Source organism: Dioscorea cayenensis, unplaced genomic scaffold (genome assembly GCF_009730915.1).
Source record: "Dioscorea cayenensis subsp. rotundata cultivar TDr96_F1 unplaced genomic scaffold, TDr96_F1_v2_PseudoChromosome.rev07_lg8_w22 25.fasta BLBR01000167.1, whole genome shotgun sequence".
In the NCBI taxonomy this organism is placed as follows: Eukaryota; Viridiplantae; Streptophyta; class Magnoliopsida; order Dioscoreales; family Dioscoreaceae; genus Dioscorea; species Dioscorea cayenensis.
In genome coordinates, this window is record NW_024086558.1 from 1 (window position 1) to 55,507 (window position 55,507).

Consider the following 55,507-nt stretch of genomic DNA (forward strand, 5'->3'; position numbering starts at 1 on the left):
TGCACAAAAAGTTTGCTAGACCCAGTTGTTATGAACTAGGATATATAGTCACCAATTATTTATGGTTCTTTTGGTAAAATATTCATATATATATATATATTATCAAAAAGAGTAATGCTATATGAGGCGAAGAAATCACACGAACCAGCCACATCAGCGGATTTTATTTTTTTTTAAAAAAAATCAAAAAGTTAAAAGGGGAGAGGCTTTCTAGGGCATCGATCTCTCGGGGTCTTCTCTCTCTCTCTCGAAAAATTAGGGCGCTTCTCTCGCTGCGGTTCAGCCGAGAGAACCTCCCCGCCTCCCGACCACTTCACTCCCCCTCGGAAGGCCACTTTAGTCCAAATTAAAAAGTAAAAAGGGGAGAGACTTTCTAGGGCATCGATCTCTCGGGGTCTTCTCTCTCTCTCTCTCTCTCTCTCTCTCTCTCTCTCTCTCTTTCTCGAAAAATTAGGGCAACGTTCTCTCGGCGGCGGTTCAAGCCGAGAGAACCTCCCCCGCTCCCGGTCACTTCAGTCTCCCGCTCCGGGCCGCTTCACTCCCTCTCTCCCGGTACCCGTTCTGACTGCTCTCTTCCCTCCCCGGTCCGGTCGCCGATCCCGCCGCTTCCCTCCCCCTCTCTCGGCCGCCGTTCAAGCCGCCTCCTCCTCCCTCTCTCCCGGCCACTTCACTCCCCCGCTCCCGGCTGCTTCACTCCCCCGCTCCCGGTACCAGTTCCGATCGCTCTCTTCCCTCCCCCGCTCCCGGTACCCGTTCCGACCGCCGCTTCCCTCCCCCGCTCCAGGCCGGCCCCCCTCTCTCGTTTGGCTTTGAAGAGAAACTAGGGCACGGATCGGCCCTAATTTGTGTCTCTCTCGTGTGGAACTCTCTCTCTCTATTTCGTGTGACTGGTTCTCTGAATTTCTTGGCACAAAAGCCCGGCTCGGCTTGAAATCAGGTACATAGGCAATGATGCCCTAAAAATTTCTATCTTGCCTTTGTCTCTCTACAACGATGGCATAGTGGCTTGGATGGCCTAGTAGGCAACCGCCACTGCTATTGTTGTAGAGGGAGGGAGAAGGATGGGAGAACAACATTATTGTAGAATCTGAGCATCTATTTTAATTATGTTGGTTGATATATTTTGTTGCATCATGTATTTCTTTCAGTCGATGTGGCTGGTTCGTGTGCTTCGCCTCATATAGCATTACTCTACTCTTTAGTAATGATGGTCTTAGCCATGATGATTTGCCCTATAAAAGAGTATAGAAATTGGGTGGCGTGGAAACTTTAGTTGCAGCCCTTGATTCGTGTTTATCCATGCAAAAGAACAGAGGGGCAAGATCTGAGCCTTTTTATTCTTCTTAAACTGTTTGTTTCTTTGCTATTTTTTGATATCTATCAAGTTTGATGTAAGCTGCAGATGGACACCAGAGAAGCTGTAAAAATTGAAGCCTTTGTAGCTTTGAAAGAGTTCCAATGTACAGGTTATTCTTAGTGTTCATCTTGTAATATGAGTGCTCTTACTCCCTTTAAATTGATCCAGATGAGTACCATTTAATTTAATTTAATTTTATGTTTTTTTCTTTTGAGTATTTCCAATGTACAAGTTATTCTTAGTGTTCATCTTGGACACCAGAGAAGCTGTATTGTATATGATCAGCTAATATCTGCTCATCCCAATGACTTCCGTGGCTATTCGGCAAAGGTGCATTTACATTTGCTTTTAAATTGGATGATTATGATCATGATCTCTTATCAAGACTTACTTTTCTGTTGTTTATTATTATTTGAAGTGTCATAACCTATGTTTACAACTACATGCTTTTAGCTGAAAACTACCAAATAGTGTGCCACTGGTGCTTGGAACCGTCTGCTAATCGGCCGGAAAAATTTTTGTCAATGGTGCTGGATCAATGTTGTCACACCCACCCCTTCTACCGAGGTAAATGTGGCACCCATCAGTTAAAATTCCCTTTTAACTGGAAACTGACACCCTGTTTTAAACAAAAGCAGACCTACAAATCACAATTTACAATTTTTCACCAAGTACAGGTTCAAATACATAAATACAATAAATATAATTACTCTAATTTGCGGGTACAACCGCTACAAGGTCATGACACCAATAACAAGAAAGAAAGAAAGAAATGAGGGACCCACTGCAGTCCTGGACTGAACCCTGACTCGTTCTAAACCCGATCAGGTAATCTAGGTTCCTGCTCCTGCAGCTACAGCACATTCAGTTGGTCGGTAGTGGCTTAATAATTCCAAATACTTAAATATAGTGTATATAAAGTATATAAATACCAACTGCTTAAATAATTTTCCAACTTTTCCAAAATACTAGAATTCTAGCAAAATACATTTTTAAAGAACTTTTGAAACATAAATTCATCATAAATCAATGTCAAAATAACTGATAATATAAAACCATTCTCAAATCCATAGCCTGAAAACTCTCCCCGACTTAGCCGCCGTCGCGACTAGGTTGGGAGCCGCCAAGGTCTTCATAACCTTGACGTTGGCCCACCGGTCCCGTGTGGTGACTCCGGGATCCCGATGTATCATCCAATCAGGGCTCTACGCTCCCACCTGATCTGGACAAATCAACACCCAGGTCCACCACGCCACCTCTAAAGGCTGGCCCGTGGGAACCCACTACTGCAGTAGTCGGGCCTTAGCCCGCCGTCACCATCCAAACCAACATGTAGATGCAGCAACAATACAAACTGTATAAATCATATCACATGGTCCTTATCCAGGACATTCACAGTACGATACATGCATAATATCAGTAAAATCCAAATACAAAATACCATTCCTATGCCAGGAATGAAAACCAGTCCCACAAATATTGTCGGTAAAACATTTTAATACACGCACATGATTTCACAAATCATTCCAAATCAAAGCATATATAACCATCCAAAAATAAATTCATGAACCGAATAATTAAATCACATATACATGTATTTATACTATTCATAAATACGTATAATTATACAAAGCTGATGTATCAATACGATTGTCATGAACATCAACGACAAATAAGTTTAAGTATACTTCAACATTATACGCAATCAAACATGATAAAATGAAATACTTAAACATTTATTTTCAAAATACTAGCCATTAAATAATTATTTCAAAATAATAATAATTAAACAATTATTTAAAATAATAGCCACTACCAACTCACCTGGTGTCCTTGGGTTCCTTGCTAGACCTGGAATTCCCTCCCAAGACTGAACAACACCTAACAAGAATAATATAATAAAAATAAATAACACATTTAAACCCAAAATAAAATACAATAAACAACAATAGACTCTCTATTGGGCCCACTCACTCCAATCGGTTAAAACCCGACCTTGCATTATCCAACTGGCTTTCAATTGCACTTAAACCAACTCAATTTAGGGTAAACACTGCTGAATCAATCTGAACAAACCTTAATTCCACTGAACCAAGCTTAATTGCACTGAACCAAACTCAATTTCACTGAACCAGCTTGAACCAACCCAATTCTTATTCAAAAATCCATTGAACCAACTTGGTTCAGCCCAAAACCCTAGCCCAAATCACTGAACCAAACCCAAACCATCTCAACTTGATTTGATCAAGCCCAACTCAACCAAATCAATTCAACTCAACCAACTCAATTTCAACTTGGTTTGATCCAACCAAATCAACTTGGCTAACTCAACCAATTCCAATCTAACCATCATCATTAACACCTTAATCATCATCATCATCACCAATTTAATTAACCAAACCAAACTCTAATCTCGGTGCTACAGTAATTGCTACAGTAAACCCGAAAATATCATCCTCCATTCAAGCTTGATTTATCATGGATACAAGGTTTTTCAACACAAAAATTATTTCACAACAATTACTTTGTCATCCTCATCAATATACATTCAAATCCATAATCATTTTCATCCAATCCAACCAAAAATATATATTTATACATACATGCATACACTTGCCAAAAACAATACAAGGAAGCTTCTTACCAAGCCAAGTCATCCCTCCGGCGAGCTCCCTCCGACGATCTCCAAGTCCCTCTCCTTAAAACCTCAAATTTCTTCCCATTTCTTCATTTTTTTTTTTTTAACTCTCGGGTTACTGTAGCAAAATGGTGGAGAAGAAGATGAACAACACTCGAGCTCTAGATTTTTCTCCAAATTTAACTTTCAGCCGAAATTTAGATTTAGTCCCTCAAAACATAATTCCTTAAATTACAAAATAGTATTCTCAAAAGATCCTTTTAAATTATCCAATGGTCCTTGGATTATAGTACAACATTTCAAAAAGATCCCTTCCATCTTACCTTTCAGTCCTTGGATGCCAGAAACATTTTATATCAATCCTTTTTCTATTACTCTTTAACCCAAAATCTTTTATAAACTTTTACACTTAGGTCCTTGTTATTTCCACTTGGGGTTTCTCAACAAGATTACTCTGTAGAAAATTCTTACTACAACTGTAGTAATACCCTGAATATATTTTCCAACAGTTAATCACAGGTTCAGGGTATTACAAATGTCCATTTGATTACATTGCATAATCACATTATATGCTAGCCTCCTTTGAAGAAATGCATCTTATAAAAATTTCTCAAACTGCATTTATTGCAATCATCAGAGTCTTAGACCATGCCAATCAACCATTATTGTTATATTTCTTTCTTTTGCATAGAAAACTAAAATTCTGTTTTTCTACTGTGTTTTGTGTCATTGAGTTTCACCATGTTCAAGAAAATTTTCCTTTTTAAAATTTATATTCTATTTTAGCTAGCTATTTGGATACAAGACTGCTTATTTATGTACTCGAAAACCCCAGGTATGCAAAATTGAACTTTGTATTCATAGTTTTTCCCCCAAAAAACCTCAAAATGTCTTTATGTTTTTGTATTTCTTTGGTTGGTTGGTCATGCTTAATTTCCAGAATATCAATGAACTAATTGTTTTTCTCTAGTCAGTTTGATTTATGCTGCACAATGTCTGCAAAGATCACGGGGTTATAAAAACTAAAAAATCTTAGGGGCATTTTTTACTTCCAGATCACCACTTGAAAGTTGTATAGGACAAGGTTTTCATTCATGTGTGTGGATATATTGATTTCAGAATGATGTTCTTGCTTTTTGTTTTTTCCAAGTTTAAAGTTAGACTTTTGTTGGAAAAGTTTGCTTTTTCCTTTTTAAAGGTTTACATATATGTTTTTTGTTTTTCTAAGTTTAAAATTAGGCTTTTGTTGGAAAATTTTGGTTGGGATTTATTTTTATTCTTTATTTTTTTAAGATTTACAGATATTTTCATTTTAGTTAGATCTGCCAGTTTAATTTTACACACCCTCATGACTTTGTAGTTCCAAGGTAAATATTAATTGTATAATATTCATGGCAATAATGGTTTGGCGCTTCGAACAAATCCCATCTGAGTAAACTGAGAATCAATACGACTATACCAAGCTCTCGGAGCTTGGCGAAGTCCATATAAAGCTTTTCGAAGCTTATACACCTTGTCTTCTTCTCCTGGGATGATAAAACCATCAGGTTGATGAACATACACCTCTTCCTTTAATTCTCCGTTTAGAAATGCAGTCTTCACGTCGAGTTGATACAATCTCCATCTTTTTTGTATTCCTAGTGCCATGAAAAGACGAATGGTTTCCATTCGAGCTACCGGAGAGAAGATTTCATCAAAGTCTTCACCCTCCCGTTGTGCATAGCCCTTTGCCACAACTCTTGCTTTCTTCTTTAACAGTGTTCCATCTGGTTTGAATTTAGATTTGAACACCCATTTTAAACCGATCGCCTTCTTCCCTTCAGGTAGAGTAATTAACTCCCATGTTTGGTTTTTACGGATAGCTTCAATCTCCTCATTCATAGCAGCAATCCACTCGGGATTTGCTTTTGCTTCAACGTAAGTTGATGGGTCTGCAGCTGTTAGAGCAAAAGAGCATGAAGAGTAAATTTCTGTGAGATTTCTGTACCTCGCCGGAGCTCGGCCGTTACTGGTAGTGTTCGTTGAGTTTCTTGGAGATGAACTGTCTGGAAGAGGATGAATCTCAGACCGTTGATCAGAAGCTTCTAACGGTTGAGATTCAATTACATTCTCTTCATCCTTATCAGCAGGTGGCGCACAAACTGAGGTTGCTGAGCTGGCCCAATCCCAGCGTTTATTTTCGAAAAAGCGTAGATTCCTGCTGATGTGGACACGCTTTGAATCCGGATCAAACACCCGATAGGCCATCGAACCCTCGCAGTATCCAATCAGGACGCAAGGTGATGACTTGGCGTCGAACTTGGATCGTTGCTGTGAGTCAACGAGGCGATGAGCCATGCAACCGAAGACCCTGAAAAAGTTCACTCTGGGTTTTGACCCAGTCAAAGCTTCAAATGGAGTTTGACTCGCAAGTGCCCGAGTCAACGATCGATTTGAGATGAAGACAGCAGTCGCCACTGCTTCTCCCCAGAACTCCGGTGGCATTCCGGCCTCCTGTAGCATAGTACGTGCCATCTCGGTGACAGTCCGATTTTTTCTCTCCGCAACGCCGTTTTGCTGGGGCGATTTCGGAGCGGTGAGTTGATGGAGAATGCCATTGAGGTTACAGAATTCCTTGAATTCCAAAGACATAAACTCTCCTCCCCTATCAGTCCGGAGAGCTTTCACTGGCAAGGAGTGCTGTTTCTCAACAAGAGATTTGAATGTTTTGAAGTGATAGAGTGCTTCTGATTTTAATTTCAGAAAATATGGCCGAGCAATACCGGAATAGTCATCGATTAAGAGCATAAAATAGAGGTTACCTCCAATGGTTGGGGTCTTCATTGGTCCTACAAGATCACCATGGACCGCTTCTAATGGAACTTTTGCACGAGTGGCCAAACCTTTCGGGAATTCTTTTTCTGGTTTGTTTTCCCAGTGAGCAAGCTTCACATGGATCAATAATAGAGATGGGAGATAGCCCACGTACAATCTTCTTCTCATATAGATGCTTCAGATGTATTTGAGTTCACATGACCGTATCTCTTATGCCAGAGATTTGAGTCTTCTTCTTGTGCTGTATAGGCATAATTTACATCTTTAGCACCAAGAGGAAATAGCCTGTGTTTTGTCTTGCAAACCTGAGGCACAACATTCTTTGATTTTGTTTCACTGATGGAGCATAACCCTTTTGAAAAGTTTACATCATATCCAGAGTCCATTAGTTGTCCCACACTTAACAAGTTGTGTGTTAAGTTTGGCACTAACTGGACCCTTGTAAGAGTGATCTGCTTGCCTGAGTTTGTACCCAAAGGAATAGACCCAATTCCTTCAACCTGAAGAGCTTTCCCATCTCCAAGCCTTATAGTTTTGTTTTCAGTGAATTCAAAAGATTGAAACAAGGATTTTTCACCTGTCATATGGTTAGAACATCCGCTATCAATGAGCCACGTTCCACCATCTTCATTCACAACATCATCATCTATGGCCATGAACACAACTCCTTCTTCATCTTTATCTTTGCATTCTTCTGTAACATTAACCTCCTTGTTTCTATACCAACATTGAGCTTTTACATGCCCAAATTTCTTGCAAATGAAGCATTGAACTCCTTTGTATTGTCTTGCATTGTTACTTGTACTCCCAGCTTCAGTAGTTGAGCGTCCCTCCGTTATATTTCCTCCCCGTCCTCTTGCTCTTCCTCGGAAGTAACCCCGGCAGCGTCCTCTTCCTCTGCTGCCATGATCTCCATAATGAGAGCTTTTTGGCATGCGGAGCTTTTTCTTCATCTCGTTCACTTGAAATATCAAGTATGGACTCATGGTTTCTCAATGATCCACCGAGATCATCAAGGCTCAACGTACTCGGGTTTTTGGCTTCAATAATTGAATGCACCACCCGTGAGAACCTTGGAGTAAGGCTTCTCACAATTTTGCTTTACCAACGCCTTTCGTGGGAGTGTCTCACCCATCATTCGGATTTTATATACTACATCAAGGACTCTACTGATGTAGTCTTGGACTTTCTCTCCATTCTTCATCTTCAAAGCATCGAATTCTCTTTGGAGTGAGTGTAGTTGCACTGTGAGATTCTCAGTATTTCCTTGAAACTCCTTCTTGATGATCTCCCAAGCATCCTTTGCCGTTTTGGCCTCAGTGATCCTGATAAGGATCCTTTTGTCAAGTGCTTGTTGAATGAGGAAGAGAGCTTTTGCATCCTTCTTCATGCTTTCATTGATTCTATTCCCATCTCCTTCCTCACTGAACCCCTTTTCAACTAGGTTCCATAGATCTTTAGACCGGAACATGGTCTTCATCATCAAGCTCCAGAGGTTGTAGTTCTCACCATCGAAGAGTGGAACATTTGGATCTCTTGCTGAAGAAGAACTGGCCATCTCTGATACCAATGATAGGATCCTTTGTATTGATATAATGTTCTTCAAGCACTCAGCAAGACACACACTATCTCACACTACACTTCTACTGAACTGAAGAGAAACCAATACAATTTGATAATTCAGAATTGATGCACTTCATTGATTCAAAACATTGAAAATATAGAGTTACTGATAGTGAATGCCAGTCAAGCATTTCACATAATACATGCTAATACAACAAAGGAAATACAGTAAAGATTCAAAGTAAAGCTAATCCAAACAACATGCAGACAATAACCAAACTCAGTGCATCACACTATTATTCAGTCTTCTAAACAGCACCACACACATCAATTTGTCTCCAATTTCCTGATCAGTTTTCCAACATTGGCCTAGTAGCAGCTATAATTACTGTTTAATCTTTAAAGTAATAGATAGTGAATGTAAATTTAAGGACTTCTCTTGTGAATACAATGAATCCAATTTATGTGTTGATCTTCATCCCATGTGAAGGCCAACCACAGAGAGCAAGTGACCACTCTTCAAAGTACGTATTCTGGCATGCAGTTCTACACTTGATCAATAACTAAATAACTAAACTAGTTATATATATGTCTTCAAAGTAATTATTAGTATCACATAAACATTACACACTTTGGATTAATTTGGAACTCAATAAGAAGTGGAATTTATTGAAATAAATAAATATATATATATATATATTGCACACACGCAATCCTTGAGAAATTAATAAAGACAAGTACACCCAAACGAAGCTTGATTATAGTTAATTAGTTTGTTCTTCCAAACATGGCCTTGAGCTTCTTCATCTCAAAGAACATCAATAGAGCTCACCTTCTCCAATATCTCGGACGGCAAGTCATTCCCAAACAAAAGTCGTTGAGGTTACTTGCACTCGTGGGCTAGGGACTGCTCGAAGCTCTCCAAAGCCTTGGCCTTAACACTCCCAGCTCACCCGAAAGTGCGAAAGAAACCTTGAGGGAAGATCATGGCGTCATAGGCTTCCAATTTTTTAACATAAACTTTGTTTGATGATGAGATGAATCCACCTATGAGTGTCCCCTCAATGACCACCATGAGCTCGGTGCCGCTGGGGTGTGTGTGGATTAGGACACGGCCACCCGGCGCAACCTCAAGCCACACTGTTGAGATACCAAGGCCTTTTCACCGCCGCCACTCGAGCAGCTGAAGGCCGGTGTTATTGAAATCCTCTAGGAATTTGAGGTGTTGCCGGGGTTACGTGAAGCCGTGAAGACGAAGTCGTCGGCGGTGACATTGCAGAGGCTCTTGCGAGGATATCCAGCCTAGGCCTTGAGGGGAGCCGAGGTCCGCCACGCGAAGTCTTGGAGGAGATCAGCGTAGAGAAGGAGATGAAGAGAATGAAGAAGAGGAATACTTGCATTAATGGTGTCATGTTTGTGACCAGTGTGTGATGAGTTTATGGTTTGTGTGTGTAATGTGGTTTATATTTGTGGAGAGTTAATTAGAAGTCTTTAAGTCTGAGCTGATGTTCTACTAGGAAATTTCTTTGCAGAAATTATTGTGTTAGTGACTGGAGTTATTGCCTTGATGATAATTAGAGGTCATTGCATGTCACTGCTGAAAGCACTACACCAAAGTAGTGCTTTCGGGGCACTTTTATACCGGCGTTTTCCATAAACGGCGGCAATGCAGCACATTTTATGGCTTTTTTTGATCAAAACGCTGGGAAGTTTGCTTCGCGGGCTAAGAAAAACTTGGGCGCGCGAAATTTTTTTTGTCGCGGCGTTTATATCTTATAAACGCCGGGAATATTATTGATAAAGACGGCGTTTAAACGCCGAGAGGCTCATTTTCTCGGTAAGTAATAAAAAAGAAAAAAAAATTGTTGGCGGCGTTTAAGTTTATAAACGCCGGGATATATGTTTACAAAATCTCCAGCGTTCTCTCTCTCTCTCTCTCTCTCTCTCTCTCTCTCTTTAAACTCCAAGTGTGTCTGGCGTCCTGGAGAGCATTGGTCCTTGATTATCTCCCTGATCTGTGAGGTTTTGCACCCTGATCGTTGTCTTCCTCGCAGGCCTTGGTTCTTGATTGTGCGTTTTTTAGGAATTTTTTGTTTTGTGGGTTCGCATGTTGTAATCTGTTTATCTTTCAGTAATTCGTGCTAAATCCTTGCTAAATCATTGTACTGGCACATTTTCTTTCAGCTCCACAAGGATTGTTTTGATTTGGAGGGGCAGTTGATTGCCAGTTACGGATCTCCTTAAGAGTCTCAGGTTCTATCCGGTGAGCTTTGGTTTTGGGTATTCATTTTCATTGGAATATTTTGCGTTAGGTTTTTGATGCGATTTTGGTGTGATTTTAAGGAATAAGGAGGATCTCCGACTAGGACCTATACTTGAGCCGCCCTCCCCTCATTTTGAAAAAAAGATCATTTGATCTCAAGTTCTTCGTGTACTTTATGTACAAACTCATGCATCCAGCTGCTAATTTTTCCTAAGAAATTTATTCTTTTTGGCGTATTGATTGTTATATTTATAGTAAAATTTATCGGATGTTTCGATTGAAACATCCGATAAATTTCTTAGGAAACTATTTTTATTGTCAAATTATAGATGAAAAGGGGAACAAGTTATATTTTGATGCCTTGATTTCAAATTTTAGAAAGATTAGAAAATTGGACATTTTTATGTAGCAATTGATTTGAATCCATTGTTGTGTCACCTGAAGAGTTGTTGATGATTGGTGAACTCGTGCTCCATTGGTTTATGCATGGTTGAATTTTGAATAGGATTGGGACTAAGAAATGTAATGACTATCTTCTAATGCATTCTGAGACAGCGAGCATGTATGACAAAAAAAGGGTGAGAAAAAAATATTTTCTCGCTTTGAGGGTATAGCATAAAAACCCTCTGGCGTGAGAGCGGAGCGCTTGCATTGTGTTTTTTTCTTGACATCATCCAATGCAAGTTTGATGGCCTTCTTTGTGAGATTTCTTTCACTTGTACTAGTAGTTCTTTTTGTCAGTGTTTCCATGGTCGTGGCTTAGGTTAAGTGATGTGGATGTATGAAATAAAGAACTAATGAATACCCGGGGGATGCAAGATTTCAAGTAAACTAGATGATGTTGGATATCTTCCATAGTAGCTATGAATGGCGATGCTAATGTGAGCAAATGATTGTAAATTTTCCCATTCAAGTACAGCCTCTTCGTCATAGTTGATGGCATGGGTCGGAGGTTTTAGACCATAGCTTTGCCAAGCAATGCTTGTCAATGCATTCAGAGATGAGTTTGGTATTAAACAAGGTGAGAAGTCTTGAAAATACAGAACCTGAAAATGAATTGCCATCCTGATTAACATGTTCTACTGAGGCCAAGCCATGCATGCTGCTTAATTTCAATATTAAAAAAAGGAAAGAATCAAGAACAAACAAAAGATTAAAACTCATGATTTCATGGATTCCACATGTAGGATGTCTTTCTGGTTTCATGGCAAAACAGATCAACCTCGAATTAATCGACAAAAATCATTTGCAAAACAAGTGCCAACATAGCAAGAAAACAAACTGCATGAATGATGGCGCTTTAACCGCTTCAACTATCTATGCCATGCCTCTATTATTCTCCATGCGAGTTAGCTTGTCGAGTCCCCAACCATCGGATCGGCTCTAGAAAAAGAAGATTAGTACCATTCCACGAAATTGAGGTAGTTAGCATTAGATAATTTTCAATAAAAAGCTGTATGTACGGTTTCGATTGATATGTAGCGTCATCGAAACTGGTTTTCTTGGTCATTGAATACACTCGATAGCTAGTATCCATTGTTGTTGGGATTCATCCAAATCTGAAGAACCCTGAGAGACGTACGTGGTTTATAGAACTTTTTAATTATTAATCTGTTTCTAATATTGTGAGATGCTTGAGTTGATAATGAGTAGAGGGATTCAGATTCTTTGATTTTTTGTTTCATTGCTAATTCTTCTTTTGGTCTTGCTTCTAATCTTAGCAAGTGTACTTTTTGTTTTGCTAAAAGGAAGAAATCAGTACTGTGATACAATACCAAAAAAAATATATATATTTTTTAGATTTATATTTAAGTGCTTAGTTTTATATTAATAATTTAATAAAAATATAAGTCTTGTGTTTATGAATAATATCCATTATCATTCTTTGTTGATGGTTGAAAAATATAATAATAATAATAATTAGTTTTAATTTATATGAACATTAATGAGGTAGATATTTGGCGAAGTTGTTATTATTTTGAAATAAAAAAATTTATGTTAAAAATTCAAGTAAGAACTGATGTAACATGATATGTTAACATACAAGATATTTTACAAATATATATGCTATAAAGTTAAAAAATATAAATTCATGTGCTAGGTCATTGTAATAAACAATTTTTTTTCTAAAATACAAGGATAGTATTGGATATTTGAAATACATTCAAACACAAAGGATATATATATATAATGAGAAAGCTTCAAAATTAAGCAAGCAATCAAGAAATAATTAAAAGCTATTATAAGTGAGATAAATCAAGATTATAATACTGGTTCTCTTACAAGTTGCAAGAAGCCAAATCGGATAATCCCACTTAAAGGCATTTATTTGTAACTGATATTATTTTTAATTTTATTTTTTGTTTTTTAAGTAACTAATGTGAACAAACCTTGAGATCAAATCCCACTTTCAAGAATTGCTTCTTGTATACTTGGTACAAGCTTGGTCTTAAACATGAATTTTCTTGTGTTGTCTTGTTTAAATGTAATCATCATCATTTTTTTTAATAGTTTTTTTGTGGATGTAAAAGAGATTAATTCTTACAAATCCAATTGAATCCATTAATCTGAAAGCAAAGAAGTGATTAGTTCATCACTTCATCCCCAAATTTTGTGATATCTTTAAGTGATTTGCTTGGCTTGGTCTAGGTTTGATTATATTTTATTGTGATATTTTTTATGGTTTTTCTTGTCACTAGCTATTTGATTGTGCAATGTAGGTGGTGATTTAGGGTTTAAGTGACTCTAATTAGATTTTATTTGCCGATGAAAGGCGTTAATTCCCACTTTATTGGTTTAATTGGACCCTACCTAACGAGTAGATTTGGAATTTGGTTTTTCTTTTCCTTTTTGATGTTGGTCTTGTTCTTTAAATTTGTAGCATAGTTTCATTTTTGGCATGGAGGGTTGATTGAATATGTTTTTGGTTAAAATACCAATTAAAGTTGACATATATGTTATCAATTGAATAGTTTCAATTTAGTGTAAAACCTTATATTTTCTTAATAGTGCTAAATTTAAATTAGTTTTATAGTATGCATTGTATGGGACATACACATACATAACATTAATTGCAAGGTAGGATTTGTCTTTTATAATAATCAATATTTGTAACTATCCAATTATTATTTTTATATATATTAAGCAGAAATGAATAAGAGTTGGATGCATAAGTCAAGGTTGAGCCAAGAATATGAACATGGAGTTGAAGAATTTCTTAAGTTTGCATTTGATAATGCAAGCCAAGATGGTATGATTGTATGCCCTTGTGTAAAGTGCGTAAATATTCATTGGCGAACCCGTGAAGTAGTGCTTGAACATTTAATATGTGATGGAATTCTACAAGGATATACATGTTGGTTTTTCCATGGAGAACATGTTCCATCACCCACTGCTAATATAACAACCACTTTCACATCAACATCAGTTTAAATTCTCAGAACATAACCCCTCAAGTTAGGAAAGATGGCATGGATGAATTGTTAAGGGAAGCTTTTAATATGCATCAAGTTGATCAAGAGACTTCGGATCCTAATATCTGTGACATTGATGTTGATGTGAATGTCGTGGATGGAACCTACAGGGGGGTAGATGAAGAACAACCTTCAGATGACGCTGCAAAGTTTTACAAGTTGTTGAAAGAAATGAATGAAAACCTTTATGAGGGCTCAAAGAATTCAAGATTGTACTTCTGTATTCGCCTGTTTCATCTGAAATGCATGTGTGGGATGACTGGAAAATGGCTCGATCTGTTGATTGAATTTCTACAAGAATTTTTTCCCTTAGCTGTTATTCCTAGAAGTAGTCATGAGTCGAAGAAAGTAATCAAGGATTTGGGTCTTGGGTATGAAAAAATTCATATTTGCCCTAATTACTGCATGCTATATTGGGAGCATAACGAACATCAACAATCTTGTCATGTGTGCGAGTGTTCTCACTGGGTGTCGAATGATCCCAAACATCCTTCGGATGATGATGGTGATATCGTTCATAAGAGGCATGCAAAGGTTTTACGGTATTTTCCTTTAATACCACGATTGCAAAGGATTTTCATGTCTTCGAAGACTGCAGTTGATATGGTTTGGCATGCTACCAGTCGAACAAATGATGGCTGTTTGAGATGCCCTGCCGATGCTGAGGCATGGAAATCATTTGATGCAAGATATCCAGATTTTGCCTCAGAACCACGAAATGTTAGGCTTGGGCTTTCTTCAGATGGATTTAACCCATTCAAAATTTTAAGTACATCTTATAGTACTTGGCCAGTAGTTTTGATTTCCTATAATTTGCCGCCATGGATTGGGATGAAGCAACCTTCTTTCATCTTATCAATGATTATTCCAGGCGACAAAGGTCCTGGAAATGATATCGACATCTACTTGCAACCTCTCATTAAAGAGTTAAAGCAATTGTGGGTTGGTGTTCAGACATTTGATGCATCAATGAAAAGGAATTTTCAGTTGAGGGCTGCTTTATTATGGACTATTAACAATTTTCCAGCTTACGCAAATTTATCAGGTTGGAGTACCAAAGGAAAATATGCATGTCCTTGTTGTGCGGCACAAACTTCTTCAAGATGGTTATCAAATGGGAGAAATTTTTGTTTCATGGCACATCGACGGTGGTTAGAAAATGATCATCCATTCCGATTACAGAAACATATGTTTGATGGCACAATTGAGATGCGTGGAGCTCCTTCAGCAATTTCTGGATCAAATACTTTGTTACTATTAAAAGATTTGCAATTTACATATGGGAAAGGGACGAAATGTAATTTGAAGAAATCCAAATCTACTTCTACATCAGTGAAAAGACAACATCAAGCGTCCAATGTCGCCGTAGACAATGATGAAGATGGGATAGAGGAAGATGAATCACATGCGGCAATACTATGGAAAAAGCGATCCATTTTCTTTGAATTACCTTATTGGGAGTATAATCTTTTGCGCCACAATCTCAATGTCATGCTCATCGAGAAAAATATTTGTGAAAATATTGTTGGAACAGTTCTTAATGTGGATGGGAAATCAAAAGACAATTTAAAAAGTAGACTAGATTTGGTGGAATTGGGCATTCGTCGAGAGCTTCATCCCGAATATCTTTCCAATGGAAATACAAGACTACCACCGGCATCCTTTTCCATGTCCAATGTTGAAAAAGATTTCTTTTGTCATGTATTAAGGAATATAAAAGTTCCAGATGCATACTCTTCAAATGTTTCCAAAGCGGTGAATGAGAAAGAACGAAAACTTCAAGGGTTAAAATCTCATGACTATCATATATTACTACATGATTTGCTCCCAATTGCTTTGCGCTCATCCATGTCAAAACAAGTGACTCCCCGCCATTACGGAACTTTCAAATATATTCAAAATCCTTTGTGGTAAAGTACTTAAGGTGGAAGACATTGACAAGCTTCAAGATCGAGTTACATGACTTTTATGCAACTTGGAAAAGATTTTCCCACCTTCATTCTTCACTATAATGGTGCACTTGGTTATACATCTTCCATTGGAGGCTAAGCTCAGCGGTCCCGTTTATTATCGATGGATGTATCCAATCGAACAGTATTAGTTTCCTCGTTCAATAATTTTTATAATATCTTATCAAGAAAAATTTGGACGCTTAATATTTTTAGCTTATTGTTGTAGGTTTTTGCTCAAATTAAAAAATTATGTCCGAAATAAGAGATTTCCTGAAGGGTCTATTGCAGAAGGATATTTGGCAGAAGAATGTGTAACTTTTTGTTCGAGGTATTTGGTTGATGTTAAAACTGTATTTGATAAACCTGCGAGAAATCTAAGACAAGTTCATGATGAGAGTATTGCAAGTTGTTATCTATTCCAAAGTGGTGGAGAGCCAATAGGGAAAATTGATGTGGTGGAGTTGGATGATAGATCATGGGCACAAGCACATCGTTATGTGCTATTACATCATGAAGCTATTGAACCATTCCAAGAGTAAGCCAAACATTGGTTTTTTTTTATTTGGTGATGGAATTGCGCCTTCACATGCTATAATATCCTTACTTGCAGTGAGTATAAAAACATATTGAGATATCAAATGCGTGGTCGACGTTCAATCGCACGGGATGTTAATAGGAAATTTACTGAAACTTTCCATGAATGGTTAGGGCAAAATGTAAGCAATTCGAAACCTTTTATGTATATCAATTCCCCATTAATATTTGTACATTCAAATAGATATGTTTAATTACATACATGTAATTTGGGCAGATTTCTAATCGTAGTGAGGTGATTGAAGACATTAAATTCCTTTCAAAAGGTCCAAACAGAATTATAAAAAGGTATAAAGGGCTCATCATTAATGGATATCGATTTCATACAAAATCTCGGGAAAGATGTAGGAGAACACAAAATTCTGGAGTTCTTGTTACTTCTTCCACAATGAGCTATGCCAGTACGCGGGATGCTAGTCCATTAGAAGGAAATGTCGACTATTATGGTATATTGACTGATATAATTGAGTTGGATTATTTCAACAAGTTCAAGGTTGTGCTATTTCGATGTGATTGGGCTGATGTGACCAATAGTAGGGGAATCAAGAATGATAAATATGGGTTCACAATGGTTAATTTTTCTCGCACAATTCACACGGGCGAACACATTCTCGATGAGCCATATGTGCTTTCATCTCAAGTGAAGCAAGTTTTTTATTCTGAAAACCCAAAAGAACCTGGTTGGTTCGTTGTGATACGCAATCTTGGACCTACAACTGAATGTTTTCCTTCTATTGATGAGGGTATTTTCAGTGCACATGATGCCGGCCATTGGGCTCGTTAGGATGGTGACGATGACATTTATGAATGTTGACACTCACCACTCAGTTTTGAGTTGTAGATATTTTCAGTTTTGACTGTTGACACTCGCCAACATCAACTATATTAATATTTCAGGTTTTCTCTTGAATTTTTCCCCTCTTAACTGTTGACTTCAATGCTATGGAAATTGCCTTATTGTGTGAAGAATATATAGAAGAACAATAGTTATTGTCATCACTTGACAATGCTCTAGACTTTAGATGGATGGCATGCATATATTGAGACTTATGTCTTCTGATTGTTAATATACATATATATATATATATTAAGTTAATTGAATGAGTCAACATTATTATAACTCTTTAAAACTAGGATTAAACAAACCCCTTACTTCTAAAGTAGTATTAAAATCTAGTAAGGCATGTGTTTGTGATAATTTGTACATTATTTATGAATGTGTTTGTAGTGAAGAGGAAAGTGGAAACAGTCAGTATAGGCTTTCCATTCCCCTTTCAGTTCAATGGATATTTTTAAAATTATTATGTAGTCATTTATATGTAAACATATAAATAGATTTTATAGTTGTAAGGGTTGGCTGCAATCAATCATTCACCATCCAAAGTGGAGAGTTTGCATTTCATTTGTTCTATTGTATTATATACTAAAAGAGTTAATGAGTTAATGAGTTATGGGATAAAAGTTTATGATTACAGATTGGCAGAACATGAGGAAATCTCTTTTCTATATTTGAATGCAGGACTTTAAAATTATCTGTGCCAGGATCAAGGATTGGTAATCAACTAATGTTCTCCTGAAATTATCTTTTTATATATAAAAAATGAAAGACGAGCGTATGCAAGAACGAGCTCAAGTAGAACAACAAAATACTCGATACAATGCTCTACTTACCTTTCTACAAAATCAGTTTCCTGGCGTTTCTATTCCCGGAATTAACAATATTGGTTCATCCTCACGATGCAGGTATTTTTTAACATTGCACCGAATTATTTTTGGTTATGCCTAGCTAGGTCCATCTACTAATGATTTTTATTTTTATTTGCGAGGATAACCCTTCGCAGATTCTTAAGTAATGGTGTTGGTGATGCTTGGAGGTCTGTAGTCATTTATATATGTGTTATGCAATAACTTTATGTGGAACAAGAACAAGAATAACAGACATTTATATTAGTTAATTTGGTGTTCATGAAACTTATTGTCTTATGATTGGAATCTCTAAAATGTGACTTGTTGTTGGAATTAATGTGGATTAATATTAGAAATCATCAACTATTGTATATGGTTAATGGTTTGTGTGTAAACAGGTATATATGTGAGTGTTATAATACCAATGTTTATTCCATGTATTTCAGTGGAATCAATACAAAATGCCCAGGAAAAAAAATGTGAATTACTGCAAAAGTCATACAATTCTGGTATAATTGTTCGCGGCGTTTCTATAATAAACGCCGCTAATGAAAAAATAAAAAAAAATCACAGAATTCAGAAATCTCGCTGCGTTTTCAAATATTATCGCCGGTATAACACTGATAGTTGAGCGGCGTTTCACTATATAGATGCCGCTGTGTGTGCTAACAATTGCCGGCGTTTATATTTATAAACGCCGGGAATATCTCTGTTGATGTTGAGATCGTCGCCACAATACTATCGGCGCTTATTGGTATAAACGCCGCTACTATGGTGGCGATTTAAATGTTAAACGCCGGTAAGATCCCGACGAATGTATCACCGGCATTTTGGCCGGCGTTTTAGAAAAGCGCCGGGAGTGTAGTTAGCGGCGCTTATAAACGCCGGTAGACTAAAAAATAAACACCGCAAAAAGTCTACTTTGGTGTAGTGAAGATAGGGAAGTTACTGGCCATCTTTAATTTATTAAATATTGTTTATTATTTCTCTTTTAAATTGAATTTAATTGTAGGAATACTTTGTTAAATCTTTTTTTCACAGTTTATATTATTAAATAATAATAATAATAATAATAATAATAATAATAATAATAATAATATCTTTGGACATGGATTGGACATTAACATTTTTATGAACATGTTGATATTAGCTAGATATTTGGAAGTTATAAAATTTGCTTACAATTTTTCAATGTTATGGTATTTTTTGGTGATTTTGGACTTACTATTATTTTTTTCCTTATAGAATTATAAGGGTTGTTTGGTAAGGAGTATATTTGTTTATGGATTTAATTGATTTTCTATTATATTTCTAAATGTAGCTGTGTTTTGGCCTTGATCAATGAAGATTGTTCGTGTCAGCACAAATATGTTATGAAACTAGTTTTGATACAATAATTAACCTGCTATATATGTTGGCTTAAGCTATAATATAAGAGGGGAACTATTGTCTACCATGTATAATATATTTTGACCCGTTTGTATTTTTTTTAATATTTATTTTTAAGCTTCTAAGATCAGAAATTATGGTTTGTCTTTCTTACTTATGGGAATGCTCATGTCTCAAGTTAAAATATTGATTAGATTATTTTGAATTTTGGCGTAAAATTTGTGAAATTTTTTATAAAAAGTCAGCTAACACTACCCCATCATAAAAAAGATGTTATATGGACTTAATTTAAGAATTATATATGAGTACAGTAAAAAAGAATTTTAACATAATGAAAATGAAACTTGACGTCAACATTGTTGTAATTTTTTATGAAATAATAACTCTTGTTTATATTAGTTATATATTAACTAAATAGACTCTTAAAAATGCTCAATTTATAGCAAGCACATAGACAACCATTTATGATTATGTCAAATATATACTTCAAAGTTCAAATAAAAACTCAAATAATTGAAAATTTATTCTAATAAATAGTAGATTACTGACTAAGTCAAATAGCTTAAAAAACCTCAACCAATGAAGGACTTATCCAAAATAGTCAGTAGTTATCCATTTTATTCCCAAAAAAAAAAGCATTAATTTGTAATAATTTTATATTATATTTTTTACTAATCGTGTATAAAACTACTTGAGTCTTAAGCCATTCATGGTGTGGGATCCATACTCCATCCATAGAAGCATATTTGTGGTTGTTCGTGGATATATGCCCCCAATTTAAGGCCATGACATAAATTGCAGGTTTTTGAAGTAAATCATATATTTAACTGTATCAAATATATATAATTCGTATGAGGTTGATTCAAATGTTTTTTTTAGTTATTATTTCTTTCACAGGGATCCACGTTTTTTTTAATAGGGGATCCACATTTAAATCTATAAATAATATTAATGAACAGTACTAAGTTCAAATATACAATGCATTATTTTCTAAAAATTAAAAAAATAAATTAAATCATAACATAAAAATTAAAAAAATCAATAGGAGTGATAATCATAAACGGATAAAATAAGAGAAGAATTACAGAAAAATACCAATAAAAAAAAAAAGAATAACAAGGTAAAATAAACCACTCCTTAAAAAGATTAGAATATTCTCTAGTTATATATATATATATATATATATAAACTAAATAAAACACATTGTATAATTAGAATAAAACAAAGAGCGGATACATGTTATCTTATGAAGTAGGGTTGTTCAAATAAACCGGTTAAACCGTAAACCGGACCAGATCTGTTTTTTTTTTAACCGCCGGTCCGGTTCCAACCGGTTTCATTATTAACCGATCCGGTCCGGTTTTGAAACCGGTTCCAGACCGGTCTAGTCCGGTTCCAGTTTTTGGAACCGCGATCCAAACCGGACCGGACCGGTTTGCCCTGTTTAGTTATTTTTTATCTTAAACTCTCTCTCTCTATATATATATATATATATGTAAATTTTCTATTGCTAATGAAGCTGATTGTTTGTTTTTAACTCTATATATTAGATGGCCACTCTATTAATTTAATTTTAATTCATAAAAACCGGGACCGAACCGGACTGGACTAAATTGGTCCAAAACGGTCCAAACCGGACCGGACCGGTCCAAAACGGTTTGGACCGGTCCGGGTTTCTCTGTTATTTGGTCCGGTCCGGTCCCAATAATAAAGAAACTGTTTAGCCAGTCCGGTCCGGTTTTGGACCGTGCACAACCCTATAATATGAAGTATGAATTTGTACCGTACTACTATTTGTGGGTTCTCCATGGAGAACCTTCTATGTCTGATAGTAGTACTCATGGACAAGATGTGGAAAATGAATCAGTTTTGAGAGAAGGATTCTTCAGCAGTTGCAGTTTACCACATAGGACTCACAACCATTTACTAACGATCATGATGTTGACTTATAGTTGTATTTGTCGTATACTTATTATATTGTGTTGAACATTTATACTTAAATATATCTTTTTGTATGAATTGATGAGTTTATCTTATTTTTTGGTGTGCTAAATTAAAAATTTATGTAGCATGTTTTTTAAAAAAAATTAGGGATATAATTTTTATTTTATTTTATTGACTTAAATGTTAGAAATAGATTGGAAATAGATTTATTTGTTTGAATATTGTTTTTTTAATTTAAAAAAACTTTAGAAATGGATTAGGAACAAAAAAGCTATTGTTTCTAATGGTGGAACAAAAATAAAACATAAAATATTCTGTTTGAAATCCATTTCTACTTTTGTAATATAGAAACGGATTAGCAATATATCTTATTCTGTTTTAATTTTTCAAAAGTTAGAAACATAATGATTTTCGTTTTCGATCCGTTTCTACATGTAGAAACGGAATATTTTCCATTTATATTTAAATTAAAAACAAAGGTATTCGAAACAGATAAATTCCGTTTCTAATTCGTTGCTGACGTGAATTAGCAAATGATTAGAAATGGAAAATACTATTTTTAAACAATAATTTTCTTGTAGTGGCTACTGAATGTACCTACAAAGGGAGACACGAGGAACCCTCCTCTTATACTCATCTCATGACATACGCCTTAATTAGGAGCACTCTTGGGTTGGGTAGATATCGATGTTTGTTTGGCAGATGAAAGTCAGTTGATTAGTTGAATTGATCAAGATGCTACATTTCCCCCTCCAAAGACCAAAGCAATATACGATAATTACTCATATATTTAATAAAAAACAATTAAGTGTGGTTGGGAGTAGGTTCAACTGTCGATTTTTTAAAATTTATAATTGATAATTAAGTGTCTGAATGTGTAATTCAAAGGTCTTTTCCTTTGAATATAAACAATCTACATACACCTGTTGACCTCCATCGGATGCATGTGAAGGTTGTCACCAATATAAAATCAGCTCATCTACCACAAAGAGCAAGTAGTCAGTCTCCAAAGTTCTCGTGCATGAAGTTCTATACATTTGATGAAAACTAACTAGGAACTATGCAAGTTAGGATTGATTTGGAACTTAATTAGAAGTAGAATTAATTTATTGAAATATTGCGCATATACAACAATGAGCAATAAAGAGAAGAACATATATATTTCAACAAGCTTAATTAATTAATTAGTTTGTTCCTCCAAACATGGCCTTGAGCTTCTTCACTTCAGCAACATCAATAGAGCTCACCTCCTCCAATATCTCAGATGACAAGTCATTCCCAAACAACGCTGTTGAGATTATTTGCACTCCAGGGTTTGGACTACTGAAGCTCACTAAAAGCTTGGCCTTAACACTACCAGAGTTCACTTGAAAGTGCAGCAAACCTTGAGGAAAGATCATGGCTTCATAGGCTTCCAATTTTTTAGTGTAAGCTTTGTTTGATGATGATATAAAGCCGGCTATGATTGTCCCCTCAATGACCACAATGAGCTCAGTGCCACCAGGGTGGGTGTGGACCGGGACTCGGCCACCTGGCGCCATCTCAGCGTACACAACTGAGATACCAAGGCCGTTCACTGCCGGCCACTGAGCAACGAAGGCTGGTGTTATAGAAAACATGTTCATATTTGAGGTGTTCCCGGGGTTACGGAAGCCGGTGAAGACAAAGTCGTCGACGGTGACATTGGAGAGGCTCTTGCAGGGATATCCTGCCAGGCCTTGGGGGAAGTTGAGGTCTGCAACGCAGAAGTCCTGAAGTGGATCAGCTTTGGAGAAGGAGGAGAAGAGAATGAAGAAGAGAAATACTTGTAATGGTGTCATGTTTGTTATCAGTGTATGATGAGTTATGCATGGTTTGTGTGTGTAATGTGATTTATAGTGGAAGAGAGTTGTTTCTGGTTAGTAGGAAGTCTCTATCTGGATGTGGAGATTAGAAATAAAACAAACTTGGTATAATAATCCAAGACATTTTCCATAAGAAGGTGGGTGGCCGGCTGGGCATACATTGCCAGCTGGCCTGGCCGGTAGCCCCAGCGGACCCGGCAAATCATGGGTCACTTTAGGGTGACTCAGACAGTCGGACCTAGTCACCTGGTGGGTTATGAACAGAACTCTCCGGTTCATGAACTGGCCCACTGAATTGTATTTTAAAAATATAAAATAATAAAATATAATTTTTAAATTTTTAAAAATAATATTAAAAAATAATATAATTTTATTTTTTCATAAGCTAGCTGATATATTTACTAAGTTTTTTTATAAGCTAACTATGATTAAATGTTAAAACTATAAAGTTTTTTTTATTGTTTATATTTTTTTAATAAATAAACAGTATCAACTAACAACTCATAGTTATAATTAATGATTTTTGTTAATGATTAAATAACAAACACTTGTGGTACAGTTGGCTGGGACCTTGGCTTTATAAGCTAGAGGTTGTTTATATGTTCAATTTCCTCCCAATCCCTAGCCCATAGCCATTGTTGATGTTTTGGATAATACTTAAATAAAAATAATTCCACTGGCCAAGTTGGGCCGGCCCAACAGTTCATGTTCTTAAAAATACAATCATTTCTAACAAGCCAGACATTCCATACAACTTCTTGCCTGCTCATGTGCTTATTCTGAAAGTTGATCGCATGCTACTTCCTTGGTTCTCATCTTTTTCAGCTAGTAACCAAGAAAAATTGGCGGACTCCATGACGTCCATTCGTAGAAGCCTCGAATTCCTGGGACCTCGTGTTGCAATTCTTGATGAAGATTCAACACCGGAGGAGAACCCTAGTCTGAGTACGGCCTAGTGGTCTGCTGTGGATTGGAGGGTGCCCGGCGGCCTCTCATAGATCTGGACCTTTATTTTGTGTTGGCTTGTTTTGTACCACATATAGTGGATTGTACTATCCTCAGCATCGCTCTTTTTATTTAATCGAACGCCGCTTATCCACTTAAAAGAAAAAAACAGTTCGTGTCCTGTTTACAACACCAAAAAAACTTAGCACTCATGGGGCATTTATTTGGGGGAGTGGTTAAATCACTGAAGTGGACTGATTTTATTCTATTTTAGATGTTCATTTACTTAATATTTTTGAATTTTGAACTAAAAGCGTTTTATTTTTCGTCAAAATAAAAGAAGTAAGATTTTGTATAAACCAATTTTTTTATTTTTAATTTGTATAAACTCATAGAAATTATGCCAAGCTTCCCACATCTAAGAATTCTTCATTGAGTGTGAAAGCATGGAGGGGGCTTTTCCAAGAATTGTCTCCGAATGATAAGCTACTAAATTAAATTATGGGATAGACTTTGATATAAGCAAGCGCCGTTAGTGGGCACTTAATTTTTGTATTATATATTTAAAAAAAACTGATTAAACCACAAATATATAATTAAAAAACTAAAGATAATAAAAAGAGTTATAGAAATCTAAAAAAAATAGAAAAAGACACCCCACAAAGCATAAACAAATCCACATAGAAATAACAAGCGACCGTATACCAAAGGACTAAAACAACACAAAGTCCAGACAAATAAAGATTTTTCTTCAGTTGTAATTAAAATCTATCAGTCTGATGTGAGTTTTTTAAGTGTCCAGTGAGTTCTCTGCGAAGCTAAGGCTTTTTTTGATAGCTGGGATCGATTCTTTAAGTTTGGCCTTTTTTTATTTTCTTAACAATTAGAGCTGTATTCATCCATGCAATAAGTATACAATCAATTTTGCAAATGATAAAATAAACACCCCAAATTGAAACATATTTTACAAAAAAATAAAATAATAAATAATAATAAGAAAAATAACATAAAAAAAAAGCCCAACAACAAACACTAAAGATAAAAAAAATAACTTAATTAAATAGAAGTGACAATAAAAAAACATGATAAATCAACGAGAGAAAAAAAAATAATCATACAAAACAATAGCGGAGACACTAGGGAACAAGAAGATATGGAGACTTACCGGAAATGGGCTGTTCTCGGTTAAGTCTTTCTATAATTTCTTAATCGATGGGGGCTTAGATGCCCGGTGTCATGATTTTTCTGGCGGAATTGGTGCCCTAAAAAAACCAACCTCTTCAAATGGCTTACTTGGCAAAACAAAATTCTTTCTTTAGAAAACCTTGCACGTAAGAGATGCAATAAGTTGCCTACAGATACTTGTGTCATGTGTCATGCTGAGATAGAGTTAGTTGATCATCTTTTTATTCACTGTGCCTTTGCCAAACACGTGTGGGATTACTTTTCCAGTCTACTTCAGTTTCCTCAAATTCCTTCGTCCTTGGAAAATAGCTGAGGCTCTTGGAGAGCAGGTTTAAATCCAAATAAGAGGGCTTTGTTTGGAATATCTGACTTGCTATGAATGATTATATCTTCAATGCCATTATTATTAATGCTCTGGGTCTTATTATAAAAATTGATCGCATGCTTGTGTCGTGGTAATCTTCTATCGCAGAGGGACCTAGCGTGAAACTGGAAGAGGACATCACAAAAGTCAGACGAAGTTTGGAGTTCCTTGGCCCTCGTGTTTAGGAGGCTTGGGAGGTGCTCTCGTCTGAGGAGATTCTCAATTCTGGCATGGGTTAGGCATTGATTTGGTGATTTTTGTGGGGCTGTGTCCTCTTTGTTTACTTTGGTGTACATTTTGTATCCTTCTACCACATCTAGTATTTTTTATTAACTAATTTAAAGTGGTTTATCTATCTTTAAAAAAAAAACAACCAGAGAACAAGAGAGAGAAATTGAGATGACATTAGTTTGTACTTCATTTGAATGTTTTTTTTTTATTATTTATTATTTCAGAATAATAATAATAATAATAATAATAATAATAATACACTAACGACAGGGGATCAAATCTTTGTGGGCGCGTGGAATATTTAAAAACCCATGAACAACTCTTCATGGACTAGGATGCTTATTGCCGGCTAATGTAATGAATGAACCAATCTTTCCACTGAATTAGCAATCAATGAACTCAACAATTCAATGAAATTCAGATTTCAATAAGAACTTTCACATATTGCATTCATTCACTATTGAAATGAGAGATCTATCTAAAATTAAGCTTCAGATCTAATTGGAAATCCAAATCACTCCAAGGAATTCCTCAGATCAAGCAAGTTCTTCATCAACAAACAATTCCAGCAACATTGAAACAGAATTACTGTTCTTCAACTAAGAATCTACCAAATCGATCAATCCTATTCAAACAATAGGAATGCAAAAAGATAAAATAGAAGGAAGCCTTCCTCCTGGCTCTGATCACCAGAGCTTCCCTGCTTCTCAGATCCAAGTCTATAACCTCTTCTCCACACCCTGTCTTGTTCCTTCAATCCTCTTGTTTTTTATATGATCGCCAGCTCAGCATAATCAACTTCCAGCTCAGCATAACCAACTTCTAGTTAGTCGTACCCTTCGCTGCTCCTTGATTGGCTAGCGTGGCATCCATAACGAACTCCGCCCAACCACTATTGGCCTTCCTCTCTCTCATACTCCTACGCCCAATCGCAGCAGCTGAATCGGCTTTTAAATTCTTCGCTGACCCACCAAACGACCTCCTTGCACATGAGTTGTGTTTAAATCTTCTCTCCATTTACTTGGCGCCATTGACGTCTCTCCCGCCATTTCAATGAGAACAGTTAACTATATATTTCAAGGCTTATAGCTTGTCTATCCCATCACCAAAATAAATAAATAAATAAAATAATAATGCACCAATATATGGGGTCATATCATACTGCCATTAAATTTTAAAAATTTAGAAAATAATATAACACCCACATTTGGAGTCCTCACCATGTTATTTTAGAAAAATTAAATATTTTCCAAAAACTTTAAAGAAATTAAAGCCCACCTTATGGTCAAAGTTAACCCTTTTTTTTCTAAAAAATGATGCATTAAAAAAAAAAAAAGTAAAAAACTCTTACAAGATAAGGCACATTTTTTTCATGTGAGCTTAAAAATTTTACTTTTGTAAATGACGTGATAATGAGGTGATATTTATTTATGAAAATATTAAATATAATTTTTATTAAAGTATTATCATCAAATTTGATAGGCAATTAATGTGTTTTGTCTCGCATCGGTTAACCAGTCAATTTATGAAAATGATAAAATACTTGAAAATAGACATGTGAATATAATTCAGAAACTAATTATTATTTAAAGGAGCCAAGTGAAATTAAGATTATATATTCCAATGGATTATTTCTTAATCAAGGTTTATAAACATATGTACGTACGTACGTCTCTCTAGCTAGCTGCCTTCTCATTCACTATGAATAAACCAAAATTTGATATTGAAGGTCCACCTTAATTACTATCAAGTATAAATGTCAAGCTAATTATTATATCCACCCAAAAAATGGGACCTTGCTTTGAACCTCAACAAGTACTACTTGAGATAATTATCTGTTCCATTATCTTCCAATGAACTCCCAACATTCATATATATGATAATTGTAGTTCCACACTTGATAAACAATTGCACAACTAGATAGCTAGATAGCTAGCTAGCATGCAAGTTAGTTAACGTACAACGTACATTAGCAATATCATGCATTACTGCTTTACATGCATTTGGAATCCGATCGATAAGAAGAAGAATTTATTGAGATATATATGGTTGTCTCATTTGCATGATACACTCTCACCATGCATCATGCATGCACATTTGTCACTCGCTCACGTATAATAAACACACACAGCAAGTACCAAGTTCAATTAGTTTGTTCCTCCAAACATGGCCTTGAGCTTCTTCACCTCAGCAACATCAATAGAGCTCACCTTCTCCAATATCTCAGATGGCAAGTCATTCCCAAACAACGCTAATGGGGTCATTTGCAGTCCAGGGTTAGAGCTACTGAAGCTCACAATGGCCTTTTGCCTTAACACTCCCGGCGTTCACCTGAAAGTGCAGCAAACCTTGAGGAAAGATCAGTGCGTCATGGGCTTCCAATTTTTTCATATAAACTTTGTTTGATGATGAAATGAAGCCAGCTAGGATTGTCCCCTCAATGAGGACGATAAGCTCGGTGCCGCCGGGGTGACTGTGTATTGGAGATCGACCACCTGGAGCAATCTCAACGTACCCTGCTGAGACACCAAGGCCGTTCAGAGCCGGCCACTGAGCAACAAAAGCTTGTGTCACTGAAATCATGTTTGTATTTGACGTGTTGCCAGGGTTGCGGAAGCCAGTGAAAACAAAGTCATCGACAGTCACTTCGGAGACACTCTTGCAAGAATATCCTGCCGGGCTTTGGGGGAGGCTGAGGTCTGCGACGCAGAAGTCTTGAAGTGGATCAGCTTTGGAGAAGGAGATCATGAAGAGAATGAAGAAGAAGAGAATGAATAATTGTGACATGTTTGTGATCTATGTCTCTCTCACATACATACACATGATAAGTAATTGTTTGCAATGTTGTTTATAAAAGAATGTGGATTAGCGTTGAAGGTTACAAGTCTAAATCTGGATGTTGAGAACTTGCAAGTTAAAGCTTATTGCTTGGATTCTAAGGAAACAATTTCATTCACATTCTACAATTTAATTTTAAGCAAGTTTTCTGGTGAAGATTGGCAGAGTCAGTAATGTAAGCTCTTTTAAAAGCGTGATAAAATGAGAAAGACAATTAATGTATAATTGTTGCTCTTCCATGTTTATTGTTTTTTTTTCCCTAGCTTGTCAATTAGTTTATTTGGACCTGCCAACTATTTTAACATGACATAAAAGTCGTGGATCTTACTATTAGATAAAGAAAAAGAATGCAAGTGACTTATATATTGCCATCAATCCATTTCTATAACCTTCCCTAATTCTTTATCTTTTTTCAGGTAAGAAAGGACCGATGATAATAACTTTTAGCATTCCATATAAGTACTTATGAAGTAAATATGATTTATTCATGCTTTGTTTTTTGAATAAAGCGGGTAAATCACAGTTTTATTGAAACCAAAAGATAGGAAAAACAAACATGAACAAAACAAGAAAAGAAGACTTATTCATGCTTAATTACCATGAATCAAGTATGCATAATTATTTGTTAAACATGAAACATTAATTAATACATGTGATACATATTCAATAATTTGGTGCATGAATGCCTCATCGAGTTAATTAATGAAAATCTTTTGAACTCCTAATTAGATTGTTCCTTGCAAGGAGAGATCCGCAATGCAAAATTAAAGTACTCTTGGAGTTGGACACCTAGCGGCATTTGAGGAGTAGATGCGAACGGAAGTGAAGAAGGGGGTGATGGCTAACATGTTGATTTTTTTCATTAGTGCATGGGGTCTATATATAGTAATTCCTTAAATTCCTGAGATGTGATTAGCTCTTACTGTTCTAATGGGAAAGAGAGCTCGTTGAGCTATTTTATTGATAAAAACAGAGAATACAAAGAGTTCAAATACAAACTAAGCCCACGGGCTAAACAAACAAAGACAGAACAAAAAGAAAAAATACATCTACGAAACAAATACAAAGCAAATTCAAATTACAGAATGATCCCAGATCTTGTAAATTGCTTCATAATCCAATAAGGAAGCTCCTTGCCATGATGGAAAAGGGTAAGGTCATGATACTTGACACCAAGGAGAGCAAGACTAGCCGCAGCTGCCAGCCAAGAGTCAGGAATAAGATGAATGGTTGGTTGGCCAAGCTCCAGAAAATAATCTGAAATGTTGTTCACCAATGGGTTGAGCCACCACACCTGATTGGATTGCCTATCAAGAATGATGTTATACAAATTAGAGCTAGCAATGAAAATCGATTTAATTTGAATATCCGAGGCAAACAAGCTCCCTAGCGCCGTAACAAAAGTAACTGCCTCAGCTTCAAGAACCGAATCAGCATGGTTAATACAGCATCCGGCGCACACAAAATGAGAGTTAAAATCAGTAACATAGAATCCTGTCCCAAACATCACATCATCCCGTGAGCTGACAGTGCTAACAAACAGAAACGGAGAGTCAGAAGCATTAAAATTATTCAAAATAAGATGTTTACCAAATTGAGAAGGATAAGCAGAAGAATACTCCCTGACAAGATGAATGGCTCTCATGGGAATGTGCTGAAAATCTGGATCCTCATTTCTAAATACAAGGTTGCATCTGGCCTTCCACAGGAGCCAACAGACAGTAGCAATGATTGATTATCCATATGCATCATACTCAGAATTAGATGGACAGAGCCATTTGCCAGAGGTGAATCCATGAGTGAAATGGATGCTCTTACCAATTTGATCACCAACCACACACCAAAGAGCATGAACTTTAAAACAGGAGTTAAAAAGGTGCTCAGTAGTTTCAAAATCAATGTTACAAAACTTGCAAAAGGTTGGAGGACCAAGATTTAACCTATAAAGATAATCAAATGTTTTAAGGCCATTATGAAAAAGCATCCAGAGAAAATGCTTGGTTCTAGGAGCAGTTTTAAGACGCCAGATATTATCCCAACCACCCTCAAGGATCAAGAGAAGCAAAGCAGATCTATTGTAGTGAGCATAAACGGAAGAAGATAATTTGTGTTTCGAAGTTTTTAGGGTACCAAACCCAAAGAATGAGCATTACATCTGCTTAGCCTATCCGAGAAAATATAATCCAAGTTAATATGTTCACCAAATACATCATGCAGTAAGCTGAAGTTCCAACAGTTATTATCAAGAATAAAATCCGAACAAGACAGCAAATCCATATTAAAATCCGTATTGAGAAAGGTGGGTTTAAATGCCAGAGGAATTTCAAAATACCAGGGATGCAATAAAATATTAGTAAGATTTGGATTGAAATGATAAAGCCAGAGTTGCGTTTTGATAAGATTTGCATTATGCCACATGCATCTAAAAAACCAAGAGCAATTGGCTGGAATGGAATCAGTCCAATAATTAACATTACCATATTTGTGAATGAGAACATCAACCCAGATGGCATTGTGATGGTTAAGGTATCTGAGAACATTTTTGGCCATTAAGGAAGTCTTAGCAACACGAAGGTTGCGGATCGAGAGACCCCCCCTCAGAGTGATTAAGTGTAATATTTGTCCAGCTAACCGAGCTCATGCCTTTTCGATTGCCACCCTTCGACCAGAAGAACGATCTAGCAACTTTAGTAATTTTATCTAGAATCATGTCAGGGACAGAATAAACCGATAAATAATAAACGGGTGTAGACATCAATACAGAGTTAATCAAAATTGTTTTGCCAACCATGGAGATAGTAGACTGATTCCAAAAAGAAATGATTTTTTCAACTTTATCTATCATGCTAGCAAACTGAGGGACATTTAAACGTTTAGGGGTTATAGAAATGCCAAGATAAGTAAAAGGAAATGATCCAGCCTTAAGACCAAGAATATCACAGATGCTTCTCTTAAGTTTGAAATTAAACCTAGAAGGGAAGAACACATCAGACTTAGATTTATTGGTTTTTTGTCCAGTGAGCTGCTCATAGATAGAAAAACACAGGTTAATGAACCTAGCAGACTTCCTAGTGGCATGAGTAACCAAAATCAAATCGTCCGCATACATGAGGTGGTTGAAGTTGTTGTGAAGAGCAGAATTAAAGCCAGGAATCAATCCTTGTCTCATTGCAAAATTGAGCAGGGCAGTTAAGTTTTGAGCTACAATAATAAACAGATAGGAAGAAAGAGGGTCCCCCTGCCGTATACCTCTAGTCGATTTAATCCAGGGAGAGGGTTGTTTGTTGATAATCAGAGAAAGTGAAACAGAGCTAATACAGACACGAATCCAAGTGATCCAGCGACTAGGAAAGTTCATCCGCTCTAGGGTGGCAAGAATTGCATTCCAGCTCAGCGTATCATAAGCCTTTTCAATGTCAAGTTTGACTAACATCCTATGGGGGTAATTAACCTCTCGATCCATCGAGTGAGCCACTTCCTGTAAGGCAATTATATTATCCAAGGGACTGCGATTAGAAACAAAGCCACATTGTTCTCGACCAATGATTTTGAGAAGCACATTCTTAAGACGATTGGCTAAGATTTTTGAAATAATTTTGTAGCAAACATTACATAAGGATATAGGCCGATAGTCTGAAACAAATTTCGGATTAGGCTTTTTAGGAATAAGAGTAATGTATGTTCGACCCCAAGAATTAGGAAGAACAGAGTTAGAAAAAAAATAACTCACAGCATTATAGAGAGCATCACCAAATTTAATTTGTTCTAATTATTGGGTTATATGATTAAAAAGGAAAGTAGAGCGCAAGAATCAGGTTGGGGCTTTGCATGTGCATTAAATGTATACGTACAAATTTGTATTTGAATTTTACGTAGGTTATGCACATTTTAAATTATTAGTGTATTAGTGTAAAGCGGAAAATTTCATAAAGTCAAGATATATGGGGATCAAAGGGATCATAAAGGTACATCATGATGGGAACGTATGAGCTGTGAATCAGAAACCCAATTTGATAATTTTGACTATAAACATTGGGAACATGTTGCGTGTTGAAAATTGAAAAAGAAAAGAGCATGATTCAACTAATTAAAAAAATATTTAATATGTTTGGTTTGGCTGCTTCCGGCAACGTACAAATATAAAATATATGTATATATAATTAAATAATTTTTAAAATATTAAACAGGCAAATTAATTTACATGGGCAGTGATAAGGTTTATATGGTTGATCATTTCAAACTTAAGTACACAAATGAATATATATAAATATATCTATAGAGATTCGCAAACCATCGTATGCAAAATTATTTTTTATTTGGGATGAATCCAGAAGTGATTTGAATTCCAACTATTCCATTTTCTACAAACTTAATATAAAAAAATTAGAAAAATAAACATCTCAAAATATAATTTAATTTTCATTTCTCAACATCAACAAACGGGGTTATATTTCATTTTTTTTTTTATGCAATTACTCTAGATTGAAGATACCATGTACATATTTACATGGGAATACCGGGCACACTTTATAATTGAAAAGTGACATCTTAACTAGATCTCGTCTATTTTTATCAGAAAAACTAGAGCTGGCCCACACTAATCTAATTACTTTTTAACCATTTTTATATATAATTAGCCTGATTATGGCTTATTGCATTAGGCATAAAATAGAACAAAAGATAAAAAAACAATGTTTAGTTTTTTTAACTTAAAAGCTTCTTTCGCTTTTTGTTGTTGAGTTCGTAGTCAAAAAGATCTTGAAAGTACATACATACGTAGATATAAAAATAATATATATAGAGAGAGATATATCCAACATGAAGACTTTGAAAATGGCCCTTAATTTATATATGCCCCCCCCCCACACACACACACACACACACACACGTTCATCAGACATGATGTGCAGTGCAGTTAGACAATACATAGCATGCATGCATGGTTGCATGCACTTATTACATATATGACCATAATAGCTAGACAAACCATGAAATGAGTTCAGCTCCGGAGAGCTTCATTAATTAGTTAGTCCCTCCAAACATTGCCTTGAGCTTCTTCACCGCAGCATCATCAAGAAAAGTCACCTTCTTCACAGTATCCGTAGGCAAGTTATTGCCAAACAGTGCAGATGCAATGAAAACAATCCTAGGGTTGGCACTACTGAAGCTAGAAATAAATTTCGCCGGGGTTCTCCCAACATTCATCTGGAAGTGCACCAAACCTTGAGGAAAAACAATTGCATCACCAGCAGCCTGCAAAGTTTTGAAGTAAGCCTTATTATTATCTGATGATACAAATCCACACAATATTGTTCCCTGAGTGACAACAGAGAACTCATTGCCTCCTGGGTGAATGTGAGCAGGCACTAAACCACCAGCACCGAGCTCACCATATAAGGCTGAAATATGAAGCCCATTTACAGCAGGGAACTCGGTAGCAGAGGCTAGTGAAATGGAGAGGTTGAAAGAAGGGATAGCAGTGTTGGTTGTAAGGAACTGGGACTTAATGAAGTCGTTTACGGTGACTTTAGAGACACTCTTGCAGGAATAGCCGGCCGGGCTTTCCGGCAAGGCCAAGTCTGCGACGCAGAAGTCTTGAACGGCACTGGCGTTGGATGAGTGAATCATGACAAAGGAGATCAAGAAAAAGATGAGTATATTAGATACAAGAGACACCTTCTTCTTCTTCTTCTTCTTCTTTGGTTTCTTACTTTCTTGTTGTGTGTTGTTGGTTATCATACGTGGGGTTTATATAGTGAGTGGGAAATGAGAATGTGTGTTAGTCTTGGGTTTAAAAGTCAATACTTTTACGGCATTACGGCTTTGTCTAATTATTGGTTTTGGGGGACGTTTGGACTTTATTAGAGTGTGGCTTTTTTTCCCCTTAATTAATTAATTAATTAATTACGGTACTTGTCAACTTGAAGGCTGGGGTTAGATATATAGAGAGAATAAACTGATAAGACTTAATTATTAATTCTTTTGTTTTCTTGATATGGCAAAAATATGGCAAAAACTGTCTCGTCTTCTTCTTCCTCCCTTAGGGCCCTCACCTCACACCAGAGTTAACTTTTCTATTGTACCCTGTTTTACTTTTGTACTATTGTTTTTTTTAAAATAAATTTATGATTTATCTACTTTTATAAAAAAAAAAAAACATGATGTACTTGTTTTTATTAAAATAAATAAATTATAATTTAAAAATAACACAGAAACAGCAGTACAGAAGAAAAAACATCATGCACTGATAAATTTTTATTGAAACAGATGATTAATAAATTAACTAATTAATGGCGGATAATTTGAATAAATGTTTAAATTATTAAAATACTACAAAGTTTTTTTTTACACGGCCTTGAGATCCCTTAGAATTTTCAAATGAAACATGACCTGAATCATAGAAGTGTAATCAGCATGCTTGGCAAATTTTTTTTAATCTTTTTATTTGATATGAGGCAATAAGAAATATCATTTTAAAATTAATAGTGAAAGACGTGCAAAAAGCTTACATAAAGGACATGATACCAGTAAGTCAAGAGGCTATTGGTGTCATAAAAATAAATCAAAGATATGTCGAAAATGGGCACTGGCTGATTAATCGGTCTAATCCGACGGGTCCGAGTCGGCCTAAGGCCTACCGTAATCATTGGGTGAGCCAGATCCGATTCAAGACACTGCAAAACAGACGCACTAGACCAAAACCGTCGGTTCATGGGGCGGCCCACCGGGTTTTATAAAGTTTTTTAAATAGATTTTGAATAAATTTATTAATTTATAAAAATAATTTTAAATATAATATAAAAATACTATAAATTAAGTGGGGTATGACTGATTTTATAGGTAATTGTTATGCCTTTTCCTTGGAGCTAGCCCATATGGGACTAAATAACATTAGTGTAACACTTTTTATATATATATCTTTTTAGTAAAGCATTTTTATCATATCAAAATTCATTGGTGGATTGGTTAGACGGGTGGTGCATGCAGCGGCGGAACCAGAAACAAAATAAAGGGGTGCTCATATAAAAAATTATATATTTTTTTAAATTATTTTAATTAAAAAAATATAATTAGATTAGTTGAATGACATATTTATTGTAGTTTGGCCGATCCAATTGTTACAAAAAAAAATACATTTATAATTTTTTTATGAAAAACAAAATAAAAAATTAAAGGGCCAAACAATAATTTTTTTATAAATATTTTATAAATATATATATATATATGTTATATCCTAATTAATAAAAATCACTAGTTTAACCAATAAATGTTTGTAATTTTTTTCTAATTTTTATTTTATATAAACTAATTTGTAATAAATGAAGGCTAAACAATAATTTTTTTTTACATCAACCAATTTATAAAATACCTCAAAAGAGTGAGTGAGAAGAGAGGGGTGCTTCCAAGTTACAACTCCATCCAATACACACATATATATATATATATATATAAACACACACACACATATATACACACACATATATATATAAACAAACATACACATATATATAGTATTGGTTGGTTGGGCAAGGGGGTGCTCAAAGCACCCCCTTGACCCCCACCCCATATTGGCCACCATTGTTAATTTTTTTAATCAAATATAATTTTTTAAAATTCAATAAATATTTTGGATAATTTCAAATAAATCACAATAATTAAAAAATTTTATTGTTATTAATTTATTTTTATTAAATACTTATTATTGAATGTTTTGATAATATTTTAAAAACCTAACATTAATTAATATAGGATTAAATTTAAATCTCTATAAAAATTATAGATTTGATTAAAAGGATGAGGGGTGGAAATTGAAGAAATTTTATTATATATGAAATTTATTTTTCTATAAAAAATAATTAAATATATAAATGATAAATTTTAAAATAAAATAATAATGTTTTTTTACCGTTGTTTAACATTTTTTATTATAATTTAGTTTTCTTTCATTAAAATATATTATTATCACGAAGATTTATAGAAATTTATAATTAAAAGATTTTTTTTAAATTATATGGGAGTAAAAAGTGTTTTATTAATTTAACAAAATTTTTAATTAATTATTTTTTACTCTATGCATTAGATAATATTATAATTTTACGTTAATAATATGTTTAAAAATACACAAAATTATAAAGATTTCATTAAAAAAACAATAAAAATATTGTAGAAAGGATTATGGTTTTAAATTAACATTTAGATAGTTGCACACCATTGAAATTATTTTGATTCGTATGATAATATTTTTCTATATAAATAATTTGGTATAAATCTTATCGATTTTGAATAATATTAATAATAGAAATGAATAATATTTATAAAAAGATTATGATGTTGAATGAAAATTGTTTTAATAATGTTTGGTAAGATTATGATCACAAGAATATATAGTTTAGTTGGTTGAAGCCTTTTGGTGTAAGTAAGAGGTTTTGGGTTTCATTCTTATCAAAGTCCGCTACAAGTACAGTCCGGTTACAGGTTTTGCTTGGTTGGTTCCGTGCTGAGTCGGGCCCAAAAGTGGCCCGTGCGGCGTGGCCCCTCTAATGTCACTACGGGGTTGTGCAGGAGTTTTTAAAAAACCGCCTCAATAGTCGGGTAAAATTTTTATCACTGGGCCCATATACAGCCAGTTTAAAATAATTCCTCTACTTTTAAATCAAAAAAGAAAAAAACAAAGCACTCGCTCACACACACTCTCCCCCACTCGAACCATCTTGAGAGCTGGAGGCCCACCGACGAGCTTTGATTGAACCCTCGGAAGTTCCACCGACGAGCTTCAGCTTCAGCTTCAGCTCTGCGGATGCGTCTCCTTCACTTTGGCGCTCTCGGTAATCCGCAATTTTCTGGTAATTTTTGGCGCAAATTTGCCTCGTTTAGATGAATAGATCCCTGTTTCTCGTAGTTGTTTCCTGATGTTGAATCGAGTTCCTTTTTTCCTTCTAGAGATGTTAGAGCTGAGTAGCAATGGTTGAAAGCTTGGGGAATGGTTCTTTGGTGGATCTGGGCGAGGAGGTGGAGCTGTTGCCGCGGGAGTTCGATCCGGAGGAGATCTTGTGCGGGATAAAGTCGGAGGCGAATGGGGCCGTAGGAGAGAGAGATCGTTCTTGGGAGGAATGTACATACGATGTGTCTCACGATTGATAATGGGAAAGACGAGGTTAATGTCGAGAAGATCGCTTATATGGCCGGTGTTCTAGCGAGGTATCGGAAGTCCCTTATTGAGAGAACCAAACACCATCTTGGTATGTGAAATCTTTTTGTTTAGAAGCTATAAGAATCAGCTTTACATTGATGATTTGTGTGCTTGTGTATCTAGAGAGAATTTTTATTCCATTAATTGAATGGGAAATCCTTTTTGTGATTATACTTTTTTTGTTTTTGGTAACAGGTTATCCCTATAATTTGGACTTTGATTATGGTGTTCTGGGTCAGCTGCAATATTTCTTGATTAACAACCTGGGTGATCCCTTCATTGATAGCAATTGATTCATTCTTTCATTCAATTTCTCCGTCATTCTTTTGTGCAAGATCTGACTAATTTTTCTGGTTTTCTGTTGTGATTAATCTTTTCATGAATTTGTTTTCCTTCTCTTTTGACATTGCTTTGAGTTTTTTTTGACTAATTTCTTGTTAAGTTTCAATTTATATCCCAATTATACTGAAATTTTTTTCATGAATTGGTTTCCTTCTCATAAGATTTCTTTGTATGTAAATGTGATCCCTTTTAGTTTTAGGACATTTAACTGGGATTTTTGTGGCTATTTATTGGTTGTAACAACATCACAGTTCTTATTTTTCTCTGTTGTGTTTGTTTAGATTGAATGTTTCATAGCATAACCCAATGCTATTTGGATTACTTGGTGTTGATGCAGTGAATCTATTTTTTATTTATTTTATCTTTCTTCTCACAAAGAAAGAAAATGATTGGTTTTCCTTGCATGTTGTATTACTGCAAAAATTTGAATGTCCGAGGTAGTGTCATATCAATACCAATGCCTAGTTTTAATAGTAATAGTAGTAGTAAGTAGTAAACTAGTTTGCCGTTGTTTGCTGTCTGTTGTGTTTAATGATGTTTGGTAGGAATGATGAAGAGTTAACTTCATTTATTTAGAAGGATGATCCTACTTGCATTCAATTAATAGCATTTTGAATTCTTAACTATTCAGAAACTTCATGATTCCTCTACCCTATTTGCATTCAATTATAAGACCCCACGAAACCAAATATTAACTAACTAGTGTCCAATGATCAAAATCCAAAAGAGGAGAGAGGAAACTCCTTAATTAACACTTTGAATTTTATTAAATTGATCATCTAAGTTGGTGGACAGAATTGCTCTTAACCAATCAATTATGGAACCCACAATCAATTCAGATCTGGGTACATTTTCTGCTATTAATTCAAACCTTGTTTTCATGGTTCTCTTTCCTCTTCAGAAATCAATCAACAATTTTTTTCCTGTAATTTCTTAATTATATTTTCATGTAATTACTGACCTTATTATGCTTGTTAATTGATTGATTATGGTTAAACACCCAATTAAACTTGTCCACTCTTTAATGATCTTCTCTTTTCTTGCTGTCCCGAGTGCCACCACCTCCTCTTCTAAGCGTTCTCAAACGCCTAATAATGCCGGCCATATTGCTTGTTGCTTGGTTGATGGTTGTAAGTCTGATCTTAGCTAGTGTAGAGATTATCACAGAAGGCATAAGTTTTGTGAAGTTCATTCTAAAACTCAGATTGTTATGGTTGGTAGCCAAGAACAGAGATTTTGCCAGCAATGCAGCAGGTATCATGTTTCTATGCTTTTGGATATTCATTCATATGATGTTTTTGATTATAGAGTTTTATATGAATTGCAACTTGGAAGCAGTGTTTCTGATCAAAATGTTTTTGATCTTCATCTGCTCTCTCTGAGAATCTTATTGCTCTTTAGCAATTATATATTCATGATTGGTAACTTGTCGTGCTTTAATTCGATTGCAAAAAAATGTTCATGTTTAGGAGTAAATCATCAAGGAACAGATAGGAAATGAATTGGATGTTGGAAACAGTGTTTCTGCTACTCTCTATCAAAGTGTTTTTCTTGCAAATTACCAAGACTGAGGACAAAAACATTGTAATTTAACTGAGATATCATCAACTGAGATATCAAGGTTCTTCACATACACTGTAATGACACTGTTCTAATAGTGTACCTGACAGAATCTTGATATCATCTACTGAGATATCAAGGTTCTTCACAAAAACATTGTAATAACACTGTTCTAATAGTGTATCTAACAGAACACTCTGATTGTTCTCTTGGTTTAATTCTTATCTAGCATTGCTATTTTCTTTTGTGCTTCGACAGTAGTTTCATGCAAGGTTTCTGTGGATGAGAAGGGGATAAGCAAAGGGTTCAGATTCGTTCAGATGGAGTCTGAGGAAGCCGCTTTGTTAGCGATCAGAGGTTTGAACGGAAAGGACCTCAAGGATGAGATCAAGAAACTGTGAGTTTTTCCTTAACTTCTTCCAATCTTTATCTTTTTGGTTCTTTAGATCTTTGTTTGAGTTATGATTGAACCAAATCTCCTTAGAAACCACTATTCTTCTCTGAATTTCATTTTAGATGATCATAGGTCATGTTATGCATAATTTCTTTCTTGCTTTGTTGGTTAGTGTTTATTGTGTATTAAGGTTTTTTGGTATGCATGTTGTCTTTGTGCTTTTGATAGAAATATCTAGTGTATGTTTACTGATCTATATTGGGTTATAGTGTTTTCTTTTTACCATGCAGTTGCTTGTTCATACAAAGTGTCTCATATAGTCCTCTTTTATATTTCAGTTATGTGCCCAAATTCCTCGAGAAGAGTGAGAGGGAAGCATTGGCTATGGAATTCAAATGTTCAACCCTCTACATCAAGAATATTCTGAGTTCTGATATCACAGATGAACTTCTTCAAGACAAGTTCTCTGAATTTGGCAAGGTCAACAATGCTATTGTCATGAAAGACAGTACTGGAAAGTCTAAAGGGTTTGGGTTTGTTAGCTTTGAGTTGCCAGAACATGCGAAGATTGCAATGGAAGCAATGAACGGCTCAAAACTTGGTATGTTTCATTATCTTTTTGTTGGTGTCTGGCTTATGATTGTTTAAATTAATCTTGTGCTTTTTTCTCCCTGTTTGTTCAGGTTCAGGGTCAAAGATTTTATATGTCAGACCAGCTCAGAATAAAGCAGAACGTGAGAAGATATTGAAGTTACAGTTTGGAAAGAAGCTAGATCAACCACTGAAGAAGAACCAGGCAAGTATACTACTGTTTACTATGGTTCGAATTATTCTCTACCCAAGGAACTAGGCAAGTGTACTGCTGTTTATTATGTTTTGAATTATTCTCTACCAAAGGACCAGTTAAGTACTGCTGTTCACTATCTTGAATTATACTCTTTCCAAAGAACCAGTTAAATTATGCTGTTAATTAGTATATTCCAGTTAAGTACACTGCTGCTTAGTAATAACACAATGTATTCTTGTGCAGGGTGAGACGGTGTATGTGAAGAACCTTGACATCTCAGTTGATGATATCAATGTTCTTTACTATAATAACAAGGTTGAGTTCTTCACAAAAAAACATTGTAATAACACTGTTTTTAATAGTGTACCTGACAGAACATTCTGATTGTTAACTTGGTTTGATTCTTATCTAGCATTGCTATTTTCTTTTGCGCTTGTTCCTTTGATTATCCTGATTCAACGCATCATCTCACTGGATTGTCAGACTTTTGGTTCATTTGCATTGGTTGCAGTAGATGCTGTGTTGATAATTTTTTTGTACTTGAAATTTTTAACTGGTTTGATGAAACTAATAATCTCACCAAAATGTTGGAAGTATGAAATTAATAGTTCATTATTTGGCTTTTACTTACAATTTTAGTTCTTTTTATTTTGTTTATTTACTTAGGGAGAACTCATGGCTCAAGGATTAAAAAGGTTTAAAGGTTAGGAGTTGGAAGATAGTGCTATATATATATATATATATATTTGGTGTACTTAAATATTATACATTCAAATAATTGTAACAGAGGTAGATAAAGATGGTACTAAGTTATACTTAGGATGGTGGTAAGGGTTTTAGTAAAAATATTGTCTTTAAAATGATCAATGAAAATATTTGTTTATTGAAAACCTTCTGTAGTTAAGTTTAATCCAACGGTTGTTATAAACCGGCGGCTCTAGAACCGGTTTTATATGAGGCGGTTTAAAAATATATGAAAAAACTACATTTAATCCTATAGAGAGAGGTATAACTGTTTTTATAGGTTTTGAAAATCGCTTCAAAAACTTTTTTTTTTTTTATGTAGTGGATGATATATTTTAATAGATTTTGACTTGTGTGTACCGGACGTGGAATGTTTGACTTCTTCCCAATGTATATATGGTTGAGGTATAATAAAGCTTTTATGTGGTTATTTATACACATGATAAAAAAATATATTAATAAAATAAAATATGTTTTCCTTGATAATATCATTAATTTATTTTATGAGTTTTATAAAAGAATAAATTTCTCCCAATAGGATTTTTTTTTATGCACAAAGAATCAAATTTCAAACCACTTATTTAAATAATTCAAATTTCTATAATTTAAATCTACTATTTTTGTATTAGGCATGTATATGACAATGATTGACTTAGGGGCCAACTTATAAATTATGCATATATATATATATATAAAATCATATGTGATTATCTCTAAAGAAACGGGGAAAAAAAATGATACTTGGTATCCTTTTTACTATTGATATAATAATACATTTTTTTGAAAATGCAAAGACTTTTACGTGGTGAAAATTTTTTCAGGACTTAGCTAGTACTAGTAGTCCTGATAAAGTTACTATTATAACATGCGATTATCTTGTATGTAAATATTAATAATATTTATATAGGTAGTAATTTATAATGCATGCAAAGCGCAAATTGTAAAAATAATTGTTTTATTAGCACCAACAATGTAAAGGAATTGAATGATACCAAGTAATATTGTCTGAATTAATAAATGTGAATTATTTACTTTGTAAAAAGAAAATTGCCTGTATTAAACGTGGGATTCAAGTTTTATCCTCTCCAAGATTAACCAACAATATGTAAGTTATATTTCATAGGTATATATCTATATTTAGAAACTTAATTAGAAATTATTCGATATTAATTATTTAATTTTATATAACATTTAATAAACATTCATGAGAACTTGTGTACATATGTGCACTCCTATAAGAAGAATTATATATATATATATATATATATGTGTGTGTGTGTACTTATAGATTTATACCTTAATTACTGTGATTACGCAATAACAAAGTTGTTTATTCTAAGCCACAATTTAGGAAGATGATGAAAATGCTCATCTATTATTTTCTTATATATATATATATATTATATAATATATAAGGTTTGTGGGATAACGGTAAGATATCCATATAATTTTTAATTATTTTCGGTTTGTCTGCGTGTGTGTATAGACAAACACACACACACACACAGAGACAGAGAGAGAGAGAGAGAGAGAGTGATTAAGCACCTTGAACTCATCAGAATCATCAATAAAGCTATATTTGGATTGGTTTCACAATGAGGAAATTATAGTCCACATATGTTTCATTTATTTTGATATTATTAGTGCCACGTAAATACCAAGCATGCATGCGTGCTTTCATTGCGTGCAGTAATGCACAATTATTATATTATATTATATTATATATATATATATATATAAAGAAACCCTAGGCCCGCAATCTAGCGAGCTTAGTTTGTTCCTCCAAACCTGGCCTTGAGCTTCTTCACAACATTATTATCTAAAAAGGTTACGTTGCCCACAACGTCTGAAGGCAAGTCATTCCCAAATAGTGAAAACGGTAGTGTTTGGATACCTGGACTTGAGCCACCAAAGAAGGCCAGGACCTTTGCTTGTCCTTTCCCAACGTTCAACTGGAAGTGCAACAAACCTTGAGGGAAGATAAAGACATCACCTGCCTGTATAGTTTTAGTATAAGCTTTGTTGTCAGTTGAGATGAAGCCAGCGTAAACGGTCCCTTCAATGCAAACAATAACCTCATTGGCCCTAGGGTGAGTGTGCGCTGGGACAATACCACCAGGTCCCATCTGAATGGACAACAGCGACATACCCAGGCCATTAAGGCCAGGGAACTGTTGGCTGAATAAATATGTCAGAAATAGGTTGATAGTAGGGAAATTTAGATTGGACTTGAAGATATCCTTGTAAAAGAAGTCATTGGAAGTGACAACGGATGCTTTCTTGCATGAGTATCCGGCAGGACCCTCCGGCGCCGTGAGGTCTCCGACGCAAAAGTCTTGGACGGCTGCGTTGGAGGAAGAGGAGGAGTTCAGCAAGAAGATGATGAAAAAGAAAAGGATGATCATGTTGGGTTTGATCAGTGACATGTTATTGTTATCTTTGTATATATATCTCATGCAGTACTGTTGTGAGATGGTGATTAGAGGATTCAGTTGTTGTGGTTTATATAGGCACAGGCGTTTGTTTCAGGAGGCTCAAAAGTCAACCATTACTGGTTTAATTTATAATTAGTTTGTATGATCTATATAAAGAGGGAAAGTTGGGGCAGGTACGTACGCACGATCTCGTATATATATATATATATATATGTAGTTTGTATGATGAATATAAGAGGGAAAGTTGGGGCACGTACAATCTTGTATATATATATATATATATGTCTCGCCATGCACGTTATAATAATTAACAAATCTATATATAGTTGTACGTACTTTTATGTACATTTTACATATTTTTATTTGTGTAAAATGAGTAAATTCATAAAGATGAGACATTTATCAGACTGGAGATAAAATGATCTCAAAATAATTACATCAGCATCTGCATGGGTTTGCATGGTTAGTGCATTAAGCATTGATTACTGTAGCTGTCGAGAATAATATATTCCGTAGTTGTTTTATTTATTTGATAATTGTTTATGCTTTTTTAATATCCTCGGATTTCATTGTGGCACATGAAGGTTGAATTTCAAATGAATGTACGTGATAAATTTTGGAAACTTTGGGCAGTTTTAATTATTATAGATATTAAGAACCAAAATATGAAAGAGCATTAGTCAACTGATTAAAATGATACTTGATATTTTTAGTCTCGTTGGAATGGAACAAAGTCAAATTTAAAAAGATATAATTCAACTAAATTTTGAAATATTTAAACATTAAATTAATTCACATTAGAAAAATAAAATGTATATGGTTGGTCAATTTTAATTAGTGTACGTAGACATACAAATATATGACAAAGTCAAATTGAAAACTTATAATTCAACTAAATTTTGAAATATTTAACCATCAAATTAATTTACATGAAGAAAAATGAGATCCGGGTGGTTGGTCATTTCTAACAAATTTAGTACACAAATGAGGTTTTCTCAGCTTCAGCGGTTTTTATAAGAAATTCAAGAAAGCTATACTTAATTTTTCATTTGAACAAATTAGTGAAATTACATTAAGCCCACTTTCAACTATATATTTTAATTCAAAGTGCAAAAGTCACAATGAGTGGGTAAATTTTTTACTAGGTCATTAAACTTTGGTTTATTTTCACTTTAATCACCGAACTTTGATTTATATCAATTTGGTTATTCAACTTTAATTTGATTTCACCAGGCAAAACATCAAGGATTTCAACCCATAATTACTTATATGGCTATCTAAAAATCCGAATTAGTCCTCCCCATAACACACTATTAAGCCTATTGGAGATGTCCATGCCATTGAAAAAAACCACATCATTCATTTAGAAGGCCGAAATCCCTTGATTTATTACTCAGTGAAATCAAATTAAAATTGAGTGATCAAATTGATGCAAATTAAAGTTCGGTGATCAAAATGAAAATGAGCCAAAGTTTAGTTACCTACTAAAAAATTTACCCCACAATGAGTTCTCTAACTTGCCCATTGCATTAAAAAAGTTAGGTATTGAAATAATTTCATTTTTTGCAAAATTAATATCAAAATTATAAAAATAACCACTTCAAATGTAATTTCATTTTCACATCCCTACTTTAAAGAAGTGGCCTGGTAATGAACCTGCACACTATATATGTTCATTTCTAAATAGTTCGTGTATTCTAGGAATATATATATATATATATATATAATCAATGAATTGAACATTTGTTATCCAAAGACGATCCATTCTCTTTGCATGTTTAATGAGATGTATTCGTACGTTGAAAACTTATTCACCTCAAGTAGTAAAACAGTGAAATAGCGTGTTTAACAACATAAACTTTCACAACTGTAGTAACAATAGCTAAACACAATTACTAAACAATAAATGGATGCTTTTTATAATTGTTATTTTATCATTTTCAGCAAATATAAGTGTTAATCCCCGAACCCGGCTCGCTAGACCCGGTGCGCTGATAAATGGCCGCACATCCACAAGACCGAGACCCAATAGACGTGCAAGGCCTCAGAATCTAATCACACAATAGGAAACACAAAGATCAGAATTTCAACATCCATTAGAAGCTAGTGTCATATACATAAGTCAAAAACTCACCCAACCAGTCAAATAACTCAAATTTAGAAACAGAACTTAATATCTCTTTAGCCCACTAAGATGCTTGTTGCACTATTCACTCTGGATCTGAAAAAAATTCAACAACATGATTATGAGCTTGGAAGCCCAGTAAATAACTACTAAAAATATCAAAATTTGTGTACAAAAAAGTTAAATAATTTTTAAAAACATACAAAATGTAACATAATAGAATAAATATCAAAATGAACCCAGAAATCAGAAATACTTCAAAACAGATTTAATTTACCAAAATAACGAGCATATAAGTCCCCCAAACAACTAATTCCAAAACAAAACATCAGAATTCACTTATTTAAACTCGGTGACCCGAGTCAGATTTCAAAGCTCATATGTTTACCCTCGGTGACCCGAGCCAGACTATCATAAGCCGTTATTCTTCACCGACGGAACGATGTGAAACTATAGTTTCTATATCAGAAGTACGTGTTGACAGTGTTTAACCCCAGTGATAAGGGTTAATGCATAGTTAATTGGTGACTAATTTTTATGTCAAAATATTTCATGTTCGTAAAATAATAAACTATCAAAGTCAATATTGAGCAAACACAGAGTAATCCATCATGCAAATTATCCATATTCGTATGATCCCTTTTTTATAATATCAAAATACACCAGTTATTTGAATTTGAATCGATAAATTGTAAAGATGATCAAATAATTGAATGATCCAGATAATTCACAAATAATTAAATGATCAAAATTTAAATAAAATATCTGATAATTCAGATAATATATAATCCAAAATTAAATGAAAATAATAATCATTAGTTAATAAGATATTAATTTACAAACTAACTTAATAAATAACAAAAATGTAATTATCAAATAAATAAGTGAATAAATTTAAATGATAATTTAACAATAGTCGAAAAGTACTGATATTTATATGTGGTTTACTTACCTGATTAACGCCCAAAAATACTCCTAAACCTTACACCTTTGACATGTCCTATATTTGGGAAGAGATCCTATTAGCTTTCAATAACAAATCGAGGTAACAAGCAATAGTATTAAAAAAAAGATTTTTAGAATGGTACAAATGCAGAAAGTTCAAACTATTATTCTACACTCCCAAATATTGATTATTGAGAGGGTACAATAGCAATTACCTATTCTAAAAGTCATATCAATAATTCCAACATGATAAATGAGTACTAAAACCCTCATAACTTCATATACACTTTTCCAAAACACAAATTTCAAAATTCTGGGAAAAATAGACACCTAACACTATGACATATCCGAAATTCACACAACTTTGCGTACTACACAATTTATAACATTCAATTGAATCTCCAACTATTTCTGCAGGCTTGTAATTCAGACGTATCCCTTTCAAATATGAATATCTCTCAATATAAAACTTCAAAAGCAATAATATTTTACACGCAGTCAGATAACTCAGTAATGCATCACTTTCTTAATTTATGTTTTACCAGATACTGAAAAACTAGTATGCCCTACAAAGCCAATTCTAGTTATTGTTTAATAATAAAATAGTTTTATTTCATTGCATGCATAATTATGGGTATTGTATTATTCATGTTTGATGATATATTATTATGGGCTTGCATTGTATAGATTTCAAATTAATGATAGAGATCATTAAAGTGAGACATGATTATCTATGTTCCTTGCAACCCAAAATAGATCACAACCTATGAGATAAAATATAATTTTGTATTCATTATTGGTTGTCACATGTTGTACTACTATATGTGATAGAGTGGTATGTCTCAGCCACTAGAGTGGAGACTCTTAGTAACATTGTGGATATTTGTAGTTGACAAATATTGAACTGGACCATACAGAACTCTTAGACCAAACACTGTCATAGAACAAAAGAGTCATTCTTTTATAGAAAGTCCTTATTACCTGAGGATGTTATTAAATCTTATGCATAAATTATATTACTTTGATAGTGTCAACCAGTGATGCTAATTACAGGCTATATGCGGACACATTGGGTTATATAATAAATACATGAATGTTTGTAGTCATCCACGATGGAATCTATCACTCCTATTGTAGGAGAGAATATTCTAGATTGTGTTTCTTATGTGTTGGATAAATCCGGCGGGTTAATTTTTTGAAAGTATTTTATTATATATAAAATATATATTATTATACATTTTTCTTATTAAATTGTTTTATGTCCAATAGTGTAAACAAACATACATATAAGTGGAGATCGATAGTGCCACTAGTGATCTAATTATCCCACTTATATGGAATATTTATTGATAGAAGGACTAATATGTAAAATATTATATTGGGGTCTCACATATGAATATCTCTAATCTTTGGATTAAATTGCAATTTGTTGATGGACATGATTATGATTATAAAATTAGTATGGACTAATTTGCTAAAGATATAGTGATCCAAACGGGTCCACGTTACATGTTCTAACCTTATCCAAATATATTTACTCTGTGATATGAGATTAAGGTTTCTCAATTAATTAATTTGTGATTGCCATCAAAAGACAACTACGGAAAAAACCCAAATATTCACAATAGTTGCTTGGAGCAAAAGAAGCCATCACTTCTTCGGATCAAGGGTGAAAAGTTCGAGAACATTGCGTGTGTGCGTTGGAGGATTTTGCGCTTGTGAAATCTCTATGAGGTAACCCTGGTCTTTCACATATATTCATGTGTTTATGTGATTGATCTTTGATAATTAATCAATTATTGATTAAATATCAATTAATTGTAATTGATAGTCCTAATTTGATTAGAACGATTTTTCCTAACCCTAATTTGATTAGATCGATAATTACTAACAGATACAACATATAAGACCATGAGAAACACCAAATAAACTTCAGATTCTGCACAGTAATATCATTGGGCACAGCTACACCAATAATACTATAACTTTTAAACTACTCATCCAAAGAATCTAAATTTTTAGAGGTATCTATAAAACACCAAACTCTATAACTTTGTTATATTACTCTTCTCCAAATTCCATGTACAAGACCATCAAATTGTCTAAGAAATCTTTATGTTTTCTGCAGAAATATTATTGAGCACACCTATAGAAATTTGATCATATCTCACAATTTATATGGCTAAAAATTCTGAAATTTTGCAAAGTCAAAGATAAATCGTCCTCTATTAACTTTCATATATAAATCTAAAACTAAATCAGAACTTACAACCATGAAATTAATCAAAACTTGTTCAAGGGCAACACAAAAATTCTATCCGCGTCACTTGCATCTAAAACTTATAATTTACAAGATACTTATGCAAAAATTCTGAAATTTTTCATATACTTAGCCAACGTCGATCTCTATGAGGGGTTTCTGCTATGCTAATAGGAATTTCTTAATTTTATTCTCAAATAAATCGAATCTTAACATAAGAAGGAAAAAGACAAAAGAATCTTACCTCAACCACTAGCAATCAAGCACCCACAGAGGTGAGTTCCTCGCCTTCGTCGCCAGAATTACGTTGAACCAAGGAGAGATGCTAGATCTCACTTTTTCTTATACGGCACTAGCAAAACATAAGGAGGCGAAGAGTGTGAGGCTGTTGAAGAAGACGTGGGTAGGGTTTCTAATAAAAGGTAACTGAAAAGTTACAATAAAAGAAAAAAATTATAATTTTAAATCTAGAGGCTAGGATCTAATCAAGGAGTGAGGTCCACAATAAGTTCTAAAATTATTAAGAAAATTTAAGCGAAACAACAAATCATGCATCACAAATTCTCAACCAAACTCTCATCAAGGAGGACTTAATTTGGACATACATCTATGCATCTATACTGAATTTGCCTAGTTCTGAAACCAAGCAAATTCCCGGTTATGTCATTGTTCACATAACTATATATATACATTTCATAAGGTTTAGGGTTTAGGGTTTAGGGTAAGGTTCACGATTTAAGGTATAGAGTGTATATTTGTATATGTGCAAAGGCGAAGTTAGGGAGGGCAAAGGGGGCCATGGCCCCCCTGGTTTTTTTTAAAAAATAATATATATATATATATATATATCAAATTAATGCATATAATATAAAAACTAATATTTTTAGAAAAAACCTTTATGAAATTTTATTGTTTGGATCTTTAATATTTTACAAATTAATTTATATATATATATATTTGTAAAAGTCAATTGTTTGATGAGTTAGGTTTTTTTAACAAATTATTATATATAGTCTAAAAATATTATAGTTTTAGACAAACATATTTATAAAATTTTATTGTTTAGCCTCTTAATATTTAATAAATTGGTTATATAGTAACAATTTATTTTTGTAAAATTTATTATTAGACAACTTGATTTTCTAAAAAAAATAGTTTTAAAATAATATTTATAAAAAATCTAATATTTGTTTCATTCATTAAAAAGATTTTTAGCACTTTTTAAAAAATTTCTGCCTCCGCCGAGTATATATATATATATGTAATTGTAAGTAAATATACGTAGCATATCATACCAATGTCCATGCAACACATGAAGATAGGGAAAGGGAATTCCATACAGATGAGTTTTATTAATATTTAGCAGGCATAACATCTCGATCCAGTACAATGTACGTAGCATATCTTACCAATGTCCATGCCAACACATGAAGCACATGCATGCATGTATGCACGCATGCATGGACGAGAAGAAGATAGCTTATTATTGAACACATAAACACATAATTAACCCTTAATTATTTGATGATATGCCTGTGTAGAGCTCCACGAGCTTCATAATTAATTGGTACCACCAAACATGGCCTTGAATTTCTTCACCATATCTTTGTCAAAGATTAAGCTCACCTTCTGGACAACATCAGAAGGCAGGTCATTACCAGTCAAAGACATTATGGTTCCCTGGATGCCAGGGCTTGAGCCTTCGAAGGCAGCGAGGATCTTCGCCGTAATATTCCCAACATTCACTTCAAAGTGCAACAGACCTTGAGGGAAGATAAAGACGTCGCCTTTCTGTAAAGTTTTATAGTAAGCTTTGTTATCCGACGAGATGAAACCAGCTATGATGGACCCTTCAATCATGACGATGACCTCATTGGCTCTGGGGTGAGTGTGACTGGGAACAAATGAACCAACCTCTATAGCAAAGCACACCAACGAGAGGCCTAGACCATTGACACCAGGGAAGTAGGGAGTGAACCCAAGAGTTGCTGAAGCATTAAACTTGGGAAGATAAGTTATGTGGGGTGTAAGGAAATCAGGGAAATAAAAGTCATTTGCAGTGACTTTGGAGATGTTCTTGCAGGGATAGCCAGCAGGGTTCTCAGGCCCTGTAAGGTCTGCGACGCAAAAGTCTTGGACTGCTGCGTTGGAGGAGGAGGAGGAGTTAAGCAAGAAGATGATGAAGAAGGTGAGGGTATTGGATAAAATTGACATGTTGATGTTATCAGCCTTCATAGATCTCTTGTGGTTTTTTTATTGTTTTTGATGATATAGTTGGGGTTTATATAGACATTGAGGTGCAATTAAGCAATATATATATATATATATATATAAAAGTCAACTAATCAAAAATTGTATTTTTTTGGGAAGAAAAATACAATATGTATTTTAAGTAAGGGGAATCTTTAATTTTTCTTGTAAGGTGGGCAAAGTCGTATAAAATTCAACTAATTTTTGAAATATCAACTATTCTTTAATTTTAACAAAAAAAAAGTAATATTTAAATGTTTAGAAATTTATGACGTTTGGATGAAAAAGTGGATAAACCACATTCATTAAAAAAGAGAAGTCAAACAAGAGTAACAACCGACCAACAAGATCCACAACATAACCCCCAACAAGGGGGAAAACAACGGGCAAGAGGGACCACCAGGAGTGGTTACAAAACGAAAGCAACAGAAAAGAAAAACAGGATAAAAACCTAGAGGACGGCCTCTAGGGAAGGACATAACTGCCAAAACTACATCTCGCCAGGGTTTGGGGATGTCTCAGGGGGGATGCTCAGTGTCACGTCCCTGGAGGAGAGAAAATCAAGGCTGCGGTTGATTTTAGCCGCTGGTTCCTCTAATCTGGCCTTTTTCGAATCTGGAACTGCGAAAAACCAAAGGAGAAACAAGTGAGCAGTTTTCAAAATAATGGAATTATCTGGAAGGCAAACAGAATTAAAAATGCGCGCATTTCTTTCAATCCAAATATTCCAAGTGATTGCTTTTTCAAGCAAATCCCAAAGAAGACTAAGAGGCTTCCGAATGTTATTCCTCCAAGCCCCCCACAAGTCCGTTACCAATAGGGGGGCGTTTCTAAGGTCCAACAGCTGGACAAAGAAATTCCAGATGGATGTGGCAATAGGGGACTGGAAAAAGAGGTGGTCGGTGGATTCGATGCTTCGGTGACACATGACACATGTTAAAGAATGTAAATGATTGCAACGACGAGAAGCTAGATTCTCTAAAGTCAAGATTTTGTTATCACGAGCCAGCCAGTTAAATAGATTGATCTTCTTGGGGCAAAGCCCCTTGAGAATTTTGGGCGTCCACCCACATCTCAATCCCCCATCGTTGAGGAAGCCGTAAAAAGTTTTAACCGTGAACATCCCATTAGCCGTAAGTTTCCAAAGTTTAATGTCTCTAGCTGGACGGAGGGTCGAGGAACAGTGTTGGAGCAAGGTGTGAATTTCCGGGTAATCATTAAAAATACTTTGGGGGTAGTCGTTCACAAGCTCCCTAATTGTGACATCCCTACGAGACCAGAGTTGGAAAATATCGGGCCAAATATCCGCGGGTGCAAGGCCCTCGAACCTGTTGTCAAGCCAGAATAGGGTGGAGGCCCCGTCTTGTAACCTGGAAAGCAGGTTTTTCCTATACGCTGGCAAGACAGAAAGAATGTCATTCCAAAAGAAGGACCTTCTAGCACAATGTTTATGGAATAAATTCCAATTAGGAAAGCGCCGGAAATAGTTAACCCTGAAGATAAGTGCCCCACACCACTGTTTTTCACTGCTGATTTTCCACCACCACTTACCAAGCAGTGCGTTATTAAAAGTGGTTAAGTTTAGGATCCCCCAACCTCCCTGATCTTTGGATCTGCAGATCCTTGACCAATTGACTAATCTCATTTTCGCATGCTGACCATCAGGCCCTGACCATAGAAAATCACGTCGAATGGCATCAATCGATTTAGCAACACAACAAGGCAATTTAAAGATTGACATCCAATAAGTTGGGACAGCAGAGAGCACAGAGTTCAAGAGAGTCAGTCATCCAGCAAGAGAGAGTAGTTTGGACTTCCAAGCCGCTAGCCTATGACGTACTTTGCTAATTAAGATTTCCCAATCTTGTCTTCTTGGCCGGCCACCAGATTGGATTACAAGTTTTAAATAATAAACATATATATATATATATATATTTTGCTGTGAATGATGTTGGAAAGTATGTATCTAATTAACTGGTAGACATATTATATTTAAGGGGTGTTTGGTCTATAGTAATATTTAAATATTATAAGGAATCAGACAGTAATGTGAAAATTTAATCGCGTTTGGTACTATAGCACCAACAATGTTAAAGGCAATGTAAAATTACGTACCAACTGAAATATTACCAAACAAGTTGGTAACGACATTACCACCAAAATTAGAGTCCATCCATATTACCAGAAAAGTGGTAATCCCACATGTTTTTTTCCCAAAATTTGTCCTTACTTTTTAAATCTAATTATTTTCTCACTTTTTATTTAAAATTTTAATTTTAAAAAATACAAGAGTAGTTTGAAAATATCTTAAAAAAAATAATATTTTGTACTATAATTAATTGTTTTTTATGTGAAAATTTTATTTTATTTTAACTTCAAAATTTTCTTTAAATTTTAGGTAAAAAATATTTTGGAAAAATGTTCAAAAAAATCTAACTTTTGATATTATAACTTAATTATTTTTATGTAAAACTTTATTTTACTTATATTTAAATTTACATCAAAATTTTAACTATATAAATATTTTGGAAAATTTAAATATTACCAAGTTATTTACTAAATTTATAGCCAACCAAACGTGATGACAAAAATTACTATTAATACGAGTTCTTAACTAAACATAGTTATTATAAATTACCATAATATTTTTGTGCATATAATATTCTCAATCATATTACTACGCTAATTTCATTATTGTGTAATACATGTCTGTGGACCAAATGGATTATTTTTTTTTTCATTACAAACATCTCTAAAAGTTTGACCCACACTACAATAACCGAATAGCTACACATTGTAACTGTGAGAGTATACAAACGGACACTATAATAATCTCCCTAAACTAGCATCTAGTGCATGTTCAAGGAACCAGTTTACTATATATCTTTGACAACAATTGGTATTTCCAGTGATAGGTCACTAGGCAATGGATGACCAAGGTGCTTGCTGTAGTGGTGTTATTTATACATTATTTATGAGCTGCATCATGTACTGTTTACAGTATAGTTTTAAATGACTTTAGAGGATACTTCACCCTTCTTGCCAAACTATTTTACTACTATTTCTATCAAAGTGATATATATATTTTTTGAAAAAACTAAGGTGAGTCTTTATGACACATTGATTTCTGATCTTAGGTAACCTAAGTCTTATATTTTTATGAATAACTCTTCGTGCATTTGTTTAATTTGATTATGTAAATTAAACTTCATATATATGCATAACTCCTTGTTGATATATCCTTCTTGATATTCATTTCCAAGCCAAATGCGAGCATTGGGCCAGGCCAAGACCCAGCACTAATTAAGAGCTAGCACACCCAAAGAAATCAGCTAGCTAAAAAGCTTTGTTTGTGAAAGAATAACCCCAGGGCTTTTTAATAAAGTAGCCCTATT

The 55,507-nt window shown here is 34.6% G+C and overlaps 5 protein-coding genes and 1 pseudogene across 5 annotated transcripts; 2 read left to right on the plus strand and 4 right to left on the minus strand.

Moving 5' to 3' along the window:
- The first annotated feature begins 14,105 nt into the window (after positions 1–14,105).
- LOC120253690 lies at positions 14,106–17,438 on the plus strand. Its single transcript, XM_039261966.1, has 4 exons — positions 14,106–16,018; positions 16,287–16,595; positions 16,671–16,776; positions 16,872–17,438. The coding sequence occupies exons 1-4, from the start codon at positions 14,106–14,108 to the stop codon at positions 17,436–17,438; spliced, it is 2,895 nt and encodes a 964-aa protein (XP_039117900.1).
- A 5,419-nt stretch (positions 17,439–22,857) lies between these two features.
- Positions 22,858–23,493, minus strand: LOC120253691 (germin-like protein). The gene has a single exon (XM_039261967.1). It carries the CDS (start codon positions 23,491–23,493, stop codon positions 22,858–22,860), a length of 636 nt encoding a protein of 211 aa, XP_039117901.1.
- A 4,765-nt stretch (positions 23,494–28,258) lies between these two features.
- On the minus strand, positions 28,259–29,056 carry LOC120253695 (annotated as a pseudogene).
- A 5,046-nt stretch (positions 29,057–34,102) lies between these two features.
- Positions 34,103–34,819, minus strand: LOC120253692 (auxin-binding protein ABP19a-like). The gene has a single exon (XM_039261968.1). The coding sequence runs from the start codon at positions 34,817–34,819 to the stop codon at positions 34,103–34,105; it is 717 nt and encodes a 238-aa protein (XP_039117902.1).
- Positions 34,820–37,760: 2,941 nt separating this feature from the next.
- On the plus strand, positions 37,761–42,748 carry LOC120253693 (polyadenylate-binding protein 2-like). The gene is made up of 9 exons (XM_039261969.1): positions 37,761–37,923; positions 38,021–38,319; positions 38,466–38,537; positions 40,431–40,569; positions 40,905–41,167; positions 41,250–41,362; positions 41,597–41,693; positions 41,766–41,889; positions 42,727–42,748. The coding sequence occupies exons 2-9, from the start codon at positions 38,202–38,204 to the stop codon at positions 42,746–42,748; spliced, it is 948 nt and encodes a 315-aa protein (XP_039117903.1). The 5' UTR covers positions 37,761–37,923; positions 38,021–38,201.
- Positions 42,749–43,866: 1,118 nt separating this feature from the next.
- On the minus strand, positions 43,867–52,097 carry LOC120253694 (germin-like protein subfamily T member 2). The gene is made up of 2 exons (XM_039261970.1): positions 51,434–52,097; positions 43,867–44,441 (listed from the first exon to the last, which is right to left on the minus strand). Exons 1-2 carry the CDS (start codon positions 52,095–52,097, stop codon positions 43,867–43,869), a joined length of 1,239 nt encoding a protein of 412 aa, XP_039117904.1.
- Between the last annotated feature and the right edge of the window lie 3,410 nt (positions 52,098–55,507).

What these genes read in the sequence shown, in the direction of transcription:
- LOC120253690 (XM_039261966.1), top strand. Translation starts at nt 14,106, where the DNA reads ATGGATGAATTGTTAAGGGAAGCTTTTAATATGCATCAAGTTGATCAA. An exon ending in TATATTCAAAATCCTTTGTG is followed by an intron (nt 16,019 to 16,286) that starts GTAAAGTACTTA and finishes TTATTGTTGTAG; the next exon opens with GTTTTTGCTCAAATTAAAAA. An exon ending in GCTATTGAACCATTCCAAGA is followed by an intron (nt 16,596 to 16,670) that starts GTAAGCCAAACA and finishes CCTTACTTGCAG; the next exon opens with TGAGTATAAAAACATATTGA.
- LOC120253691 (XM_039261967.1), bottom strand. Translation starts at nt 23,493, where the DNA reads ATGACACCATTACAAGTATTTCTCTTCTTCATTCTCTTCTCCTCCTTC.
- LOC120253692 (XM_039261968.1), bottom strand. Translation starts at nt 34,819, where the DNA reads ATGATAACCAACAACACACAACAAGAAAGTAAGAAACCAAAGAAGAAG.
- LOC120253693 (XM_039261969.1), top strand. Translation starts at nt 38,202, where the DNA reads ATGTGTCTCACGATTGATAATGGGAAAGACGAGGTTAATGTCGAGAAG. An exon ending in GTTCTTCACAAAAAAACATT is followed by an intron (nt 41,694 to 41,765) that starts GTAATAACACTG and finishes ATTCTTATCTAG; the next exon opens with CATTGCTATTTTCTTTTGCG. An exon ending in GCTGTGTTGATAATTTTTTT is followed by an intron (nt 41,890 to 42,726) that starts GTACTTGAAATT and finishes TTTTTGTATTAG; the next exon opens with GCATGTATATGACAATGATT.
- LOC120253694 (XM_039261970.1), bottom strand. Translation starts at nt 52,097, where the DNA reads ATGAAGGCTGATAACATCAACATGTCAATTTTATCCAATACCCTCACC. An exon ending in ATTCAAGGCCATGTTTGGTG is followed by an intron (nt 44,442 to 51,433) that starts GTACCAATTAAT and finishes CCTCCAACGCAG; the next exon opens with CCGTCCAAGACTTTTGCGTC.